Source organism: Podarcis vaucheri, assembly GCF_965113315.1.
Source record: "Podarcis vaucheri genome assembly, chromosome: 1".
Lineage (NCBI taxonomy): Eukaryota > Metazoa > Chordata > Lepidosauria > Squamata > Lacertidae > Podarcis > Podarcis vaucheri.
The window spans coordinates 41,657,757-41,729,845 of record NC_138759.1 but is presented as its reverse complement, the minus strand read 5'-3'; the positions used below and the strand labels follow the sequence as shown (position 1 = coordinate 41,729,845).

The 72,089-nt window shown below is 41.5% G+C and overlaps 1 long non-coding RNA gene across 1 annotated transcript; it reads right to left on the bottom strand.

Moving 5' to 3' along the window:
• Nucleotides 1-35,964: 35,964 nt before the first annotated feature.
• On the bottom strand, nucleotides 35,965-44,369 carry LOC309520064. The gene is made up of 3 exons (XR_014214140.1): nucleotides 44,203-44,369; nucleotides 42,226-42,398; nucleotides 35,965-36,320 (listed from the first exon to the last, which is right to left on the bottom strand). It is a non-coding gene; the product is annotated as an uncharacterized lncRNA (long non-coding RNA).
• Between the last annotated feature and the right edge of the window lie 27,720 nt (nucleotides 44,370-72,089).

Here is a 72,089-nt window from a genome sequence, read left to right as displayed (position 1 = left end):
ACTTTCATGAGTGCAAATTTTAACTTGAAAGAGGACTTTTGAACTTTCATTGCTCTGCTGCCAGGCAGGGATTTCCCCCCACTCTGCAGCGAGCAAGCTGTAAAAAAAGGCCTTGGGCTACTGTCATCTGAAAATCATGGTTCCTGAGATTTGAGGTGGGCTTCCCTAAAGGGGCATTGGTCGGAGGCAAGCAGTGACCAAGAATTAAGGCATCAAAGGGGAGAGATACAAGAAGCAGAAATACAGAGAGAGAATGAAAAGAATTTCTTAAAAAGTGGGTGTCAGGATGGAGTGGAGAAGGGCAAAAGAGCTTTTTTTTTCTCTGCAAGTACGCCAAGCAATGCTGAGTTCCAAAATCATTTCACCTTCCTGGTAGATCATTCCTGTAACTGGAGGCTGTTCTCCCTGAATTCCTCCTGGGTCAGAAGTCTGTTCATTAGCAGAAAGAACAATAATGTTTCTGTTTTCTTTCTTTAAAAGGTACATGTGCTGCTTTAGCATGGTTTGTGTCCTCTGCCTCTTTCTCTCTCGCTCCAAGCAGCATGTTTTCCTATTCACACATGCAGGCCTTGCAGGTCTACAGGTCACAACGTTAAACTGTTGTGTGGAATGCTTAATCATTGGGCTTTTACTCTTAGCCTCAGGGACTAGTTTTTTTCTAGACCTAATGGATTCAGGGAGATTTGAGCTAAGGAATTAGTCTCTGCACTCCATGGGCCTGGTCCTCCCAAAAACATGCACAAGCCAGACGTCACTTGCACACCAAGTATGTGGAGGAGGAGCTAGAGACAGCAGCCTTTAGAAAACCTCCAGAGCCCCAAGACTACCTCCAGTATTTATGGGGAGAACTGGTGAGCAGGGGAGTCTTTAGCATATGTGCCGCTGGGGTGCAAAGATCTGCCTAGTGCCCCCAAGTCTGACAAGCGCCGCTGCTGGCGCGGCGCATTTTTGGTAAATGAGCGCACAAAGTCAAAAGTCCTTTAGTGAAACAGTAGGTAATACCTAGGTATTACCTAGATATTAATTTCGGTAATACCTAGGTATATATGTATTTTGTTTTTCTAGCTTGATCAAAATTATTTATTATTTCATAACAGGTAGATAGTTAAGGGCTTAGGCAGGCGCCCCCCAGAAATTGACACCCGGGTGCCCCACACCCCTTGCACCCCCAGGTAAAGACAGCCCTGCTGGTGAGTCCTTAGCCCTTGAATGAGGGATTCTAAAACACCCCTCTCCTTTGCTTCCATATCCTACCCAATGCAATGGGATCAAGCCTTAACAGTGTAGTTCCCATGGGGGGAAAGGTCCACAGGAAGGGGGAGGAACCATACTTGCCACTGTCTTGCCCCCATCATACCGAAACAATGTCCCTTGCATAGCACTTCCTACTGTATTAAGATGACTCTAACAGCACTGAAAGCAGATATTACACCATGGCTGTGGATGATTTCATAGAATCATAGTACTGTAGAGTTGGAAGAGACCCACAAAGCCATCTAGTCCAACTCTCTGAAATGCAGGAATCACAGCTAAAGAATTCCTGAGAGATGGCTATCCAACCTGAATTTAAAAACCTCCAATGAAGGAGAGTCCACCACGTTCAAGGTTTGCACAGTCTTTTTTTGATAGGTAATGCACCAAATGATAAGATCCTTTTGCTATTAATCCATGTTTTGCTCTGTGCTTTTTTTTAATAAAGAAAAGTGAAATTGCCCTTACACGGCCAGGTTTATTTGTTTTTGAAAAAGTTGCTCATTACAAGATGTATTCTAAATCTGACCATGTCTGGATGCTGGCACAAACTGCCTACCGGCCTTTACATTTCCCAGATTTATGGTTCTCCCTCCTACTTTTTCATCACCTATTCCATGTGTATTATCTACAGATTGAACTGATCACTGCACATTAAGGACAGTCGGTAAGACTGAACTTCCTGGTGATTCCCAGGGAGTCCCCATTGATAATTTCTTCATGATATGTGATATGCTCATTTACTTCTGCTTCTCTGACCTTAATCCCGCCGCTTTCCAAGTAGTTTAGAACTTCCCCTTTGGTTACTTACTAACCCTGTGTCCAGTCTTCAGTGTACAAGCATAAAAAGCTATCCTGATGTCCAAGTAGATTATGTTTGTTTCTTCACCCCTGTCAGATTTCATTGTCACCTCCTCAAACAAGTTAATAACATTTGTCAAGCATGGCCTCCCCTTTATACATGTCATGGTTGTCTTTGACAAGCTGCACCTGTCCAAGTATTTGTCTGTTTTGTCCCTAAGCAATGACCCCAAATCCTACCCAGCCCCCCCCCCAGCCCCGCAATATATTTAGTGCTTATGCAGGGTGGTTTATTTTATTTATTTTTAAAAAGAACTTCCATACAATTCAGTAGAATCACACTGCTACTTCAAAATTATGGAATAGGTGCTCCTCTGTACAGTTTGCACAAATAAGTCACTATATAGACTCATTGCACAAGCTACTTATATAAGGCACTCCAGTTTCTCAAGATACTTGCAATTAATTAGACTTTTAAAAATACATATATCAAAGATTGCTACATCCCACCACATTCATACTAGGGATAGGCATGGACCCCCTGATCCAATTTGTGGATTGATCTGTAAATTTGGATCAGACCCGATCTGGTGTGATCTGAACCCATTTTGACCTACCCCAGATCTGAATCCAGAATGTGATCTGGAAATTACAAATCTCTGGAAATCCCAGTGACTTGCATTTGAAGCCAAAATGGTTATAACAGACTTGTTTTTTCGCAGTGGGGCACAAGATTTGGAGACAATGTAACTGCTATAGAGGGAATTAATCCTGCCAAATTTCAGGTGAGCATCTCTAGGACGTTACGTGCTAGCCACCTTTAAATTTTGAAATGTTTTGTAATCTGAGTAAACATTACTTTTTTATTTTTTCACATAAGAACATGAAGTTTGGAGGAACTGAAGCTGCTGTATTGCTTTATTTTGGCCGCCCATTAAAACAATTATCTAGACTGGTTACAAAATGCAATAATTAAAATCAATAAAAATTAATACTTTGGTAAGCAGATGTGAACAATCACTGGAATATTGAAGAGGAATATTGAAGGACCACAGAATATTTGTTCTTTCTTTGCATTTGTATTCTCCTGCTACACCTTAAGACAAGAGAAAATAACATTAAAAGGTTTAATGTAATTTGGCCCATTAAGATACATGTCAAGACACAATAAATAATAACACCAACAAGCTTAACCCTGCCCCAAGCAACCCTGATATCAAGGCCCTATACTAGCTCCCAAAGATGCTCAGGTTTAGATGCTCAGCCTGTTAAATTCCTAGGCAGTGGAGTTCCTACAGGCCACTGAAAAGGCATTTTTGTGGATAGCCAGTATAGAGATGGCAACATCAAGGCTAAACCAACAGTGCAAATCTATGCATGCTTACTCAGAAGTGTGTCCCACTATGCTTGATGGGGCTTACTCCCCTGTATAGGATACCTGCCAAAATGAACCACTGATCTGATCCAAGGATGCAAGTCTTATGCTATTCAGAAGAGCAGAGAAAGATTGCAATGCTATATATGCAAGAAAAGAAATCTGGGGCTTAATAGTTAAGAATCAGAATGCATATGGTGCTTGCACTGAGAAATAATAACTCATTTTAACAACTTCAACAGCATCTTTAATAATATAGGCATGAAAAGTTTGAAATGTGTTTCCTTTTATGTTAGAATCAGGATAGCTGGAAAGTTTAGCCAATGACTGGGAAACACTCCAACGACAGATCAGCAAATCACAACATTCAGCTCATCCAGAATCACATAAATTGTTTTTCCTTCCTGCCTTTTCTAACATAAATGTGTGATCTGAATTTGGACAACCTATGTTTGATGCACTTTTGTACTCCCTTTGGGACAAATGTTTTGAGGGCTGCCTCTAGCTGTGGCTTCTTTTGAGAGGAAATCAGATCACATAGGAAGCCCGTACAGTTAGGGAGGAAAAGACTGCTAAAGGAAGTGTTCAACATATGCTGCCTGCAATAGGCCAGTTCCTTCTGCGTGGCATTCAGTTTCGTGTACAGGAGCAAATTGAGGTCTCTGCAGCTTAGGAAGCACAGAAATGAAAGCAATGATCACAGTACTGGCATGATTATAGTACAGTTCACCATAAACCTACAGGTTAACTGGCTAAGTCCATATGTGCATGCTAAGAGACAGATGGATTTTCACAATGTATACACAATACATTTGGGAAATTAACAAGTTAAAGAACTTCAACACTTCTCTGCCTGTTTTGTTGCGTATTATAACTAACAACCGAGAAGAGAACCTGACAGCATGAAGAAGAAGAAAGCTGGATTCAAATGTGTCATCTAACCCCAGAGCAAACAGAAAGCACAGAGCATTCTCCCCAGAGGATTTAACACTGAAGGTGCCTAACAGCTAGGCACTTCAGCTGAAATTATACTGACTCCCAACCTAGTGTGTTTTAAATAAATCACTTGCCTGGTTGTACAAAATGAAAGTTTACCCTTGTCTTTTCTGAAGAATCCGAAACAAAATTCTGAAATGTTCAAATGCCTAACTTATTGGTTAGGATTCCTAGTGTGAGCAGACAGTTGATGTAAATATTAGAATTCTGTTTCTGAAAAGTCTTGCATTCAAATCTCATGTTGTCACTCCGTCTGATCTGCAGCAGAATGGTTGTTTTCCAATTTGCCCATCACCATCATAAATTTTTTTTAAGAAAACAGGGGAAACGCCCCAAACAAGACTGTGCACACTCAGTGGGCATGGAATGAAATGGAAGATATTGGAGAAGGCATGGAACCATGGGCAGCCATGCTCCATTCCTTGTTGCTGCTGTTGTAACCTGTAATAGTCATGTAGCCAAAACAACACAGGTCAGTGCCCAAGAGTGAATTGTCAGCATACCAAAGATTTTCAAAAATACGAAGAAAAATCATTAGAACATAATCCAAGACAGCCAGATGAGGACTTAGCACGCTCAGTGGCCACTTACATACTGTCATTATTTTCAACGTTATCTATGTTGCTCCTTAACTTCTTAGCTTGAAGAAGAGCTCTCTGATTGTGGGAATTTAATCTCAGACCTGGTTCAGATGTTTATCAGAGGGCAATATGCCTATACAGGGACAGAGGAAGATGTTGTGACGCCCGGGGCGGGCGTCACGACATAGGCCGCATGTGCAGCGGCGCTACGTACAACACATGTAGCGACCGCCACACATGCGCTGCATAGCGCTTTGCCACCGGTGCCAGCAGAGGATCCTGGCACTGTCTGTTCGGCGCTGGAGCGACGTCACACATGCGCTGTACTTAGCGGTTTGCTGTCGGTGCTGGGATCCTCTGCTCACGGCTGCAGGCGCAAACGGAGGATCCTCCAAAGGCGGCTGCGCGATGGCTGCTCGCGCCCCCAAGAGCCCCCATGGGGTGACTTCTTGTCACCCCGGCAGGCATGGAACCTGGGGCATACCGCCCCACCGCCCCCGTTGTGACGCCACTGTGCCTATACAGTACACATCTTAGGTTACTTAAATAATATGAATATTATAAGATCTCAATGAAAGGGTTTATTTAAATGCTCTTTGGGTAACTATGTATGCGGAGCAACGGAAGTGGCTTCCCACTTACAGCTTTGGGAGATGGAGCCCTGCATTAGTAATGTGAAATGTAAGTGTTTCTTTGTGTGTGTGTTTGTGTGCATGTTCACTTGTGTCCGTTTGTATATCCTGCTTTGGGAAGCGGCAGCCTTGCTGCTGGGCATGGGAAGGAATCTGCTCTAGGGCCGCATGCTACTACTAGATTTTTAAAAATCTCTTTTTTTAAATAGAAAATGTTGTTGGATTGGTGGGCATTGATATAAGGGAGTGAGAATAAAATAAGAAAATAAGAAGAATGTGCTGGATCAGGCCAATGGCCCATGTAATCCAGCATCTTGTTCTCACAGTGGCCAACCGGATGCACAACTATTTAAAGAGGCGCATTTTTAAAACAAACACCTTAACAGAAGTCCCAAACATCCTCTAGGCTTGAGGGCAGAAGAGTATGGCATTTGCAACAGGCAAAGTGCAGTGACACTGGCTGGGCTTCAGGTGGTTACTTTCAGCTTTTTCTGGGTACATTTCGGAAACTTGCCATATCAAAGACCAGGGGGTGGAGAGAAAGGCTCTACAGCAGCACCTCCAAACCTCTGAAAAGCTATTTGGCCACAATCTAACCCAGTCAGGCAAGCATTAATCTCTTGAAATCAATGGGCTTAAGTGCACCTTTTTTCCTGTGTTGGGTCGTGGCCATTTTGTGTGCACAGCCAAAATCCTGAGGCTGAAATATTGCCCAACTGCTGCCCCCAAACAAATGAATAAAGAATTTATAATCTGTTACATCCTGATAATTATATTTCCCCCCATTTTTTCTTTTAAAAAAAAACAACAACCTTCCAAGGCATTGTAATGCTGTGCAACATGTTCCGAAATACTATTACATGCAGCTTACTCAGTTTTCCTTTTTGCCAGAATGGCACTCATAGCAGTGAAATATGTTTTTCAGAAAGCTATTTTGGCTAGCAAAATCCTCTGTTTGCTTGTTATTTCCAGAACAGGAACAATGGTCTGGGAGTTGTTGTTGCTGGGGGTTTTTTATGCCATATTCCCATCTCTTCCAATTCCTTGTAATAACAACCATGACAGAAATATAAAGGAGAATTTAAAAGATAATACTCAGTAAGAATGACTGAAGTGGCATGCTTCATTGAAAATAACAACCCTACATTTGTATTCTGGAACATCCCTGCAGAAGGCTAGATAAATTAGCTGAACAGGATGTAATGTAAACAAACCTTTACAGCTAAGCTGCAACAACGGTCTTCTATTAACAGAGCGACAGATAGCAAGTACTTTCTAGTTAAACCATAGTGTTTAATGCAACATAGCAGTGAGAAAACCTAATTAGAAATGAATTGCTATGAAAATACACCTTCAGAAATCCAAGTAGACTCGATACAATTTGGATATAAGAGCTGGAACATAGAATATAGGCACTAGGCTTGCCTAGTCTAAAAACCAATGGTTAAAAATGGTACCCCCAAGATGAAGGAATTGCTAGGAAATAAATTAAATTTGAAATGACTGTTGGAACATATGCATTATACAAAAGATCATGAAATTCATTTCATCTGACATATTGTACAATGAGCTACAAGAACATTTGCAACTGATAAGAAGTATGCAAGATCTCATTTATTATTCTAACAATAAAGATTACACCATGAAACTAAGGTGTAATACTTCACGCTGTGTTCTAGCAACCTGAAGGTCAGGAACAAAAGACATGTCTTGAAACTCCTAGTTTTCCAAGTATCAAGGGATGCAGTTGTATGCTAGGAGTTGAAAACCAAACGAATGTTCTGTGCTACATGTACAGAATGAATGAAGCACAAAGGCCCCATTGAAAAGAAAAATAGACACTGGAATCATCTGAATTTTAGATGTTGTCTCCTTAGGTTCACCAAATAGGCAGCACATGGCAGGTATATTTTGAGAAATTACAAAAAAAGTCATAAAAGTCTCTGAAAAACTGACAAAAGTTTAATTGTAGGAGTGCGGAGGAATCTGAAATAAAAGCATTTTGCTACCCTACCAAACGTCTAAGCTGAAATCAGGTATAGACTTTATATTTAAATACGCAGTCTATTTTTCTGGAAGAAAGTGCATTTAGAATCAATAATTTAATTTCTGAAGCGTAGGCATATATTTTTAAAAGCTACACAGAAAAGACCTTCCTTGAATATTTCATTCTAATTGGAATCATGATATCTGTAATAATTGCTGTTTGGTTTTCGTATTTCAAAAACCAATTGCTTTTTGCTCTGCATATTCAGTGACTGTTATCTTCTAGGAAAATATATTCTGGGATGTTTTTTCTTCTAGGAAGGGCTGTGTGCATGTCAAAGGTCCCAGGTTCAGTCCCCAGCATCTTCAGGGAGGACTGGAAATGCTGCTTCTCTGAACCCCTGGAGAGCTGGTGGCAGTCAGTGTAAACAATACTGAGTTGGATGGACCAATGGCCTGAACTGATAGGAGGAGGCTTCCTATGTTCCTAATGCAAATGAAGATCCCTTAGCTGCAGCTGACCAGGAGTGGGGTGTGTGGTGGGTGTGAACAAGGTGGCAGAGAAGTCAACATGGATCAAATACACCAATGAAGCCAATCAAACACTGCCAAAGTCTTCCAATCTATTTCATTCTATTAAAGAGAGTGGGTAAGAGCCGTAGACTCGTAATCTGGTGAACCAGGTTCGTGTTCCTGCTCCTCCACATGCAGCTGCTGGGTGACCTTGGGCTAGTCACACTTTTTTGAAATCTCTCAGCCCCACTCACCTCACAGAGTGATTGTTGTGGGGGAGGAAGGGAAAGGAGAATGTTAGCCGCTTTAAGGCTCCTTCGGGTAGTGATAAAGCCGGATTTCAAATCCAAACGCTTCTTTTCTTCTTCTTCTTCTTCTTCTTCTTCTTCTTCGAAAGAACGGTTGTCACATAGCTCAGTTGGTAGAGCATGAGACTCTCAGTCTCACAGTTGTGGGTTCGAGCCCCACATTGGACAACAGATTCCTGCATAACCATAAACTTTGCCTTAGAGCAGAGCTTTCCAAACGATGTATTGTGACACGTTAGTGTGTCAACTGCAGTGTGTAGGTGTGTCATGTGGACACACCTGGTGCTCCTCCCGGGGTTGGAAAGGGGTTTGTTTAACCTCCAGTTTGCTAATAAAGCTGAATGACTATGTTGCAAAATGATACAGGTAAAAAAGTGTGTCACCAACGTTAAAAGTTTGGAAAGCTCTGCCTCAGAGTAATTTATAGATAAGCCTTTACTGTTTATAGTATGTAGCGAACACCTCCACTACATACTTGTAGATTTGCAAGTGTAAAATCTTTTTTTGCACGTGACTATACGTAGTTACCAGTATTCTATCATATACCATGGTGCGCTAGATTGAGCCTGGAAACAAGATGTTTCAGAGTGGCTTGAATGATGTTGTTGTTTAGTTGTTTAGTCGTGTCCAGCTCTTCGTGACCCCATGGACCAGAGCACACCAGGCACTCCTGTCTTCCACTGCCTCCCGCAGTTTGGTCAAACTCATGCTGGTAGCCTTGAGAACACTATCCAACCATCTCGTCCTCTGTCATCCCTTTCTCCTTGTGCTCTCAATCTTTCCCAGCCTCAGGGTCTTTTCCAGGGAGTCTTCTCTTCTCATGAGGTGGCCAAAGTATTGGAGCCTCAGCTTCAGGATCTGTCCTTCCAGTGAGCACTCAGGGCTGATTTCAGGCTTGAATGATACATTGATTTAAAATCATTTATAAATCACTAAAGATTTGTAAAAGGATGACTACATAAAGATCCACACTAATCGCTTGCCTTCAGACCAGAGGGAAATGATTCAGGCAGATTATATAGTATTTTAATAGGTAAACACCTAACCTCAAAGTGGAAATAAAAAGAGCGAAACAAACTGAAGCATGGAAGGTAGGGGGTGGGGGACAGCTTTTGCTTTTGCGCCATTCTACCACAGCAAATCTGCATTCGTAATTTTTGTCTTCCTGGTGAGGTGTTTTATAATACAGCGAAGTGACCAGATGACAGCTTCAGTGCAAATCTAATTCTCCCAACCAACCCATTGTAGAATACTGAACAGGTTGCACAAATGTGTCCCAAACTGCAATTAATCACACACATTTGTTTTCTGTTTCTACCTTCCATATGATTGTAAGGGCTAGATTTTGGGATAATGGGTTAGATGTTAGATGGCTGCCATCTTCACTTTGTGTTCTTTGTTGTTATATTATATTTGTTTTTTATTAAATGTTCTATCAGTTTTAATTTGTAAACTGCTTTTGAGTTGAGGAAAAGCAGCAAAACATCTTTTGAATGGATGAATGAATAAATGAATGAATGAAGAAGCTCTCATGGTTGCTGTCAGGCACTTTCATGGCTGTAGCAGGTGGGACGATCTTGGAGGAGAATAATAGAATCATAGAAGTCTAGAATTGGAAGGATCATCTAGTTCCTCTAGGAATCTCAGCTAAAGCATCCATGACAGATGGCCATCCAACCTCTGCTTTAAAACAGTAGGTGGACCTGGAGGGATGGTGTGATAGGACTGGCTTGATAGGAAGGTTGTTTCTTGTACCTAACCCAAATTTTAGGGGGCCAAGCCACTAATGGAACTGGAAGCAGGTAATATATAACATAACAATGTTGGTGTACCTTCACTAACTTCAGGTTAGCTCCCAGGAATGATTGTGGTTTTCTCATAACCAAACTACCTCAGCTTAAACATTTTTCTGTGTTTTTGGTATTCAGATATCCGTGCATTTTGTCTTCTTTAGCATTAATGTGGCCAGGAAAGATCTTTTTCACAAACTATTTGCTTTCCTGTTGCTAGTGTGTTTTTAAATTCCTGGGGTTAGAAGAAAATGATCCCCCCCCCTTGACATTGTTTGACAGCTGAAACTAAACAAATCCTATTGAAGTACAAAGCTAATAGAAGGTTTACTATGTGTGTCATTAGCACCCTCCATACAAGGAAGCAGAAGATATGAGGTGTGGATTTTTAAAATATGATAAAATGAGAACACTGTTAGAAGCGCAAGAAGGTGCGACATCAGTCCAGGCATTTTCTTCTTACACAATCAGATTGCCTCCACCTTACTCTAGTAAATAATCACCATTATATGATTCAAGTTGACGCCTTTCAAATTATTTTTATCAGCTCAAAAATATAGACCACAGCTGAAATATGCTTTAAATATTGTGTCATTTAAGACCCAAAACGATTCACAGTGTACTGCTAAACTTTTTTTTTTATGCTCATCTTAACAAAATAATAAAAAAGAAAGAAACCTAATTTATATGCCAGAATGTGTGGCTTTTTAAAAAGCTCTCGCTTTCTTATGGAGTTCCATGCAATGATTGGATAATGGACTGTCACCTGTGTTCTTTAAAAGAGTCAAATATAATCCAGGGGTTAAGGAAAGGACAGGGTTGTGAGTGCATTCACTTCTATAACAAATGAAAAATGAAATGAATGAGGCTTGTTTGAATTATAAAAACAGGTTGGAATTTTAAAAAATGAATGGATTCCAAATGAATAATCCATTTTTTAAAATCCATTTAATTCTTATTCTTATTCTTCCTTTCTTTTTTCTTTTTTCTTTTTCTTTTCTTTTCTTCTTTTTTGGAATAAAGATGGAAATAGGCTACAACAGCCCATACAAACCATAGAATTTTACAATTCTAATTTAGGTGGCAATTATGCTGTGTGCTTGTGGCTGTTTTAACTGCCCTTTTTCCATTCTGAAATTTGTCAGACCTGATGCCTTGAAGGAGAAAGAGACGGTCTGTAAAAGACATGCTGGTTAGCTAGGAAACACAGAAGTTACAGGCAGCAGAAGACTGCCTTGGCGTCCTATTGAGCAAAATGGAAAACAGAAAGAAATTGGAAAAAGAAAGTTATATATTTATTTGCTAAAATCTGTACACTGCTTGATTGCAAAAAAGAAAAAAAACCTCAAAGTCATTTACAAATAAAACACACACAGTAAAATCAAGAAAAATTCACAACCATCAATACTTTAAAACATACAAAAGTTAAAATACTAAAACATATTAGGTAAAGGTACCCCTGCCCGTACGGGCCAGTCTTGCCAGACTCTAGGGTTGTGCGCTCATCTCACTCTATAGGCTGGGAGCCAGCGCTGTCCGCAGACACTTCCGGGTCACGTGGCCAGCGTGACAAGCTGCATCTGGCGAGCCAGCGCAGCACACGGAACACCGTTTATTTTCCCGCTGGTAAGCGGTCCCTATTTATCTACTTGCACCCGAGGGTGCTTTCGAACTGCTAGGTTGGCAGGCGCTGGGACCGAACGACGGGAGCGCACCCCGCCGCAGGGATTCGAACCGCCGACCATGCGATCGGTAAGTCCTAGGCGCTGAGGTTTTACCCACAGCACCCCCCACGTCCCTTAGGTATATTAAAAATACCTAATTTATTTTTTGAGGGTGTTTTCTCCTGACCAAGCATATGGGACCTATACACTCTCCCTCCAGCACTGCATTTCCCATCCTCCCTCAGTGGAATGGTACAGACCCCAACCCCAAGCTCCCTCCTTGTGCTCAAGGCCACTGGATGAAGCTCCAGTCCTTCTCCCTTTCTCTCTTTCTCACCAAGAGAGGTGTCGCGGCTGAGATTCTCTGTGCCAGTAGCAGCCCTGACCCCAGATGCACGACTTGCTAATTATGGTTCAGAAAGCATAATGGCAGCAGCCATGGAACCAATCCAAGGGGGCCAGTTGTGGCGATGCAGGTGACTCTCCACTGACTTGGAAAGATTTGTCCATCATTGTTGTTTTTTCCATAATATTCTTTATTGGTTTTCATTTGCACACTCCACATACACTTATTGTATTACATTTCACATTTACACCTGCTCCCCAGAGCTGACTTCCCTCCTTCCCTCTTCTGGCCTTTTATATCACATATAACTTTTTTGCATTGTCTTCATCTCTTTTGTATATTATTGCTCTTCTTTCCTATTTGTCCATAGAGTGTCTATAGTCAAATAAATCCTCCTGTATATACAATTCTTATTGTCTGTCCATATTCATTTACAACTACCATTGGTTACATAAATCACATTGTACATTTTACTTTTTGTTATTTTCTATATTCTTTGTATTTCACATTATGAGGTTTATTTCAGTTCTGCTATTTCACCTTATCCTTCAAAGATTTGTCCATCGTTAGTAGGAGAAGGTATTTACCTCATCATCATCATCTAGTCACTTTTTCCAGAAAAGAATAACTAAAAGCAACTTACTAAAGCATTTTTAAAGGGTAAAAATAAAAAGAAAGCAAACCAAATTACACCTTGTGACATTACAGAGAAGGCCTGTTTTCAGGATGTCATCCTCACCTCTTGGGTGGGGGTAGGGGTGGGGCGAACACAGAGTTTTTGTCTCTTCCAGATAATAGCAACAGGGCACTGTCTTGTTAATACAGTGAAGAGTCTAGTGGTACAAGCCACAAGCTTTCATGGACTAGAATTCATTTCAATAGATGTAACACTCCATCAAGAGAAGTTGACTCTAGGCCACAATAATAAATTTGTTAAGAGCTGTAACCAGTTGTGGTTTGGCAATTTGCATCTTGGTTTCTTTTAGTCTTCTTTTACACTTAAAAAAATGCTTTTGTAAGTTGCTTTGAGTGGCTAAATAATAATGATGAAGATGAAGTAAAGGAATTCCTCTGCTAGGGATGGACAGATCTGCCCAAGTCTATTCCACTCTGTTTCCATATGCAGCCATCTTAAAGTAAGTCGTGTCCTATTTCTGTGTGAACTTTTGGATAGTTCTGAGGAAATCTTTAAAAATCCCCACAGAGAAATTGCACCCAAAAATGGAGGCGTTCATAAGAGGTGTACTGAGAGCTGTTTGCCTTTTCCCCTGCTTTAAAGCTCAGCATCTCCACCGCTCCACCGCTTTAAATGCTTTTTAAAATGATACCGAAACTCACTTCTCTGTAATTCTATGCTGAAATGACCACTGTTGGCACACACAAAAATGGCTGTTAGTACAATATTGAGGCAGCCATATTTTTGTACATACAATTACCCTTTGCATATAGAATTACACAGGAAGTAACACACAGTCACTTATCTGAAGAAGTGTGCATGCACACGAAAGCTCATACCAAGAACTAACTTAGTTGGTCTTTAAGGTGCTACTGGAAGGAATTTTTTTATTTTGACTATGGCAGACCAACACAGCTACCTATCTGTAACAGTCACTTCCTGTAATGTTTTTGCCTGGTGCATTAGAGGTAAAACTTCAAGCAGATTTACGCATTGAAAAGTGTGGGGGGGGGGAGAGAACATCCCTCAGCACCTTGCAAGTGCAGTGGCCAAACTAGCCCTCATAAAGGTCTGTACATCTCTGAAGTAAATGGTAGGATTCCATTCCATTCCAAGAAGTGGTTCAACAGGACTGGTGAGGGGCAGGAATTCATGGAACAGACAGAAATCCTCTGCAATCCCAAGTCCTTATCATTTATTATTATTTAGGTTAAGGTTTAATGAAGTATCATGAGACCAAATTTCTTCATCTGATGAAAATAATAAAACTGAATTTTCAACCACAATGGCAAAACATGTGCAAGAGGAATTATCCATTGCAGAAAACATTAAATCCTAATTGATACTGATTTCATTTTCTTCTCTGACTTGAATGAGGTTTCTCTTTGTAAAAGCTAAGAAATATAAGGCCCATTCCAAATCGAAAAGGCGGGCGTTCACCCATCTCTTACGATGTTAGAATGAAATATAAACCTGACAGGCAGGATTGATTCAAAGTGTAATGCAGACTTTCCGAATAAAACCATTGGAAACAACTGGTTACAGCATCTCTACTAATCAGTGTCATTCATGCATGTTCAAGTTATTGAACATTACACCATCTTTCAGTCGTAATGTCACTTGACACCTGACAAAAAATCCTGCTGCTGTTATTGATAGAGATAAGCCTAATGTACTGCTGTGGGTACGTAGTTTAATGTGGGAATGGCTGAAAACAGCCAGATTACTTACACATAACAGCAAAACTATTAAAATTAAACTTTGTCCATGCCCATAGGAGCAAATTACAATGATATGACCTTGGATCTTCTCTCTGTGTCTCCCTTGTATTCGAGCATGTTTGTGTGTTTATTACAATTTAATAATTATGGGGTTTTTTGCTTTGTTTTACACTGTTTGGAAGAAACAAATAATTTTGTACAAGTAATATGATGGGGCTTCCTAACTCAACAGAACATATTTTCAGGGCACATGGGAGCGCCGCTGGTGGTAGGAGAGGAAGTTCTGTTGCATGAGTGGAATTCTGTTCTGCTCATGAGCTGGATACATCCCACTGTGATTCCCCCCCCAATTTTATACATAATTGAAATTGCTAGGAGTTTGCACTAACCACAATATTTGGTTCAGACCTTGTTTTTAAAAAAGCTAACCTCAGTCCAAAGCACTTTTCAGACTGCCTGATTTGGCCCCGGGGTCAAGGCCAAGGGTGCATCAGGAAAAATAAGAACCACCCAATTCACTACTCAGAAATAAAAAGGGGGGGGGTTCTCTTTTGACAAAAATAGTTAAATCTGCACGTAGAGTACTCTCTCCAAAGTGGATTAATCTGCCAAATTACAGGAAATTAACTCCTGAGCTGTGTGTGCTGTGTACCTTTAAAGTTTGTTTTTTTAAAAAAATAATGAAACTGTAACTTTTGTATTTTCTGGCAGGACTGGATGAAGTTTGCTGGTGTGTTGGACTCTTCTGAGGAGATGAATCCAGGCAAATTTCAGAAAGATAGTTGTAGTGGTTTTCACACAGAGGCAGCCTATGCAGTTTTGGAGTGGATAAAAAGGCAATCACTCCCCTAGTGTGGGCAATTAGTTTGAAAACAGCAGACATGAGAGAGTTGTCCCTAAGTGAGAAACATGCCAAACTTCAGACAAAATAGATGAGTGGTTTTCATGTATTTAAAGTTTTTCTGGTCGGAGAACTAAAAGGATTTACTTTCCTCCCCCAAAGCACTTGCATTAGAGCATCTAGGTAACATAATTCTCTCTAATTACAAGCTTGCTAGGTGCGTCAGTTTACTTTTAGCAGGCACTTGTCTGTAGATATTTTTGGTGTTTGACTTGATGAGGCTCCTTGAGGCATTTTGTGGAGTCCCTGTACAAACCCTGGACAAACCCTGCTTCATCTTAGTCATACTCAGAATTCTTCCAACACACTCCACTCTGGCTTGAGATTTGTGATTTGGCACACTCCTAATTAGGGGACGCGGGTGGCACTGTGGGTTAAACCACAGAGCCTAGGACTTGCTGATCAGAAGGTCGGCAGTTCAAATCCCCGTGACGGGGTGAGCTCCCGTTGCTCGGTCCCTGCTCCTGCCAACCTAGCAGTTCGAAAGCACCTCAAAGTGCAAGTAGATAAATAGGTACCGCTCCAGTGGGAAGGTAAACGGTGTTTCCGTGTGCTGCTCTGGTTCGCCAGAAGCGGCTTAGTCATGCTGGCCACATGACCCAGAAGCTGTACGCTCCCTCGGCCAATAAAGCGAGATGAGCGCCGCAACCCCAGAGTCGGTCATGACTGGACCTAATGGTCAGGGGTCCTTTTACCTTTACTAATTCTTGTTATTTGCTTTTTTAAAGACCTGTGGCAAAAGTGTGTCTTACTGGAGCGGACTGGTAAAAAATATTCTTATCTTTTCTAGCCCTGTGATGTTGTTGTTTAGTCGTTTAGTCATGTCCGACTCTTCGTGACCCCATGGACCAGAGCACTCCAGGCACTCCTGTCTTCCACTACCTCCCGCAATTTTGGTCAAACTCATGTTAGTAGCTTCGAGAACACTGTCTAACCATCTCATCCTCTGTCATCCCCTTCTCCTTGTGCCCTCAATCTTTCCCAACAGCAGGGTCTTTTCCAGGGAGTCTTCTCTTCTCATGAGGTGGCCAAAGTATTGGAGCCTCAGCTTCAGGATCTGTCCTTCCAGTGAACACTCAGGGGTTATTTCCTTAAGAATGCATAAGTTTGATCTTCTTGCAGTCCATGGGACTCTCAAGAGTCTCCTCCAGCACCATAATTCAAAGGCATCAATTCTTCGGCGATCAGCCTTCTTGATGGTCCAGCTCTCACTTCCATACATCACTATTGGGAAAACCATAGCTTTAACTATACAGACCTTTGTTGGCAAGGTGATGTCTCTGCTTTTTAAGACACTGTCCAGGTTTGCCATTGCCTTTCTCCCAAGGAGCAGGCGTCTTTTAATTTTGTGGCTGCTGTCACCATCTGCAGTAATCATGGAGCCCAAGAAAGTAAAATCTCTCACTGCCTCCATTTCTTCCCCTTCTATTTGCCAGGAGGTGATGGGCCCAGTGGCCATGATCTTAGTTTAGCTCTGTGATACCAAGGTTGTAATACCTCAACATAACATATTTTAACTAGCAGACATTTGGTCTTTATGAATGAACTGATTTATTGGGACTTACGTCTATATTATTGCACTTTATGTGTTGTTTATGTGCAAGATAAACATTTGATATTGTGATAAGAATACATAGAAGAGTATTGTTTATGTGAATGCCCAGCCGGTTACGTCTTGTGTGTTTCCTGAAAGCATGGCATGACTGGCCAACATTGCATAAACCAGTAACTGAATTACACCAAACAAATTACCACAAAGAAGGATACCTATCAGGGACTGGGCAGAGGAGGAATGGTGGAGATCATCTCCCCAGCCTGAACCTTCCAGAGAAGAAAGAGACAGTTCAGAATTACAACATTGGTTTGAGGGAGGTCACAGCTCAGAGGAAGATGAGGGGGAAAGCTGGGAAATAATGGGAGAGGAGGAGGAAGACGCATCACCAGGGAAGGACAGCTGACAAACTCAGTGTCTTTAGAAAGCATTCCAGACTCCCCTCTTCCAGAACACAGCATGCCTTGAAAGTAGGAGAGCAGAGAGCTCAAAGGCAGAAGGCACTTTTCAACACCCGTAGCAATGATTCATGAGAAGTGGGAGAGACGGAGGGAATGGGGTTTCACTTGGAGCAACACCATTACTCCCAGAGGCTGCATTTATGTGTGAATATTGAATAAATAACATTGGTAAGAACTTTCCTTGTCTTATCTGTTCCTGGCAACCTACCGTGGAGGGTTGTATCTTCTTGACGCCTGACAATGCCACAAAGAAGGGGCGGGGGAATCATTTCCAACTAGCTTCCATCATGAATAATTGCTTCCCAACCCAAATAATGACTGACCAAAAGAGATTGTGATGTCTAGTCAGCACAACATAAGTGGGTTCCTCAGTTTTGCTCATTGCCTGCCCCACTTTTTCCTTCTTCTGGCTTTATATAGACCCAGTGCTTGCTTCTTGTCAGAGTTCAAATGAGATATTGGGGGCTGCAGCTCGGAGGCTCTGCATAGCACATACAATGTTCGGAGATCCCAGCAACTGCCATAGGAACATAAGAAGAGCCTTCTGAAGCAGGCCAGGGCCGCTGCTAGTCTAACATCCTGTTTCCACGGCAGCCAAGTAGATACCTATGTGAAGCCCACAAGCTTCCCTTAGCCACACTTTCCCCATTCTACCAGTGATTGCCATGTGGGGTAAGAGGACCGAGGGGTCCTTCTAGCTGTTAGGATGGATATTTTGTAATTACACAGCACATTTCTTTCACTTTGTGCAACTTGCTCAGCTGAATCTGTAATCTGACCAAAGAGGGCATTAGCTTCTTCTATTTCAGTAATGTGGCAAATGATTAAATTTTACCCTAAGGCTGACTTTCTAGAGAAAACAATTTTGAACATTTGAATTAGTGCAACTGATGTTTGTGAAAAAAACTAATATTGTTCCATTCATTTTAAAATGTTAAACATAACCTCCAAGCCTGAAACAGGAGGGAAGAAAATATTTTTCATGAAAGAACTTGATATGGCCCAAGAAGAACATTTAATTACATCTAAGTATATTTGCCATGATTCATGATGGCTATTTGCATCAAATGATTTTTAAATATTAAATATTAAATCCATTTAAATGTAATAACTTTTAGGAGGAATTTTCATCTTTATTTCAGAGTCATGCTATTTTAAAATTCGTCATTAGAGCTAATAAGGAATGATGTTGGAACTACTCTGTACATTTAAATGAAGCATAAATCAATTATTGAAGCAGAGGAATTTTTTTCATCATTGTAATGATTATTGGAATAAATTTAGTCCTTAGATGTTCCTTAATGATATCCTCAGTAGTGAAAGTAGGAAATTACACGGACTTAATTTTTACTACATACTGTTTAAATGCGCTTGTAATGTTTTCCTCTGGCAAAACCATGTAGATCAGAGGCTCTCAAATCACTGGTTCATTCAGCATTCTTATACAGCTAAGCTTTGGCCAGGTGGATCCTTTCAATAATAAACCCAAGTGTGTTGTTCCCTGTGCGTGTTTATATTGCCTGGCACACACTCAAATAGAAGATGAACTGCAAACATTATAAATTTGCTCCATTATCTCACAGCTTAGAGATGTTGGGGGATATATCCTGCTTCAGTCCTGCTGGAGTCTTTATCTTTGCACTAAAAAGAATAATTTCTTTGCAATTTCAGAACGTTGTCCTTCTGTTCACTGTCTGCCATTTTGTTGTAGCTTAGAATCATCATCATTATCATTGCTGCGTTTGTTTGTAAGCCATCTTTATTAGCTGCCCTATCAAAGAGTATTCACAAGTAATAAAAGAACACACATTTCAATAACAATAAAACAAATCGCAATAAAAGTCCAATGCAGCATAAGAGCACTAGTTGCAGAGGATTAAAAAAAAAACTTTCTAAACCTAAGATATATTAAAATGTCTGGGGAAATAGATAAATGTGAATTCCTAAACCCTAAGTGGGTGTGCGTGTTAAGACCCAGCAGGCATTCCCACCCATTGGCCTTTGTCAATGTGGGGCCAGAGCAGCAAGACTTTGCCATCATGGAGGTCTCTACTGCAGCTGCAAAAACCGGGCAGAGGCACTCCTAATCCCCAGTGGTGTTTAATACTGACAGTAGCTGGTGAGGGTCCTGAAATGGGGAAGGCCTTAGGTATGGGCTGATTATAAATACAAGTGTGTATTTTCCTGCTTGGCAGGGGGTTGGACTCGATGGCCCTTGTGGTCTCTTCCAACTCTATGATTCTATGATTCTAAGTTCATATGTTAATGGTGGCAGACAAATTATCATCTGGCCTTGTATATTCAGAACATTGTTAAATAAATATATGTCAGGGACTGGACTGAGGAGGAATGGTGGAAACTGCCCCCCGCCCACTCCTGAACCGTCTCAAGAAAAGGAGGACAGTGGTTTGCAGAAGGTCATAGTTCAGATGCTGCAGAGGGTAGAAGCTGGGAAATATTGGGAGAGAGGCAGCAGGAAGAAGAGGCACCAGGGGAGAGACAGCTGACAGACGCAATGTCTTTAGAAAGCATTCCTGACACACACACTTCCAGGACCTGGTGAGAATTGAGAGTAGGAGAACAGAAAGCTCAGAGGCAGAAAGCACAGATCAGCCGGTGAAGGGATGATGTGTAGAATAGGAGAGATGGGGGGGGGGACTTTATTTGGAGCAGCACCATTATCCGAGAGAGACTTCATTTCTCTCCTCTCTCTCTCTCTCTCTCTCTCTCTCTCTCTCTGTGAATATTGAATAAAAAACTTGGTAAGAATTCTTCTTGTTCATCTAGTCCTCGGCTGCCCACCATGGGAGGAATCAGATTCCCTGAAACCTGACAATATACCCTAAACCCTTCACGACATATAGTAAGCAAGAGCTTTTATACACACATAAGAGAAAATTATTTATTTGACATTTAGAGAAAAATCCTAGATACAATAAATTTAAACCCCACTTGCCCAATGAAGCCCATATATTAAGAGCACCCCCTGCCTGTATTTTCAGCTCTCTTGCTTTAAGGCATCCTATTTGCCTCTCTCCAATAGGTTGTGTTCGAGAATGCAACACAAAATACCTCCCCCAACCTTAGGCTGCTAAATACATGTCAGATATTATTAATACTCTAGAGTTGTCTCCAACTCAATTTTACTCAGGTGAGACCTATTAATTTCAATGGGTACAAAACGTACAACTAACATTGATAGCCAGTGTAAGTCAGGGGCGCGGACTTATAAAAAATATTGGAGGGGGGCGGGAAAGCTCATGAATAATAAATAAGCTCATGAATATGCAGATAAAGTGGCGCCGCCTCCTCGTGAGCGAATAGGGGAGAGCGTGCTGCGCCTATTAATCAGCTCCGAAGGAAATTGGGTGGAGCTTTTGCTCGGGAGGGAGGGCAGGAGGCATGCAGCCCGACCCTGTGCATTTTGGGCTGGGGGAGGGGCGGCGGTGGTGCTCTGCTGGAGGGGTGCCCGAGATTATTGGGGGGGCGGAGCCCCCCAAACGAATTTTTGAGGGGGCTCGGGCCCCCTCAGGCCCCATGGAGTCGGCGCCTATGGTGTAAGTTAATGCATAGAGTACTATACTTGGACCTGGAGGGGGCAGAGTTTGAATCCCCACTCCGTCATGAAGCGCACTGTGTGACCTTGGCCCAGTCACTGCCTCACAGGCTAACCAACCTCCTTCACAGGGTTGTTGTGGGGATTAAATGAGGAGGGGAAGAACCATGTACATCTCAAGCTCCTTGGGAGGAAAGCTGAGCTATAAAGTCCATAAAGAAAGAAAGGAATAACTTCTACAGAAACATTTGCTCATTTGATACAAGAAGACAAGAAGAGGAGAGGGAGCCCGTAGGTTTGGGAGGGGGGGAATCTCACAAAAACAAAATTAGTCATATCAAAGGAATATGATTCGTAGTGGCCATTTCATCCGTCTTTCTGAATGCATATTGTGGTGATAGTCAAGCAACCCATAGAGGCTACATTTCATTCTTTGTCTACAGTGGGGAGGGAAAGGTTTCAAGGGTTTCATTATCAATTACAGTCACTTCAGGAGATAGGAATGAAAGGTCTTTCAACTTTATCTGGTTTTTGAAAATATTTCCTCCTGAGTGAACTGCTTGTGGATATGATGAGAACTTTAAAACTGAATAGCTCTCAGATCTCAACGATGCCTTTCCAGGATTTAAGAAGCTCCCCAAGTCAGAGTCAGACTGAGTTTTATGGCATGACCATCCAGGAACCATTTATGCCACGTACCTCTCAGAAAACACTTTGGTCTCACTGTAATTAATACTTAAACTTTCCTCATTATAACAAGTTCTGCATTTAAAGATGAATCATCTCATATCTACTTGGTGTAATGAAATATGAGCAAAAAAGCCGGAGAGCTTATGGATTGCCAACTGAAAGAAGGAGAAGATCCTGAGCTACATCTCTCTCTCTCTCTCTCTCTCTCTCTCTCTTTCTTTCTTTCTTTCTTTCTTTCATATAACACTTTCTATTTCAGTAGAAATCTCTAAACATTTTATGTATCCCAACAAAAATCTTTAAGAAAAACACGAATCAATACAGAGTGGAAGTGACAGATTGGCAGTGATGACAATTCCAGATTGGATACTTAACAATAATAATAAATCCCATGTTTTAAGTACCATAATTTGGCAACAATTGATCTCAAACCAATATACATAAGTAAAATAAAATTGACTAAAGCAAAATTATATTCAAAACACATCAAGATGCAACATCAAGATGCAAAATAGTTACAGTATATATCTAGATAATCTCAAAAATATTTCCCAAAAAGTGATCACATGTAATAGCACAATTTCTAAAATCATTTGCCTACACACTCATACTACACAAAATTAATCTGAACGCACAACTGCCACATACACAACCATTCAATAACGGCACTATCTCCTTGCACCCAGCATATCTAACTATCCACTCAATTCTCACTTCAACAAACTATGATGAACACTCAAACATTTATCAGCCAATAATCAGGTACAGAAAAAATAGGTCTACCAAATAGGAATAATTCAATGGCAGCAATAAAGCCCAGCCCCCCACCTTTCATTTTTGGTGGGCTGCTAATGTGCTGCTGAATAAGATAATTAAAAACCAAACCCAGCTGGATTGTGCTATGTCCCTTGTGAAAACTAGCCTGCACTGGGGACATGGCCTGGTCCTTTTCAACCCAGTGGAAGCCAGACCAGTGTAAACACAATTCAAAATAGGAGCAGCTATCCATCATCTCAGGCCAAGAGACTTGCGCTGTCAATGATTGAATCAGAGGACTCTATCAGACTTCGGTCCCTCATATTAATTCATTCATCTGAAATAAAAGCTGAATTTCCCATTGAGTAAAATAAAGAATAATAGACAGGCATTTGCAACTGAAAATTTAAATACAGTCAGCTCTCAGGACTGTATGGGCTCAGCTTCATGGGGACAATCAGTGTTTTGTAGAATGCTTTTTGCAGACTATTTAGCAGACAGGAAGCAGGAAGATCAGGTGTGCTGACATTTGATTGAAACTGAGCAGGTTGGCCATTTCTCCTTGTCTCTCAACTCTGCCTCCTCTTCATTCACCATGGATCCCCTGCTGAACAGAGGCTTTGGAGTTCTTCTGTCACACTTCTTTCATAGCAGTAAGAACTGGAGTCCCACTGTGCTGTGAGCACTCCTGCTGTCTCCTGCCCTTGATTTTGCCTTACTAAATACAAATCTTGATGAATCACAAAAGTACAGGACTAGAAAGACCAAAGGGTCATGTACTCCAATCCATCTACTTCATGTAGTCAAAGGGCTGGAAACGATGCCTTATGGTCAAAGGCCTGGAATGGTCAAAGGCCTGGAAACGATGCCTTATGAGGAACAGCTAAGGGAGCTGGGCATGTTTAGCCTGGAGAAGAGGAGGTTAAGGGGTGATATGATAGCCATGTTCAAATATATAAAAGGATGTCATATAGAGGAGGGAGAAAGGTTGTTTTCTGCTGCTCCAGAGAAGCGGACACAGAGCAATGGATCCAAACTACAAGAAAGAAGATTCCACCTAAAGATTAGGAAGAACTTCCTGACAGTAAGAGCTGTTCGACAGTGGAATTTGCTGCCAAGGAGTGTGGTGGAGTCTCCTACTTTGGAGGTCTTTAAGCAGAGGCTTGACAACCATATGTCAGGAGTGCTCTGATGGTGTTTCCTGCTTGGCAGGGGGTTGGACTCGATGGCCCTTGTGGTCTCTTCCAACTCTATGATTCTATGATTCTATGTTCCAAGGTGACTAGCAAAAGCCAAATTCATGGCTCAGCATTGCGTTTCTGGAATAATGCAAGCGGACCTATTACAAATTGTTGGTTTACGATGCTTTTTATTTTGTTGTTTTGAGACCTGATAAACCCTTGAGGATGAGCCCTTGACATATACTGAATTCCTTATCTATTTGCCTCAAACTCAATGAAACAGCATTCCTTTACAGTCGTACCTTGGAAGTCGAACGGAATCCATTCCGGAAGTCTGTTTGACTTCCAAAATGTTCAGAAACCAAAGCGCTGCTTCCGATTTGCTGCAGGAAGCTCTTGCAGCCAATCAGAAGCCATGGAAGCCCCGTTGGACGTTTGGCTTCCAAAAATAGTGCGCAAACCAGAACAGTCACTTCTGGGTTTGCAGCATTCGGGAGCCAAAAAGTTCGAGAACTAAGCTGTTCAAAAGCCAAGGTATGACTGCACAAGCATTTTTCCAGTTATGGCCCCATTTACTCAATATATTTACTCAATAAATAAGAAGTAGCTGACTGGTGTGTATTTTTGCTTCTATGTTTAAAAAATGTTGCAATAGGCCTTTACAGTTTCTGATAGAGCTTATAGTGTGAGGCTGTCAAGAATGTTCCTCGCAGAGTTCTGAAGAGCTCTGGGTTGTTAAAGCAGAGCAGCAATGGTTTTTTTAAAAAATATGAATGAATGTTTTAACATTTTTTCAAAAAAATATCCTTTGCTGCTGTGCTTTAGCAAAAAGCAAGAGAGAGTGCTTCAGTGTTTCACTGGCAACATTTTGGACAGCCTCGCTTATTGTAAAGCTCATGCACTAAGAGATATTTTGTAAATACAGTACAGAATAGCAACTCAGCGGCTTCAACTCAAGGTGAGGAAGATCCCAGAATCACCCCAGCTCTCCTCTTTGTTTCACCTCTACCCAGAGGCAGTGCACACCTCTAAGAAACACTGACATTATAAAAGGGGAGAACATAAAAACTGCAACAAAAGCAGCCCTCCCAAAATTTCGAAATGCGCCTCCTCACACAAAATGCTTCTGAAAATTTAAAATCTCTTTAGCCATGAAAAACAGTGGGGGGAAGTAATGCCAGCTTCCACCTATCATTCTAAAACACTTAATTTTTCCATGTAAAACTGAGATTTCTGTTTTATGATATATTGGCCCAGAGGGATCAGAAGGTGGTACTAAGTGTGAAACATTTACGATATCAGTACTGTATATTTTATTGATTTATTTGATGGGTGAAAATAGATCTCTGTTCCATGGCTAAGGTAAAGGTAAAGTTACCCCTGCCCGAACGGGCCAGTCTTGACAGACTCTGGGGTTTGTGCGCCCATCTCACATCTATTGGCCGGGGGCCAGCGCTGTCCGAAGACACTTCCGGGTCACGTGGCCAGCGTGACAATGCTGCTCTGGCGAGCCAGAGCCGCACACGGAACGCCGTTTACCTTCCCGCTGGTAAGCGGTACCTATTTATCTACTTGCCCCCGGGGGTGCTTTCGAACTGCTAGGTGGGCAGGCGCTGGGACCGAGCAGCGGGAGCGCACCCCGCCGCGGGGATTCGAACCGCCGACCTTTCGATCGGCAAGCCCTAGGCGCTGAGGCTTTAGCCCACAGCGCCACCCGCGTCCCGTGTTCCATGGCTATTCTTGGCCAAAAAAGTGTAGGATTTTCCACCTTCATTTCAGTTTAATCTAAGGCTGTGGTCCTAAAACACTTAAAGCCCTAGATCCCAATCCCTACTGTGAGCCTCCTTTGACATTACCTGTTTCAACAATGACAAAACTATTTTCATGAACAGTAATGATGTGGCAGATGTGCTTTGACACTGGGCATGTGTTCTTCTCCCAGGGTGCAGGGAAGGGAGAGAGATATATTTGTGGCCTCATCTGAAATGAATCTGTATTTTGTCTTAATCTCAAAAGCAGTGTTCTTATGAGGCCTCCTGCCCACCCCACCCCCTCTACTTTGTGCAACTTAATGGGACAAGGGGGAGGCAGGGAGAAACATTGGTACTTCTAAATTATAAGTTGGAAACATTAACAGACAGTTTTCCTATAAGCCACACATTTTCAGAAACTTGTGTAATCAGCGCTGGTGTAATTCATAGAGAGTTGAGCTAGGCAATTTTAGTGCTTCTTCCTGATGAATTAATTTTGTTTGTCTTAATAACAGTAGTTCCAGATAAGAGGAAGTCCATAGCCAACCTGAGTGAATGGAGTCACTCGAGAGCAGCCTTTCTCAACCTTGGATCCCCAGATGTTGGATTACAATTCCCATCATTCCCAACCTGGCAGGATCCAGTTATCAGGGATGATGGGGACCCAAGGTTGGGAAAAACTGCTCTAGAATTTACGAATACTTTACTGCCCAGGTCAGTCACCAAACAATACACAGTAATACACACACCTGCCCTAGCAGTTATTAACATCACTTTCTTTAGTGATATATTATCTGATATATTATCTTCTGCCTAGTTGTCCTTTAAGGCATGACTGTGAATGAGCTGCTCTAGATTGATCAAGTATATAGTAGAAGCTGCCCATGCAACACTTGGCTTGGTCTAAATATAATGCTGAATAATTGCTTAGTACCACATGCCCAGTTCTGCTCTCACTACCATCTCCTCTTCTGGCACAACTGTGAGGAACAGATCAGAATCAGAAACTAACCACAGTTTCTCATCTCACCTGAACAGGGAGCTTCAGTTAGTTTTAACTGTGGCTTTTCTGAACATCCCAGGATCATAAGTCATGGTTTGGGTTGTTTGGACAAACCATAGTTCAATCTAACCATAGTTTGTCCTTGTTTGGATGAAATGACCAACCGTGATTCATTGCAAATGGAAGTGAATCTTTCCGTCTCCTCACAGCCGTGCAAGAGGAGAGGAGAAGGGAGAGTGCATGAGTCCGAGGCTCATTCACACAGCACTAAACTATGGTTTAGTGTTATATCTGAATACAGCTATTGAGCTTTGTGGTGGAACAGGAACTGTACCTGGTCCTTCCACATTAATAATGTGGGGAAAGATGAAATACATAAAAATTGAATTCACAAAATGCTTATCTGAAATACAGAAACCACCTAACCATTCCCTCCCAAAAATATTAGGAACTGATATGAAACTAGAAAGAAAAGGCATCATTTATCAACATTAAAGCATTTACTGCAAATAGTTTCTGTAGCTAAATGAAAAAATCTTTAAGAGGAAATCCATTAAATGCTTCAAATGTATATTTTTCCTCTGGGCTCACTAAGTCTTATTTTGCTGTGCTTCCACACTGGCCTTCCTCAGATAAAATAAGCAAATGTAGAAATATTGGCAGCTTTCATACTTCTCTCCCCCCCCCCCCAAGACTCAGTGAATAAGGAAGGTCCCTTGTTTCCTAGCTTTTTCACAGAAGTATACAGTGAAATATCTGGCAAGCAGGAACAGCCAAGATGAGATTATGGTTTGCTACTGCATTGGGAGCATCTATGCATCTATCTGTGAATATTTTAAAGTTTGAATTTTAAAACTCCTATAGCATAGAGCAATGTTTTCCTACAGTAATAATTATAAGAAGTTGTGGGCTGAAATGGGGAACTTTCAACTGCTTAAAGGGTAATTAAAAAACAGTGCCTATCACTGACAGATAAATTTGGTGCTAGGATATAAAGCGTGTTTCATCTCAATGTATTTCTGGATTTTAAATTAAGACGGGAATGGGAATGAATATCTCTCAGAAAGCCTAGGTGAAGGAAATAAACAGAAGGCCTGTCCACAGAAGAAAATCTGGTAATTCCATGTAAATGGAGGAGAAATTTTGGGCTATGCAGCCACCAGAAGGATGGGGGAGAAATGTGATTCCATTCAGATTTATAAGTCAACCTCCCTAATATGCTGTTTCTAAAACAATATGCAAAACAAAGCACAATAACCTCGTACAATTTTTGCAATGTGGTTCAATGGCAAGTTGAACAGTATGTATCCTAAATAAATAAATATGCATACATTAATGAAACTAGCATACCAGAATGCATTCATTATATATGGGGAAATTGCCTTGAACAAAAAATGTACATATTAGGCAATGTGGCATAAAAATATGTGTATATTAAAAGAAATACACACTAAAATGTCGCTGAATTTTCATCTGGATAAAATGTGGAGTACTGAATTTAAGAGCAGAAAAATGACCAACTGAGAGAAAGTGAAATGAACAGATTCGTTCATCTTGTGTGGGACTTTGCTGTAAAAAAGAAAGCTGGTTATGATTCTAAAAGAGTGGATGTACTCCAGAGCAAGTTAGGCATTGCCATCTCAAACAGAAACACTAAGAGACAGCCATCTTGATTCATGTTAGACATTTTGTTTCCTTTCTGGTTAATGATTTATGGAAACAAGAGATGAAAAAGAATAAATCTACAAAGCTAAGCACTCCAGCATGGAAAAATGTTTTCAAACAAAGAGGAAATGCTTCTTTTGCAGAAGCCAATTTCCTCAGGATAGAAAAGAGAAATTAACATTTGGGAAGCTTCTACGCTTAACTCCCCTATTTGTCTCATAATCCTTCATGAAGCATTAGATAACATGCAGCTTTTTTCAGTATTCCCTCTTAAACAAATTTAGGGGTTTGTATGCATTTTCTAGTCACTTGTTAGGATTCATCTCAGGCCAGTGACAAAGACTTGGAGTTGATAACAATTGAATTGAAGGTGATGTAGAAAATAAATATCTAAAACATTAGAATAACCACAGACTTCCTCCCCGAAGTTTAATTCTAATCACAACCCCCCCAAAAAATTATTAGACTGAGTTTTAAGGCTTGCAAAGTTACAGAATTGTGGAACAGGCATCACTAAACCAATGTTCAATTAACTTCATGCAACAGGATAACCAGTGGAGAGGGTTCTTGTGTGGTGATTGTAGAAATTATGACAGAATAAAAAAAGAGAAATATGTGAAAACAGGACTCATATGTCATCAGAGCCATCAGATATGTATGATGAATCTGAAGAAAACTAATTCCCCAAGATGACCACCTTATCTTGTGACAATGACAGTGTAATCTTATACATGTCTATTGAGAAGTAAGCACCGCTGAGTTCAATGTATATCTTCTTCCGAGAGAAGATGCTTAGAAAAGTCAAGGTGAACTCTGGAGCACTGGCTTCATACAGTCTCAGCAGCTTATTGTTATCAAGAACTGAGGAACTGCTCATGAACCAGCTTCAGTCTTGGAGACATCATCCAAGTTACCACCACAAATAATGCATTAAATTTTGCTCTCTGGCATGCATGATGGTTGCCAGATCCAAATCATAGCGGGCTGATTTATTATATTTTGGTTATTTACAGCTCAACCACTAGCAGTTCTAAGCAGTGTGCATAACAATAAACGGTAGACGGAATAAAACATTCCGGAGTCTGCCTGCCTCTTCCCACTCAGCTGCCCTACAGCTGGGGGGGCAGTGGCGTAGCGTGGGGGTGCAGGGGGGGCCGGCCACACCGGGCACAACATCTGGGGGTTAGGGGGTGCAAATCCACGGGTTAGGGAGCGCAAATTACTTGCCTTGCCCCGGGTGCTGACAACCCACGCTACGCCACTGGGGGGGGGCAGTGGGCGGACCGTTTTTGTAGTCCCAGGAGAGAGGTGTGGCTTGGGTGCACTGTAGGCCCCGCGGTTAGTGCCGCCTGGCATTTTGTCACCCCTCTCAGTGGTGACACCAGGGGCGGCCCGCACCCGCCGCACCCACCACACACCTCTTCCTCCGCCCCTGCATAAAGTAGAACACTACCTTAACACATTACACCTTACTCCCCAGACTGAATTTGTAAAAAGTTTCTAATCCATGGGTACAACCAGATACACTACAAAGCTGCCTTAATCAAGGGAGGTTGAATTTGCTCAGTGTCATCAGTCCTGGCGAACAGTTTTATTTTAGTCCCTCAACCGTACCCAGACTGCTCAGGGTACAAGACATTGACATAACTCATTTCTTAATTATAGTGAAGTGATGTGCTTCTATGCAGCCCATGCATGGATGTTATATGTACCCTCCCTCCCACCTCACCACAATCCCTTCCTTTTCCTTCCTTTGTCTACACCTGAAACTCTGTGGAACTTGAAATTGCAAAACTGCATTGAAAGGCTTCAGTTGTAAAGGGGTGGGGGGAGCTGGATACATTTTCTATCTGCATTTAAAACATTATCCCTAAAATATTTATTACAAATTTAAAGTTTTAATAAGTGATTAAATTTTACTGATCTTGAGTTATTTCGTCTTACAGTATATGCTTTATTAGGGTTTTTTAAAAAAAGTTTAAATATGAACAAACATTCAGGCTACCAGCTTGACTTTAAACCAAGTCTCCTTCCTGTACTAAAATGGTTTAATGTATGAACCTATAATTTTCTAAGTACCCAGAATGTACAGTGGTCATTTTGAAACTGATACATGAACTGAATATGTGCATAATTAAACATCTCAAACAGTTTATTCAGCACTTATAATACCCTATGACTTTTACAATAATTTCAACAACCTGGGGAGGCTGTTAGTGCATAGTCTAATAAGACTTCTTTATGGTGCCACAGAAAATGGAATGAGGCTACTTTCAAAAGTTTCATATTTCTCATGGTATGCCACTTTGAACTTTGTGTAGAAAGATACTGTAAAATTGTTTTATGATATTTGATATCATACACTGCAATTATTTTGATGATTGTGGAGCATGGCAGTATGATATGAAGCATAGTCTAAGATATGCAATATGAACAGATTGTGATAGGAGACCAATTTAGTGTGTTCCAAAGAGTAAGTAATAGACATAGTGAATATTCACAACCTTCCTTTTTCTGTTGGTCTCATCTAAGTAAACACTGTCTCTTTTGAATGGCAAGTTCCTTGAGGGTAATCTGTACAAGAGTCAGCTGGAGACATTTTTCACAGCTATTGCCACATGCCATCTTCTGATCATGCTGCTACAGAGCAGGGCCAGGTAAAAAAGGAATTTGGAATTCTACAAATGGCATTGCACTTATACACGCCTACTTGGATTAAGTCCCGGTGGGTCTTTTCTCTTAAATAGACAAGGATAGAAAATAACACTCTAGTTCGGTTAAAGTCAATGTAACACAGTAGCTTGAAGGTCACATTCCAGGCAGTGGCAGAGCTTCATGCTCCGGCACCAGGGGGCAGAGAGTAGGCGGGGGGGGCTGGCATGCATCCTGGGGGCGTAGCGCCCAGCGCGGGCGAGGGGCAGCCATGATGGCACCCCACCGGGATTGCGCTGCCCACCCCACCCCTCTTCCTCTGCCAGTGATTCCAGGCAAGGTACAGTAGATCCATCTATTGTGCACATACATCTTCAGAACCGGGACGCGGGTGGCGCTGTGGGTTAAACCACAGAGCCTAGGACTTGCCGATCAGAACGTCAGCAGTTCGAATCCCCGCAACGGAGTGAGCTCCCATTGCTTGGTCCCTGCTCCTGCCAACCTAGCAGTTCGAAAGCACGTCAAAGTGCAAGTAGATAAATAGGTACCACTCTGGTGGGAAGGTAAACGGCGTTTCTGTGCGCTGCTCTGGTTCGCCAGAAGTGGCTTAGCCATGCTGGCCACATGACCCGGAAGCTGTATGCCGGCTCCCTCGGCAATAAAGCGAGATGAGCACCGCAACCCCAGAGTCAGTCACGACTGAACCTAATGGTCAGGGGTCCCTTTACCTTTACTATCTTCAGAACCATGTACAAAATCTCTTACAGATGCGATAGTGAATGTTGAACAAAAGGATTGGACCTTCCTGTTGCAGGTGCAACATTTTTGTACTGCAACATTTCTGTTACCGGTTGGGTGCTGCTCATCTTCCCTTCTAATAAAAGTTTCCAATCCAATGGGTGGAATTTTGAAAGTATTCCTTTCATTAGTGTACAAGTGGATAATTGTGGGGTGCTTGTACTTCAACACTGTTGTCAAATTGAATGCTGGGCAAAATATCCATACAGCATCATCTAATTTGCAGGGAGTGATGCCTTCTGAATAAGCATGATAAGGTGCCTGTCAATCAGGAGCATAGCATTAAACTGAAACTCAGGTATTGCTGTGGACCTCAGGTGAAAATACTAACAGTGCAACCCTAATCATGTCTACTTAGATAGAAGTCCTACTAAATTTAGTGGGGCTTACTCCCAAGTAAGGGAGTTTTGTGATTTCAGAAGCTGAAATAATTAATTGCAGTTCAAGTATGTCAGCCTAACTCTGCATACTTTCTTATTGAGTCATTTTTATTAAGAGATTTCTATACATCGTTTCACCAAAAATGGTCATAATGCAGTTTACACACATACACGCAAAAACACAAATTAATATAAAGCACAATAAGCAAGTATTTTTTTAAAAAAATAATAAATAACATAATGAACAGCACCATAAAAACGACTTCACCCATCAGCCCCCAAAAGCTGATGTAGTGTTTTTAAAAAATAAAAAGTTGAGGTGAGACACACTCCTGTGGGGAGGCCATTTCACAGATGTGTTCCCCAATGAAGTGTATCATAAAACTACCATTAAGGTTCTTGATCTCCACACAACATTTCTTATTTACCAGAAGAGCCTCTTTCACTGATTTAATGCATGGGAAGGCTGATGTGGAAAATAGGGCATTCCCTCATATATTTGGGCCTAGGCCCTTCAGGGCCATATTTACTAGGGAGTAAACTGCTTTGGAATGCTTACCTCTGAGTAATAAGTTCAGGCTACGTATTTGAGACCTGACAAGAAACCAGCCTAAATAATAGTAGAGCGTAATCAAAATCCCACATGTGATAATGGTTTGTTTTCATAGTAGTGTTATCACAGGTGGCTATTAAAAGCTTGCAGAAGGTGTAAGGGTTGTGTGATCAGTACTACAGAGCTTCACAGAAGAATACATAAAGCTTCATCTTACATGAGTTGATGATTGGACCTTATTTGTTCTGTTGCCATTTCTGGGTGCCTTGCCATTATCTAGAAGCCAGAACCAGATATCAACGATGTGACAAGGTTTTGGCATCATAATTTAACTTTGCAAGGTATTCTCAATCATTTCCTATAACATTGTTTTTCCACTTCCTCGACATAGAAAGTGGTCTCTATAGGCTTACATTGGCATAATTTTGCCATCGTCTTGACATAGTAATATGGTCTCTACAGACTTGAAAAGAAAATTTTGTCACTGCCTTAATATCATAATGTCCTTCACAGATGGATCTTCAGATGCATCACAATCACCACATACATACACCGTGGCATCATCAAGAAACAGTAGGAAACTTTATCTTCCTATGTGAGAGAAAGCAGTAAATTTTTGCTTGGGGGATGGAGGACAATTATGTGTTGAGCATGATCAGCAGAGATATTCTGTGTTATATTTCCAGCTTCAAAACATTTTGAGCATATATTTTAAACGAACACTGAAAACACATGCAGAAGTCTAACCCGTGTTCCTACTTTTTACAGCATTTGAAATGTATTCAGCTCTCCAGAGAGTATGCTAATATTTTTCCCTGATGTTGCGGAATAGCTCAAAAGGCTTGGTAAGATGGCAAATAATACTATTAAGGTTGCAGTCCTGTACACACTTACCTGGCAGTTATCTATTGAACTTGGTGGGCCTTATTTATGAGTAGAGGTAACTAGGGTTGCACTGTAAATAAATATATATGAGACATTTACAGTCCAATCCCAGATATGTCTACTCACAGAGACAAGAAATTCAGCAAGCATGCTTGTTTAGATAAGTTTGCCAAAGCTGCGATTCGGTGAAACATTACTAGTTATTTTAGATTAAGGTTTTAGATTAAGTCAGTTATTTCAGATTTAACTGAAAATTGAGACCACCTTTGCCATTTGGTGGTCTGAACATAATATGGCCTGGAATTAATTTTCTACATTCCAGTACAGTATAAGAGTCTAAATGGCAGGCCTTCTTCATGTCAAAATTAATGCTCAAATCAATTCACAAGCTGATTGAATTATCTTATTCCAATTAAATCATAAACCATAATGCTAATAACAGAAGCAGTATATCACAGTGAGTGTGATGCATCACTGGTTCTGATCCACTGACATTTTTAAACATTTAAATCTCATTTGAACTGGTGCAGTTGTCACTAGATCTCAGCTATCCTTTGAAATAAGTGGCCAGGAAGGGTCTACCTGCACAGCTCACACAAAATGTTGGAGGTGCTGTATCATTCTAATCACAGAGGATTCACAAATCCCCTTTCCTGACATAATGAACTCAGCTAAAAAGTAAAGGTAAAGGGACCCCTGACCATTAGGTCCAGTCGTGGCCGATTCTGGGGTTGCAGCACTCATCTCGCTTTATTGGCCGAGGGAGCCGGCGTACAGCTTCCAGGTCATGTAGCCAGCATGACTAAGCCGCTTCTGGCAAACCAGAACAGCGCACGGAAACGCCGTTTACCTTCCCGCCACTTGCTACTTGCACTTTGACATGCTTTCGAACTGCTAGGTTGGCAGGAGCTGGGACCGAGCAACAGGAGCTCACCCCATCGCGGGGATTCGAACCACTGACATTCTGATCAGCAAGTCCTGGGCTCTGTGGTTTAACCCACAGCGCCACCCGCGTCCCTAATGGACTCAGCTACACAGCTGCAAATAAAATGTTTTAAATGTGTTGTGCAGTGCTATATACAAATGTGACACTAGATGGTGACAGTGAGCTATGCAAAATTTGATGTATTTTTCAAAACTTTTTATAAATGCATTTTCACAGTGTTTTTCATATGTGTGTAGATTCCACCGATGTTGAACATGGGAGTCACACCACACCTACTGGTGTGAATGAAACTTGGTGGTCCTGTATATCAATCTAAATGCCACAGTTCCACAATGCAACTGGTGTTGCAGTGCAAAAGGGACAGCAGAAACCAGGACAGGTGTGCTAGCATTATAACCAGGAAAATGCAATAATCCTCACATCTGAATGCACTCTAACTTTGCATAAGATTGTACAATGTGATTGCTAAAAACAGAATAACTACCCTATTAATTATATAACTCTATAAGCTAACCAAATATGTTATTCTTCCATTGAGCAGTAGCTGTTGTTATTATTCATTCATTGCATAAGGACAACAGAGGCGGATTTAGGAGAGCATGACTGGTTTAGTTGCACTGGAGGCGGAGCCTTGGGGACACTGCAACTATGATGTAGAATGGAAGGTGAGAGAGGTGAGGAGGGGCAATGAATTTTGCCATTGCGCAGAGCTCCACTGAAATTTGAAACTCCAAGGTCTGCCTTTGAGGACAATCAAGATGAAATTATTTTCTTCTATTGTTACCTCACAAATAACACCGTTTCTTTGTAAAAAGCATGCTGGGGCTGCCTTATGTATGCATAATAGGTGTGTATAATAGTCTCCTGTTCCTCAGCTTTTTGTGCAGCTATATATTCTACAGACATGAAGGTTGCCAGTTCCTTCCATGCAGTCTCATCCAGAACCCAGCTAAACTGCAGTGTTAAGACTGGGCTGATTTAGCACCATTGATATCAATACAACTTTAAAATAAAATAAAAATTCAAATAGTGTTATATAAGTGGGTTCTGGACTGTATGGTAAGGCTGCAAGATTCTCAGCTCACTAATTGTGTGGTGTTTTCTTGAAATCAATGGAACTTACTTCTGGATAAGTGTGTTTTAGATAGGCTCTTGACATCTCACGTTCTGCGTTTTTACCATTCGGTCTGGGAGATTTCTATGACTCAATTTATTTAGTTAGGATGTGGATTTCTTATGGAAATCTGTTTGGCATTTTATGGCGTCCTAACAAACCATTCCTCAAGCTTTGTGCGGAAGGGATATACAGATCTCTTAAGTCTACAACTTAAGATGTGTGACCCTAATTAAATGAGAACAGAGATTTGATTCTTTGCTTCACGGTTTTGCTGAAAGATTGCATAACCAAAACATGATGGATCTTCAATCCGTTTCACAGCAGCAAGACAGGAAAACACATTGCAATGTATAATCATACTGTGGTTTAACAATGTACTATTTAAACAACATTACAGAATCTGCAATAACATATGAAATAACAGCCAAAGTGATGATGTTAAAAACAGCAATTCATTTATTTTATTTCTGCTACCAACATTTCCAGGATGTTGTTTTTTATATATGTAAATTTGCAGATTTAGAGTTATTTGGGTATGTTTGCTTTTTGTTTTTGCAAAATGTTGTTTTGGTTCTTTTTAACAGATACTGTCAGAAAAGCTGATGGTGAGCATTAGTGCAAATATTGCCAAAAGAAATATTCAAACGGCTGAAGACGGATGCTCCCAAACAGCAAACATGAAAAGCTAGATTCTTCTTTAAAGTCTCTCCATGTCTTCCTCTCTGCCTGGGTTCTTTCCTCTTTTTCTTCTTAATGCCATGTTGGAGTAGATCCTGCTTAGCCTCCAATCAACATTTCAAGCACTGGGATCATGTTTGATATTGTCAGATGGCCTGGAAAATTAAAAACCCAATTAAAGGCTCAGCACGAGGGTCAGCTCTTCTGCATATCAAAAGGCCTCCTCTGGCTATTCTGCTCAAATTGTATCTGTTAACAGCTCACTTTGCAGAAAGTGAAATAGCACAGCATTTATGAGTAATAAGTACCTTCCAGCTGATACATTTCAAACATAAACCACTTTCATGGCCCCGGCAAAAAGTACAAGTCATAATCAAATTGTCAATTTTTTCCTGTGAGATGCATAGATCTATTGTAACTGTGATTGTTAAAGAAGGAAATGCATTTTATTCACATGTTGGAAAAAAAGATGCACAATTTCCCTACAATTAAAGATTTTTTGTCACATTTTTACTGCCTTTCCTTTACATTTCTAAATAGTTACTATAATTGATTTTCGGGTTGCATTCATTTTTTTTTCTTTTTGTAGAAGAATCATTTATAGTTTTTATGTAGTGGAAGAAATGGTTGAAGTGAATAGCATTTTTGTTTAGCTGGGGTATTAATGTTCACCCAAATGTTTATAATGTGAATGTGCAAAGCACTAAAAGCTTTCGAGCGAAATGCAAATTAGTAGAGCACTCAAATGACATTTTTAGAAGGAGTTTTCATCTGTCAATGTGGCATAATATTAAGTCAAACTAAAGTCACTACTTCAGCTACTGGCCATTTGAAAAAATTTCATAAGATACTAGGCTTGACAGAAAAGAAAACAAACTACATAAATATTTTTCATCATATTATATTAACCAAGCAGCTGCTTTAAGATTCCACAAGTTAGCATATAATGTCTCCCTTTAGAATATATTTTGAGTATATGCAGTGTCAAAAATCTAAATCCCTGGGTTTTGCATAATGCATTAAGGTCCACATCTGAGACAGGAAAGATTTTTCAAAGCAATGTCATGTGATGTAGTAGCACGAGCCCTGCTAAGGGGGGAAAATTCCAGGGAATTTTAGAAGTGGGAGGGAAGAAAATAATGCATTTTGTTACTTGGATTTGTACTGCAGGGTATTACGAGAAGCAATTTTTAAAAAATCTTTCTGTTTTAGTGTAATGTAAGTAGCTTAGATTCTCCTATTACATCGTGTGTGTGTGTGTGTGTGTGTGTTTATATATAAAAAAGAAATAGACACCTAAGACTGAAGGGACATCGAGGACTTAAGGGGCATTGTGCTTTAGACAATGCAACGTGCTCTGAAAATAGGTAGTCCCTTACATTCCGTGGACCTGTGATATTCTCTGAGAAACCTTCACATTCCAATTAGTAACCTCTTCTTGTTTGGGCTGGCTTGCTGGAATGAAGCAGGTAACTGATACTTTTAATGCAACGAAGTATTTTAGTAATTTATATTTAAATTGTCCTTTTATTCATGGGTGGTAATTTTCACACTTTTAAACACCTCTAGGCTCCTGGGTTAGGGCGCATACCTGCATGCATGTTTACCTGGAAGGAAACTGCACTCAATTCAATGGGATTTAGGCTCAATTAAGTGTGCCTAGGCTTGCAGCTTGGCAGCCCAACCCGATAGTGTTTACTCAGCAGCAAGTCCCAGTGAGACATAGCTAGTAACTTTCTCAGTGATCCAAAGCTCCATGGCCATGTATACACGGAATATCCCCTGATGCCAAACCGAATAGTCCAGCCCCTGAATTCGCACAGACATTCGTGTTTTTATTAGAGCTCAGAGCGCTCGTGAAAGCTGCTGGATTCCTTCTGATCAGTTCATGTGATGCATTGATATTTTTTGATCAATAGGACAGGAGGCCACACGCCCTTTTCAAAACCGTTTGTCACAGTTACAAAAATGAAGAGAGGCCTGTTCTGCCACGCTGAATATATTTTTAAAAGATTAATTAATTAATAACATGATCTTTCCAATGAAGTGTAGCGTAAACAGGCTTCTTAATTTGGGACAGGATTTGGAGGTAAAAAGACAATAGATTTGTGGGGTTTTTAATATTAAAAAAAGGAAAGATAAACATTTCTAAATAAACTCTCCTCTGACGGCTTGATATAGTGCTTCTGAAAGTTTTTTTTTTTAAAAAAAATTGCCATAATGGTACAGCAGAGATTTAGCTGTGTTTTATTCCTTTAAAAATAAAAAGTCTCCTGCAGTGCACCCCATCATGGCCACTTGGGAAATAATGGAATTGCTGATAGACCCCCTTAGCCAACATGACACTAGTGGGCGCCATCATAATAACTTCAGATAGGCTGCAACTTATTCCTATTAAAGGGCAGCATATTGCATATTAATAGACAATTTAAAATAATTACAGGCTTTAATATTTTTCGGGGAATGGTTGCTTGTCTCCTGAAAGTTTCACACTTCTTATAGAAAAGAAAGCAAATGCTTCTTCTTTTTTCCCCCCTCCCAGAGAAACAATGTATAATAATATGTCAGTAAAGATTGAGCAATTTTGAGTAGTGATGGGTGAAAAGGACATTATGTTCTTTTTTTCTTGTCATGGTCTGTATTTTTCTGTCAGTTGGCAAAGGCTGCACTCAGCAAGAAGAAGCTAAAGACCTGCACTGAGAGACGTGAGGGTGACAGCTAACCTGACAGGTCAGAAGATGACTGCAGAATTAGCCTTACTTTAATTCTCACTAAAATTCACAGCTTCTGACGAGGAAATGGGAAAAAGAAATTTCCTTACACATTTTCTTTTCATTTCGTGTGCAGATTATACATATTCTGCTTCCATTAACAAGATGGAGATTGTGCTTTATGCAGCTCTATATTTAAGGGCAAAAGACCAAGAAGATGACAAGAATGACCCCTCTCTTGTCTTATGATCACTGCCAGTTTGACATGACACTAATTAGACTCCCTTAATCTAAACCCAGTTAGTTCTGCATGCTTGCAGCAAAACCACTGCAAAACCCGAACATAAATTGCCTTGGGCCTTTGTCTTCACACACATGCACTTACACACACACACACACACACACACACACACACACACACACACACAACTTACCTTATCATTCATAATCCAATCACAATATTCCTAATGTACAAGCGTTCAAAGAATTGCAATTCTCTTATTCCTAAAATCTCAATTGCCTCTGATTGTATAATAAAAGAAAGAATAGGCACTTGCATGTGTGTGTTTGGTCTAAACTGTCTCCCCGATCCATTGTTTTTGAAAATGCTGTGGATGAATTGAATATCTTGTGGGTGAACATATGTAGCATTTTCATGCAATGTCACTGTGCCAATTGATTAGATATTGTGTTTATGCAATGAACACAAAACCTGTTTTAAATGACCAGTCATTAAAAATAATTGCTATAGGCCAATGTTAATGTAGAATGATCTGCACTGCCATAGCGTGAGACTATCATGAGCAAAGAAAACACAAGAATATTCAATATTGAAACAGAGGGGCCATGATCCAACATAGAGCAGTCATGTTTGTCCATTGATGTAAATAAGCTGAAGCATCCCCAACTCGTGGCTTGTTGTTAAGCAAGAAAAAGGATCACTGGATGTTGAGGGGAGACCTGGTGATAGCACACGCCTGCAGTCTTTGCGATCTGATTTATTGATTTTAATATTAGACGTTCATTGGTCATTCACACAGATTTCTGAGCCACAGTTTTATTTTATCACCCCAGGGAAACTGTTTTGGGATTGTAATGCAGTCTGAAGCTGCTGCTGCTGCTGCATATGCTGAAGTCATCCCAAAATAGCTATTTGTACCCAAGTGCAAATGCAGTTTTTAGTAATGCAATCAAGTGTTAAGGAAAAGTGTGATTTACCAGTTCGGACTGACCTCAGCCCAGAAATGAGCAGTCCGGTGGACCAAGTTGCTATGGTCTCATGCTCACTTTCTAGAGCATGAATGGGAAAGCTGTGCACTCCGTCAGACCCAGCTAGCATGGACACTGGTCAGGGATGATGGGAGTTGTAATCCAATAACATTTAGAGGGCCATAGGTTTTCTCTCCCTGCTCTAAGGGGTCTCCTACATTGCTTTGTCTGACTGCTAGGTGCAGCTTTTAAAATAAATAGATAAAATCAATTAACAGTTTTGCAAAACTTTGGATTCCCACTCCCACTGCTTTCCATGATTATGGGAAAGGCTTGGATTGACTTATGAGGATGGTCCTGTAGAAGCAGTGGTGCTTGCTGGATTGTCCTTTGTAGCCGCTCATTGCTGTGGCATACAAAGCTGCATGCATAACTCAAACCCATTGCTCACTGCTGCAAAGAACAGGGTGATCAAACCATCCCAAAGCCATCAAGAGGAAAGCCTGGGTTGTACTAATCCTGCACGCTATATTTACTATGTGCCGCTATTAACACATTTAGAAAGAGACTTTAATAGCTGCAGTCAGTCATCTGCCCTCATTTTTTCCCTAAGTCTTCTTTAATATCAGTTCACTTTCGTTGGCTAGGGACCGGGTGGTAATATGGTTAGGAAACAAACAAATAAATAGGAAGAACTTTCTGACAGTGAGAGCTGTTCGACCAGGGAATGGGCTCCCTTGGGAAGTTCTGAACCGGAGGTTTTTAAGCAGTGTTTGGATGGTTACCTGTGATGGATGTTTTAGTTGAGATCCCTGCATTGCAGAAGGTTGGACCAGATCATCCTTGAGGGTCTACAGTTTTGTGATTCTATGTCTTTGGATAAAGGGGGGGAGAGTCAGAAATATTAGTCAATGTCTTCAGCCTAGGGATGGGTGAGCAGAAGACCATTCATGCAGTCCAACATTCAAAGAAAGAAACATCTCAAGGATGGATTCCAAGATTTAACAGAATGCTCAAAGGAGCCTAATTTTCCTGGAAGTTGTTGGACTACAACCCATCGTCCTTGACCATTGGCCATACAACATGAGGAGGCACCACATCTTAAATTTTTCAAGTTAATATTTAGTCCTTTCCGAGTTTTGATGCTGCTAATCAGGTAAGAGGAAACATTTATGGGGGGGGGGAATGTTTTTGCTTATTATGTTTTTCATTGCCCTTTTCTGATGTAAACTGACCTCAACACTGGCCAACACAACATGAGCGCAGTAGTGGTTTGGCATCATGACTTTGTTGTGATGCATTGCTACAAGTCTAGGGACACATACACAAAAATAAGTGTACTAGTTACCATGCTCCCATCTCTGCTATATATTTAAAGCAGTATTATGCCACTTTAAACAGTCATGACTTTCCCTCAAAGAATCCTGGGGATTGTAGTTTGTTAAGAGACTGCTAAAGGTAAAAGGTAAAGGTCCAGTCGTGACCGACTCTGGGGTTGCGGCGCTCATCTCGCTTTACTGGCTGAGGGAGCCGGCGTACAGCTTCTGGGTTATGTGGCCAACATGACTAAGCTGCTTCTGGCGAACCAGAGCAGTGCACAGAAACGCCGTTTACCTTCCCGCCAGAGTGGTACCTATTTATCTACTTGCACTTCGTGCTTTCGAACTGCTAGGTTGGCAGGAGCTGGGACCGAGCAACAGGAGCTCACCCCGTCTCAGGATTCGAACCGCCAAGCTTCTGATCAACAAGTCCTAGGCTCTGTGGTTTAACCCACAGTGCCACCTGGAGACCCCTATTTACCTCACAGAGCTACAGATCTTGAAAGTGCCTTCACTTTTGTGCCTTCACAAAAGTCAATCCCTTTTCCCAGGAAACTCTGAGAGCTGTAGTTCTGTGTGGGACAGGAGTCTCCTAACAACTCCCAGCGCCCTTAACAAATCGTTCCCAAGATTTGGTGGGAGGGAGCCATGATTGTTGAAAGTGACATGATGCTTCTTTAAATGTACAGTGCAGATAGGGCCTCAATTGTAACCCTCCTTTGTACTCTGTTTACTTCTCTTACCACACTGGCTGATCTTGGAGTCTTAAGTTTCAGCAGCGTCCTGAGGGATACCAAAATTCAGCACTCTCTGCCTCTCACCTTCCATTCTCTATTATAGCTGTGCTGCCCCTTGTGGCGTCTCTGAGGCTCTGCACCTGGTACGACTGAACAGGTCGCGTGACCCTAAAACGTCCTCTGCTCACCATCACTTCCCAAACCCATGAGTGGAAAATGTCTGGACAGTATCTGTTGGGCTCTGTCTTTTTTAAATACTGGGGAGGAAAATTAAGAAATCATAAGAATGTAGAACAGATGAAAAAGAATAGACATCAGCTGCCACAGGCATATATTTTAAATAAATGTTTGAATTAAAACTGTACAAATGGAGAACAAAGAGACAAAATGCATTTTGCAAACTAAACAGGCTCTGTATAAATTGAGACAAACCAAACCATGCTTCGGAAGTTATTGAAGAGTCCTAAATTCTTCATTACGCCACTGACTGTTAGCTTGTAGAATTCTAGAAATGCACCCTGCAGTTTGCACTAATTGGTGGGAAAAGGACGTTCTGTGTCAAAGGCAACTAATTGTTTGATGGGAATAGCAAGCTTTCACATTCATATATACCACACCACTATATCACATCATTTTTTTTTGCATTCAGGGATTTATAAGGAGGTGTTATATTGTGCCACAGTTAATTGTAATGAGTTTATGGGCTCTGGTGCCCATATACATCTTGTTTACACATGGGCAAGGTGATGTTACCAGTGAAAGGGCCTCTAAATGAGACTGTTGGGCATTTAACTAAAGACTTGCATTCTGCATAAGCAGCATACATAAAAGTGTATATTATGCAGATTTTTGAAACCTGTGTCTTCAGGAAGACACTGTTTTGACCATAATGCATTCTGTCATGTGAGATAAAATGCAGGGAGCATTTACATTTCTCCCACTCAGTAAGCTTCTACCACACGGCTTGCATTTTTCTCACATCAATAGACATCTTTTTAAACATTATATTTGTGTCTGTCTCTCTTGATGGCAAATAAAATTCAATAAATAAAATTCCTTATGATAAATAATGCTAGATTTACAAAGTGGCTTTGATAAAGTGTGCTTGGTTTCAGGAGCGATTTGTTAAAAACAAATAAATTTAACAAGACATGCACACAAGCTCAAAATGTATTAATAGGTTGTAGATGATGCACAATAACATAATGACCCAAAAGACCATTTGCACAGTTGTTCACTCTGCTTAACTTACTGCCAAATCAGACAATTATTCAACAGAACCTGGGCCTGTTAGCTATGCAGAGCAGATCTTCGTCTGGCTGCTGGGTTATCAAACCAGTAGCTTTTGTGGATCTTCAATATGACAATGGGGCACGCTAGCATCAAAAAACATCAAATATAATGTGGCATGCAGAACAGACATTACAGGACATTAAACATTGGTACCAATTATAAACCGCACTGTGTACTGTGGTAAAAATGCATAGTAATTCACAAGTGGTCCCAATCCTTCTACCTTTTAGAAAACAAAAAAACAAAAGAAATAATTTCTGGCATCATGTAAATGCACATAGTTTTATTTGATATTCTCATGTTATATGCAACATACTGCACATATATATTAAGCACTTGGGGCCAGTTCACACTGTCAAACTGAAAAGGCTAATAGTTATTAAGTCAAAATTAGGAAGCCATACTAAAAATCTAATAGATGAAATCACCTAAAGATTGAGGATTAATTTGCCAACTCTTTCCTTAAAATCCAATACAGCTTTTTGCCTTCTTTGTGCCAAGTCCTGCTTAGACTAGCCTGATTATTTTACTAGACTTTTAATAGAATCTTTTTCCTAGCCTATTAACAGACTTCTATTATCTTAGTGGGTTATATTAATGGACTGTGGGTTGGTTGGTTTTTTAAAAGACATCTACTGAATGTACCAGTAGAGGGACTGGTCTCTCTTCCTCTTACCTATCAACTGTGTTTTCCTGGTGGCCATGGAGAAAAGGACTTGCCTTCCTCCATGGCAAGCATGAAAGTCAAGTGATACGTCCCTCCCTTACCATCTTCCTCGCTCACCTGGTTGGGATTCCATGCCCTTGCCTGGTGACCAGGTGAGTAGTTAAATACAAGGCAAGTGTTCATTAACCCTCGATCTCCAGATGCTGGTGGACTACAATTTCTACCATCTTCAGCCAGCTCAGCCAAGGGACATGGATGATGGGAGCTATAGACCTATATCAGGGATCCAAAGGAAACAAAATATGGGAATAACTTGTTCCAAATAAGAAAGTGTCAGATTTGAGTTTCTACTGAAATGAGGCTGCATTTTAATGTTGTATTTTAATCCTGTTTTGAAGTTGTATTTTAATCAATTGTTTTTATACCTGGTGTTAGCCGCCCTGAGCCCAGCCTTGGCTGGGAAGGGAAGGGGCCTAAATAAAATTTATCATCATCATCATCATCATCATCATCAAAGCACAAGTACTTGGGTGAAGGTTGGTGTGGGGACTGTAATTCAGCCCATTTCCATTATAAACAAAAACAAATGCAAATGCTAGGTTCAAATTCCCTTTGGTTTAAGAAGGAGCAATGTCTTCTGCTCATTCCCTCATGCTCCAAAACCAAGGAAACAGGAAGTTGTGTTTCCAGCCTCAACTTGTGCCCCACAAGAGAGCAAAGACTCTGGCCAGGAACCTGAGGCCCTTGGGACCATCTCAGGCCACAGCCTCACAGCCTTGCTCCACACTCTCCTGAAGTGCTTTTGCCTGGATGCAATGTGCTATTTATGGAATGGTGACCATGCCCCCTGCTTACCTGGGCAAAGGAAAGAGAGGTAGTGATGCATGTGTGGTCTCAATAGGCAGGGATTTCCATAGTGTAGGCACTGCCTCACTAAACGAGTTCTTAGAAATGCAGAATGGGCATTATGTGTGGTGTAGTGGTTAAGAGCGGTAGTCTCCTAATCTGGGGAACCGGGTTCGCTTCCCCGCTCCTCCACATGCAGCTGCTGGGTGACCTTGGGCCAGTCACACTTCTGTGAAGTCTCTCAGCCCCACTCACCTCACAGAGTGTTTGTTGTGGGGGAGGAAGGGAAAGGAGAATGTTAGCCGCTTTGAGACTCCTGAAGGGGAGTGAAAGGCGGGATATCAAATCCAAACTCTTCTTCTTCTTCTTCTATGTGGTACCTGTAGCGGTGCCAATTCCGCCAATTGAAGCAGTCGAGTGGGCACACGTGGAGTCAAGCAATCTCATAGTTAAGCTGGTCCCAAGTTGTTAAGGGCTTTGTATGCTAATAGTAACACCTTAATGTTGCTAACAAAATGGGTACAATTAGCGCTGTCCCGATTAGTTAAGGCATGCCCAAGCATTCGGGTGAAATTTTTGCATATCCTTTTAGAGTAACCAAAGACCGAGAGTTGTTTATAAGCTTCTCCTTTCAAATTGGGGGAGGAAACGTCCTCCAAATGGTTAAGGTTTTTAAAGGCCACTCAAGAAGAAGAAAGTTGGTACACTCATGGCACACTTGCACTAATTACTAAAGAAGAAGTCAGAATATTTCTGCACCAGTCACAACCTGATATTTGCCTCATAGGGCAGGCCTGCATTCCAACACAGAACATCACAAAACCCATATGTGATGGAATGTTGGTCTCTGTGAGTGTTGTTGGATTTGAGGGAGAGAGACTTCTAGCTGCAGCACGGAAGTCATAGCTGGGCTTTCAAACTCTTGCTTTGCGGATGAACCAATGCCCTCCTTGCCAACATAAGCACTGAAAGATGGATTACTGAAAGCTGGGGCTCAGGATCAGGCCAGGGCATAAATGATTTAAATTGATACTTACACTTAAATAAAAGCAGTTCAAAATATAATTACTTTTTGAAATCTGCAAAAATTTCTGCAGGTATCCAAACTTGCTAGAAAACCAGCAGCTTCTTTGTCATGTAATCTATTTCAAACTCTCCCCCCAACCTGGTGGATTCCAGATGTTTTGCAGTACAACAGAGCCAGGCCGGCTGGTGCTGATGCAAGCTGTGGTCTAAAACATCTGGAGGGCACCAGCTTGGGGAAGATTGGTTTAGAAGATTTGTTAATACTACTTAAAGTGCTCTGCCTCCCACCCTTCTGCTGACATCTTTGCAAAAACAGTGTACTACTTGCTGTTGCCATATAAATGGTTAAAACATTGAAATGCATTGAAGAACTTATATGCTAACACATCAGCCCAGTTATAATTTGGAGACAATGAATAATATATTTCAGACAAAGTGAAGGCAGCTATAGAATTAAACTAAAATAGAAAAATTACGCCCACAAGGCATTTAAATTTAGGAGCTGAATAAGTTATTCACACATTAAAAGGTTCATATATTTCAAAGAAAGCATTAAAAAGTTTCTTTCTAAGGAAAAGAAAACTGAGAAACTAACAAAAACTAGGATAATTCTAAACAAGGCCAAAGCTCGGATGGAAACTTAATTAACAGAGCAAACTTATGTGTGCTTCCTTAGAAACAAGTATTCAGTGAAAGTTACTCCCAGGTAAGCATTCATAAAGTCTGATAAAAACTGCAATCATATATCCCTTTATTCACTTGATGAAATGCTTTTTAATTGTTGTGACTGCAAGACCAGCTGTTTTGTACCTATAAGTGCAGCAGTTCTTTCACGTGAACTCCTTACTATCAATAAAGCTGTGCTGTGAAATATTTGCTGCCATTGGTGGGAACATCCACTTGATGAGTCGTTCTTCCTATACTTTGTGCCCAACAAAATCTGCTCTGGAGGACTGGAGCACCATGAGATTCTCTGCTGAATCTCAGTTCTGTCTGTGAAAAAGAAGGAGCCCTTCCATTTGTAGAAGCCTAGTCAGGATCAAAAGCAATGTGACGCAACTAGCTATCCTTTTGTTTAGTATCTTCTGCACCTTCCTTTGCTTCATAATGTAAATGTTGTATGTGGCAACAATAGCATAGGGGGGAAACACATTTGGGCCCCTGTGGAGGCTCACACCTGAGCAAGAGGCCTACTCTCAATAGGATATCCTACTTTAGAGGACCATCCTCAGGTAGAAGGATTGCCTAGTCCAAGGGTGGATCTAAACCTGGGGGCGGGGGGGGGGAGAATGACGCTATAAATATGCCAGAAACTAAATCATTATAACAAACAAACAAAAAACGCTATGGAAAATTGCATAGAATTTTGTTTTGCTCTCTAGCGCCATCTGGTGTTGCATGCTTATAACACATTCAAAACACCGTTTTTTGACTAACATACCTGAGTCCAAGGGACGCGGGTGGTGCTGTGGGTAAAACCTCAGCGCCTAGGACTTGCCGATCGCATGGTCGGCGGTTCGAATCCCCGCGGCGGGGTGCGCTCCCGTCGTTCGGTCCCAGCGCCTGCCAACCTAGCAGTTCGAAAGCACCCCCGGGTGCAAGTAGATAAATAGGGACCGCTTACCAGCGGGAAGGTAAACGGCGTTCCGTGTGCTGCGCTGGCTCGCCAGATGCAGCTTGTCACGCTGGCCACGTGACCCGGAAGTTTCTGCGGACAGCGCTGGCTCCCGGCCTATAGAGTGAGATGAGCGCACACCCCTAGAGTCTGGCAAGACTGGCCCGTACGGGCAGGGGTACCTTTACCTTTAGCTGAGTCCAAAGTCTAGTCTAAAATAAAGGACCATATCAAGAGAGAGTAGCTGGGGCTTTGGAGTCGCCCATCAACAGTTAGCAGAGACTTCCCTCCCATGAGGCATGTTGAGGCAGCCCCCTTGGGGCAGGGCAGGGCACCTTCCCCTTTCTCCTCAGGTGGCAAAATGGGCTAGGCTGTCCCTGACAGCATCTGGAACAGACTGAGCAGACACACAAGAGTTGTATTGTATTCTATTTGCATCTGTACCTAAACAATAGCACGTGCATATTTTATGCAAATCTCTGACTTCATTTGTCCTCTTTTTTGATGATGCATTTCCACTCTTTAAGTGCCATGTAAGTGGTCACCCTTAAAAGCAGGGGCTGTTGGCCTTTTTCCGCCCAGCAGCTGCATCAACAGTTGACGCTGCCCATTCCCCTGGAAATCATGCAAAATTGGCAGTGGCCAAATTACACTTGTGCACACACATGCCGCCACCGTGCATATAGGACATACACGTGCGCTCAGCAAGAGGGACATACAGGCATGCATACATTCATAGGTATATGCAGGCAGCTGTACACACACATTCAAGGAACTTGCATGAGGGCAGGAACAATAAATGCTGCTAAAACAACAGCCAAAGTACCAAGAATGGGAGCCCTTTTCACATTCTCCTAAAGCCTTACCTTCGAAGGGGCAGAGAGGGAGAGAGAGAGTAATCTCTGTGTACATAAGCAGACAGAGACGTGTCAGGCGACCAGTGTAGATACAGTGGTGCCCCGCAAGACGAATGCCTCGCAAGACGGAAAACTCGCTAGACGAAAGGGTTTTCCGTTTTTGAGCTGCTTCGCAAGACGAATTTCCCTATGGGCTTGCTTCGCAAGATGAAAACGTCTTGCAAGTTTGTTTCCTTTTTCTTAACACCGTTAATACAGTTGCGACTTGACTTCGAGGAGCAACTCATAGAACGCAGTGTACATAGTAGCCTTTTTTGAGGTTTTTAAAGACTTTGGTGATTTTTGAAGCTTTTCCAAAACTTCTTTTGCAGCCATTTGGTAAGTTAAGCTTTTAAAACTTTTTTGGGGGGTTTTGGATTTTGGGTTGGGGTGTTTGGAATTCAAGGACTTGATGTTGGGAATCTGGAAGCTTGTGGTTTTTTTCTGCATTTTTATGATTTTCTGTGACCATTGGGCCACTCTGCTGTTTTTTTAAAAAAAATCTGGGTTTGAATTTTGAAATGCTCTTTACAGTATGTGTGACTTTAAAGAGCACTTAATAAACTCTTGTTGTACCAAATTTGGCTTTGTTTGGACTTTTTTTGACCATAGGATTAATTGATTTTCAATGCATTCCTATGGGAAACCGTGCTTCGCAAGATGAAAAATTTGCTAGACGAAAAAATTTGCGGAACGAATTAATTTTGTCTTGCCAGGCACCACTGTACCTAAACTTTAATGTTGCCCCCTTCCTCTGCTCATCAGATCAGCCTGATGTACGGCTGGAGAGGCAGATCTCTATCATCATGCTGGGGCTTAGCATTGTGAGGATGGGGCTATACCTGGATATTTTATTTTATTTTTAAAAAGGAAGATGGCACAGAGGCCCAATTGTTGGGGAGCAGGTCTTGAAAGACCTACACTGGCTCCCAGTACGTTTCTGATCACAATTCAAAGTGTTGGTGTCGACCTTTAAAGCCTTACACAGCCTCAGTCCAGTATACCTGAAGGAGCGTCTCCACCCCCATCGTTCTACCCGGACACTGAGGTCCAGCACCGAGGGCCTTCTGGCGGTTCCCTCGCTGCGAGAAGCCAAGTTACAGGGAACCAGGCAGAGGACCTTCTCGGTAGTGGCACCCGACCTGTGGAACGCCCTCCCACCAGATGTCAAAGAGAAAAACAGCTACCAGACTTTTAGAAGACATCTGAAGGCAGCCCTGTTTAGGGAAGCTTTTAATGTTTAATAGATTATTGTATTTTAATATTCTGTTGGAAGCTGCCCAGAGTGGCTGGGGAAACCCAGCCAGATGGGCAGGGTATAAATAATAAATTATTATTATATTATTATAAAGAGTTTGACAGATTGGATAAGGCCCATTGGTCATGGGTTTACTAAATCCTCTCACCCCGCTGCTTCTTTTCATCACTGCCACTTCCTGTTCAATTGTCCCTTCTAGGCAACTAAGGGGGAAAGAAAAAGAGCCACCAGCCTCTGGGGAAGGTTACGCCCAAAGGAAAGGGGAAAGCAAATGGAGTAGCAAAAAGGAAGTCAGCCTAGGAAGGGTATTTTGTTCAGGACCTCCCAAACCATCTAGATTTTGTTAGCCACATTGGGAATGTGGCTTTTTCATTCTATTTTTTAATCTATTTCTTCTGTCTATTTCTTCCAAGGAGCTCAAGGGGTGTACACATATTTATTCCCCTCATTTTATCCTCACAACAAGCCTGTAAGGGAGGTTAGGCTGACAGGAAGGGACTGGCCCAAGGTCACCCTGTGAGCTTCATGGCTGACTGTGCATTTGAACCCTGGTCTCCCAGGTCGTAGCCCAACACTCTAACTACTATGCCACACTGACTCTCTAGATCTCACTTCTTCCCAGATGCCTTTGCTGAAATGTGCCCACACAGAAATCGGTGGGGCTTTAACAGCATAATCTAGTTCATGGCGAATCAGAAGTAATTTTGAATTCAATGGTTTTTACTTGCAGGTCAGTGTGTATAGGATTGTGGCATAAACTGGCTACTTGGGCTGGATAATGTCTCTTCTTTTCCTTTACATGCCCATAGCTTATTATATTTTGCTAGCTGTTTGCTTCCCCCACCCCCCAATAAGCATATCCCCATTATTTATTTCATTCCTGGATTTAATATTTCCCCGATTTCCTTCTGTGGAAATTCCTCCCCACTCGGAGGATGACAATGAAGATTAAACTCTCAGCGTGGGTCTCCTTCAAAAGCCCTGCTGAGCATAAGGATGCCATTGTTTTTCCACAGCAGCCGTTTGTTATAATTCTCGCCTTCCAAAATCTGCACCACTGTAATTTGGTACTGCCTTATAATTAAATCCGTGATTTCACATTAACTGAAATCAGCCATTTGGAGAAAATATGCAAGACTCATTCACTGGCCTTTCTGAATCTCTTTTTCACAATTGCAAACTCCTGGTCAAACAAATTAAATTACCGCAGCAATATGTAACTCATTTTATGCAAATTAAGGTATTAATGTTCTGAATCATATCCATGAGAATCATCTGTGGGTATTTATTTTTTTTTACCCTTGTAGCTTTCTGCCTTCAGTGCTTCTACGAAACAGCAAAACTGATGCTTATTTTTTGAAAAACTAATTTGACTAGTGTTAACTTTTGGTGTATAAAAGAATAGCTACATAAATATTTTTTGACATTCTATACTTTTCAGAAGCTTCTGTCTGCATACCATAATAGACAACATCAGTTGCTTGTATTCTGCAGCACACTTTTCATCTTTTCTCATCAGTGATGGGTACATGATTATAAATAATTAATTTGATTGTTTGTTTATTTTCAAGTATTTTTATCTTGCATAGATATAGATATAGATATAGATATAGATATAGATATAGATATAGATGATATAGATATAGATATAGATATAGATATGAATGATACTATGATAACCAATACTGCTAGCAAAATCAAAACCAATCAAAATCACAATTTGTCCTAGAATTACACTAATACTTTTAAAATAATTAAAAGCACTATGGTGGGTACATAATAATTTAAAACAACAATTAAGCAGCAGCAATGAAATAAATATCAATAAGAATGGCAGACCATTAGGGGAGCAATCCTACAGCCAGGGTTTGGATGGCTGAAGGGCATCTGGAAGCTGGCAGGGAGGGAGGCCCCTGGTTGGGGGGCACTCCATGTACACCTGCTGAAAGGACATGGGCATACTGCCACCAGTGTCCCGCCACCAGGAGAAACTGGGCAGTCTGGCGGGGGTGGGGGTGGGACGCTTCATTGCCCCAACATGCCCCAAAACAGGCCCTGGAGCTTGCATTAATTTCTTCTCAGGGGCCACATACATGGAGAAAGGGGACAAAAACAGAGAGAAGCTTTGGCAGAGTTTAGCAAGCTGGCAAAGTTCAGGAAGTAGTGTAGACCCACTATGGAGTCCCACCCACCATTGCTACCATAGGATGGATGTACACATTTTCATAACATCCCCAAGTCCTCTTAAATAAAGGGTCTTTGTCTTTCTTCAGAAGGCCAAAAGCATGGAAAAGGAGGACAGATGGACCTTCCAGAGAAGAGAGTTCAGGAGCCTGTGGGCAACCACTGAAAATACCCTTTCTTGTCTAACCATCTGCCCCAAATCAGATGCAGAAGAAACTCTGATTTCTAAGTCCTCAGGCATGTGCCTATTGGAACAGGCAGGCCTTCAAGTATACCAGGCTATTTACAGTTCTGGGGGGGAACTGAAGATAGTACCACTACTGGTCACAGTAGATAATATTGGGCTATATGGACCAGTATAAGGCAGTTACAGGTGGACTAGATCAGAGATGGGTAACCTGTGGTCCTCCAGGTGTTGTTGGATTCCAGCTCCCATCCTCCTTGACCACTGACCATGCTGACTATAGAATTTTAAAAAATGAAAATAAGAAAACCAACAAAACCAGCCCAAACAGCAGCAGATGCTGGCAGAGATTCCTGTAGGCAGATTGTACTTATTGCTACAGGGTTTTTTTAAGTTTATGATTGCTTAAGCTATTTTGTTGGTGCTTTTAGCAGCCTTTAATTGGTTTGATGGTGTGCTTTATTGTTTTATAACTAGTGATTTCAAGGCTGTTTATTTAATATATGGAACCCCACCCTGTATTTTACCTGGTTTTTAATACAATGCTAGTTGCTTCATAGATCCAGGTGTGATCTGGTGGGGGAGCTCTGTGTATACTAGTGGATTTCCCTCTTGCCTTAAACTACATGAACAGAGGTGGGAAAATCACTACCCAATTTCTCAGTACCAATAAACTGATTCATATTCTCTGTATGAATAGGGTAATGAGCTGCAAAATCCCCATTTTCTGTGGCATCACATATCCACCTTGGTCTTATGAATCTCCACCAAAAAAGCAGGCAGCTGTGGATGAAAGAAAGAAATGGTAAAATGGCACTTTTAAGCAATCAAAATGATCTTCAAAAGAGGACTACAAAATAGTCTGTGGAAGTCGCACTCTTGCTAAGAGATGTGAACCACATCATTTGTGTGAAAGCGGTGTCAAATTAGGGGATTCCCAAAGTATTTCTCCAGCCATGATAAATATCCCATCACAGGAGGAAGGCCCAAAGATAGTTCTCTGGTTATTGTTCCCCTTTGTCCTGTCCAAGCCAAGACATTTGGCCTCTTCAGGCAAAACAGAAAATGGCGTGCGTCCCCCATCACCATCTCCTGCACCACCACCTGAGGCAACAGGAGGCGACCCAGAGAAGTCCCAGCATGCTGAAGACTGCAGAGGATAAAGAAAGTAGGTTGGAGAGCAGTAGGCAGCGACAGCCCTGCTCTTCCCAAGCATCAGCCGTGGGTGATAAGTGCTGGAGGCGGTGAGCAGTGTGCTCCTTTGGGGGCCTGGATCTGCTACCCCTCCCACCTGCCCCCAGCCTGCTGCCAGAGGTGACTGCCTCCCTGAGGCCAAGCGGTCCAGGCCCTACTCCAGGCTGACCAACCATTTTCAGCCTGAGGGTCATCTTCCAATCTAGGCGACTTTCTGGGAGCCACAGAAACGTGTTGGTGGTGGCCAGAGGCAAAAGTGGGTGGGGGAAGCAATGCAAATATTTCCTTTGCACCACGGGCTGGTTTCTACACATATCCATGCACCCTTCTCTATCCTCCATGCAAGTAAGAGGCAGAGTTTAAGGATACATTCTAGCCAGACAAAAACCCTGGAAAAGGGTGGGATGCAAGGTCAGAGAGGGTTGACCTGGAGAGGGTTGTGGCTGGGGAAGGTCTGTGGTGTGGGCAGGCGCATGGAGAGTGCTTTTGGCCCCTGGACCTGAGGTTTCCTCTGCGATATTTGATAACACGAAGCTAACTTTTTCAGCACTAGGCACAACAATATGCTAGTCAAACAGCCCAAAGATTGATATGTTTATCCCTTGGAATTGTGAAATTTGCAAACATAAAGAATTCGAAACAAATTATTAGAATGTGATCCTGCCCCCCTCCGGGCGCCTTGAAATCAACAATTCATTCGTAACCTTCACTGTTCATGGCAGTAATCATGCATTCCTAGCATTATTATATTTTTATGGAACTCCTAATTGTCATTAGTATCACTGCGAAGTTAAACCAACTTTTACAGATGAGACCTGCCTTTCCGATAGCAGCTGTGACATATATCTCACCAAAGGAACTTTTTGTGAAATCATTGCAGAATGAACCTCTTTGGCTGTATTTTTTAAAAAAAAAACAGACAAAGGGAGAGAACAGTCAGCCTGAGATTTACACCTGATTTGTGTTATAGTAATCTTTGAAATTAAGAAGTGTATCCTTGCATTTCATTAAATTCCAGCTAATGAGATAACTGTCTTTTCCAAGGAGGGAGTGATGAAGTACTCATGCCATAAAGCATAAATTAATGCTGCAAGGTTAAACACTGGAACTAACTCATGTTTCAACAAAGGCCCCTACCAGCAGTTAAATTAACTGACATAAATACCATAAAATCTGTCTTTATTTTAGTCTCAGATGATGCTTCTTTTTACACCCCTGCTTTCAGTTTGTATAACTCATTTTTGCACATTACTGCATGCACCATTTGCCATTTAAAGAATCAGCTACAACTGGGGGGAAATTGAGGAATCAAGTGTTCAGGGAGGGGGAACCAACGGGTATAAGGGATACCTTTTCCAATACTCGTAACAGCGCTGGCATTCTTCTTCTTCTTCTTTTAATGCAACAGTAGACAAGTGCAGTTCAAAGAAAAGGACAATTGTGAGAAAGCCAAATCCAAGAAGTCTACTTTTTCAGGGATTTTGATAGACATCTTGGAAAAAAAATGATAAAGAAAACCTGTGGTGATAATAGGTTTGATATATATATTCTAGCAAAAATTATATCACATTAATGAGGTGGCTTAAAGGGCTCATGCATTTTGTAGGAGGAATTTCAATGTATTAGTATAATTAGCAGTGATGAGAAAACTGTTTGGAACTGAATTACCTCTCATGAGTTCATTTGAGCTATATGAAATTACACCATGCAAGAAGGAAAATTATGGAGCCATCCAGAGAGAGTTCATGCCTGATTTGATCATAGCCACTAATTGGATGATCATTTTCCTAAAGCTTTTCAAATGGTTGACAGCTTTCTGCCTCTCGTTTTTTTTTAATGGACTGGGTCTTTATTTCTTGTTCTAAGCAACCAAACATACGCTTGTGTGCGATTTTGGTATTTCTACAGAGACCTACAGGTGTAATTGTCACAATCTGAGCAACCTTTGTCCCTTAATTAGCTGCTTTTGGGGAACCCCTAATGAGCGTTGCTGTTCTTGTTAACAATCTTAGAGAATACCTGATGGGTAAAACTCTCCAAAGTCTGAGGCATGTCAGCAGACACCATATGACAGCAATTTAATGAAGTTAAAAACTGCCCTGATTCAGATCGCTGGAGTAGCATCTGTGTTGTATAGCTTTTGATTCCTGTTAGTCTATTTAAATCACGCACACACACACACACACACATCCATGAACTGAGTGTTCCGGTGAAGGATAACAGAAAGGTGAAGGATACAGAAAGGAGAGCTTATTAATGGAAATATTTTATGAGCTCTATTTCTGCGCCTCCTAATATCCAATACCACAGAGGGAATTGAAACTGTGGTACCCTTCTTCAGATAATTTACTTTAAATGGAAAGCATTATCTATGTAAAATCTGGCAAACGGATGGCTAAATATTTGGTTCATTTCCCATTTTCGTATATGCATATACATATGAATCCTTTATAATATTTTGGGATTGGGATCTTTGGCGGCTTCTGATATATATATATAGATAGATAGAAAGATAGTCATTTTCTTTCTTTTATCGCAAGCATATTGCAACCAGATTCAGGGTTGGTGTCATCCTGAGTGGAAATCATTATTACCTAAAAATAGTACTTTCACAAAGAGAGGGTTTGACCCAGAAAGCCATGAAGGAAAATCACTTTAGAGAACGAAGTGCTATCTAGTTGTTGTGCCCCCCCCCCCGTCCCCCTGCCTTGTACCAAAAGATGCTGCATTTCTGCAAAAAGAAGGCTTCATGGTTGGAACATTCATCTCTGTTAAAGATACCATGTAGAAGCTGAAAAGATTTAGGGCAACACTCACGTGAACATTTAAAATTCGTTCATTCTTCTACACCTGTTACAATAGTGCTAGGCAACTAATTCAGATTGCTTGAATGTCCTCTACGTGAAGCTGCCCTTAAAGATAGTCTGAAGAGTGCAAAATGTAGAATGTAGCAGCTAGAATTTCACAATATGCCTGTTTCTCAACACTTACTTGGTTGCCTATTTGTTTTCCTTTTAAGGTGCTGGTATCAAGCTGTGATCGGGATGCAGGTGACACTATGGTCTAAACCACAGAGCCTTGGGCTTGCCGATCAGAAGGTCGGCAGTTCGAATCCCCACGACGGGGTGAGCTCCCGTTGTTTGGTCCCTGCTCCTGCCAACCTAGCAGTTTGAAAGCACATCAAAGTGCAAGTAGATAAATAGGTACTGCTCCGGTGGGAAGATAAACGGCATTTCTGTGTGCTGCTCTGGTTTCGCCAGAAGCAACTTAGTCATGCTGGCCACATGACCCGGAAAAACTGTCTGCGGACAAACATTGGTTCCCTCAGCCAGTAAAGTGAGATGAGCGCCACAACCCCAGAGTTGTTCGTGACTGGACTTAACTGTTAGGGGTCCTTTACTTTTTTTATCAAGCTTTGGAGTTTAGGAACGAGCTCCCTGAAGCACTGCCTACATTTATTGACATCCAAGCCCCTTCTCTCAGAATAGTAGAGTTGGAAGGGATCCTGAAGATCATCTAGTCCAAATCCCTGCAATACAGGAATCTGAACATGACAGATGGCCATACAAACTCCATTTAAAACCCTCTAAGGAAGGCGAGTCCACCCGCACCTCTCGTGGGAATCTGTTCCACTGTCGAAAACCGTTTACTGTCAGAAAGTTCCTCCAGAGTCGGAATCTCTGTTCTAGTTGAACCGTACACTCATATGTTATTCACAAGTAATGTCCAATGAGTGTACAGTTTGTTTAGCCGTGTATACAGTGCATACAGTAGTTGAGCTGTACAAATCAACAAGTGATTCACACAGACCCTCAGACATGTGTAGAGGCAGCTTGTACCCATCATTTTCTGCATAATGTTGCCAGCTCCCTTGGCCAATAAAGCGAGATGAGCGCCGCAACCCCAGAGTCGTCCGCAACTGGACCTAGTGGTCAGGGGTCCCTTTACCCTTTACCTTTACCTAGGGCATCCACAAAGACTTTTTAATTATTATTTTAAATGGTTTTCTTTTTCGGATCATTTAATGGCGCTATGATTTAACAAACATTTTCATCTGCTTCTGCTATATTTTAATGGTATGTATGCATGTTAATGTTAACATTGCTTATTTATTAATTTTTTAGATTGCCTTTCTGCAAAGACATCTAAGGCGATTTGCACCTTAAAATATTAACACATACGAACAGTACAAAATAGTCTCAGACCCACTTTAGGAGCATGATGGAACGTTGGCTCCTTGGCCTGAGTGTCTCTACTTCAACTTCAAAGGATACATGGAATTATAGAATGCAGAAGAATTAAGTTACAGTGTGGATTGGTTTTGTTTTCTTGCATACATACATAGTGTTTACATCATACTTTGAATTAAAATACACTATTCCGAGCTTTTCTAGAGTTAATTGTCACCCTTAATAACGTATGCATGCCACACTCAATAGAGTTGCGAGCAGATCTGAGAACAAAGGATGCAATGCAGTTACCCAAAGGGGCGACAGATGTAAAAAGAACTGCTGGATTCTTTTGGTTATCTGCTTAAAACACAAGATAGAAGGCTGCCAACTGGGAACATAACATACCTTGTGACAGGACAGCCTGTCACTGGCTATAAGATATCAATAACACTCATCCAAGTAACTTCCAAGTGTATTTCATCAGTATAATGTGATATCATTGCCCGTGATAAAAATTATGGTCTTCTTAAACCATGACCTCATACTAGAGGTAGCAATCTGAAACTTCCTCTAGTAATTAATCAGGTTCATAGTAATATGGCAGAAACCTGGCAACAAACTGCACTGGGTCTGAAAACCTTGCCACTGCATTATATACATTCATACGACAACTTCACACCAGCTAGGTTAAAAAAATAAAATAAATGAACTGGCTTTCTCTAAATACAAACAAAGCCTGCTGTGTTTGCTGTGCAATATTTCAGCTAAATGAACAGCAAGGAAAGGTGTCATCCCATCACACTTTCAATACCTGGCTGTTTGTAGGGTTGACAGGTTGGAGAGCAGGTGTTGGGAACCACTAGCCCTCCAGACGTTTGTTAACTATGACTCCCCTCAGCCCCAGCTCATATGGCCAATGGCTGAGGATGATGGGAAGCCAGAACTGACACCTGTATGTTTTGGGCCCTCCAAATGTTGTTGGACTCCACATCCCATCAGTCTCATCAGTCCTAGCCGGTGTTGTCAAAAGTTAGGAATGATGGGAATTGCGGCCCAGCAACATACGGAGGGATGTAGGTTCCCCAGCCCTGGTTAAAACTAAGGCACAAGCAGGATAGAGCATGACGGGGTGAACTAGGAAGTACAGTCATACCTCGGGATAAATGTGCTTCAAGTTAAGTATTTTTGGGTTGTGCTCTGCGGCAACGGAGCGCGTTACTTCTGGGTTTTGCCACACGCGCATGCGCAGATGGTCAAAATGACGTCACGTGCATGCGCGGAAGCGGCAAAACACGACCCGCGCACACGGGTTGCGTTCGCTTCAGGATGTGAACGGGGCTCCGGAACGGATCCCATTCGCAACCCAAGGTACCACTGTACCAGAAAGCAAGTACAAGGGAATAGTCTGGAATCACAAAGGGCCTTCCAATAGCAACACAGTGGTCAAGCTAAAGAACTGTGGCAAGTTTTGGCCAGAGGCGGAGCTAGCTGCTCTGGCACCCAGAGCGGCGCACATGCTGTGCACCTGGGGGACGACAAGTGTCCCATGGGGGGGGCGCTGCCCACTGCAAGCATCCTAGGGAGGTGGGGCAGCGATGGCACCTCCCCTCAGGGATGACACACGGGGCGGACCGCACCCCCTGCACCCCCTTCCTCCGCCAATGGTTTTGGCACTATTTAGCAGGCAATGGCACAGGATCGCTGAATCTAAACATAAAGAGGATTCTGCTCTGTAGAATCTGTATCCTGACTCAAATTGTCTGCAGATAAAAGAGGCCTACTTGCAGAATTATTAGGGAACCTGAATATTATTTCTGTTCATATATTATATTAAAAACAACTCCACCAGTACCTTTGAACTGCATTCTGGGTTACACCATTTACTCATTTTTTCCCCAGGCTGCTGAATGTGAACGGTCATGGATGCAGCATGAAATAGCTCTGCTGGGTTTTAAAAACAAAAGCAGATTCCCTAGCTTCCAAAGCCAGGTGTGTACAATTTTGTAATCCACCAAGCCTTGGCAGAAAGCTGGTATGTAAATGAAATTAATAACAGTGGAAAGAATTCAACATTGTAGTACAGCGTTCCATCAGCACAAAAACTTCTGCTTGCCCGACATAAATACCTTCCCTCTTCACCTCATTTTCTGTCCTGGGGATTTTCCCAACCCCCCAAGAGCTGGTTTAGGAGGTGCAGGGGGTGGAGAGAAGGGGAAAGCCATGTTTACTAGCAAGAGCCCTTGCGCTGGCACCCACTCACAGAACAACTTAGTTGAATCTGGCCCAGTAATAATAACTCAGCCATATATGGGCTGGATCTACACACATCAAAGCAGTGTTTCAGTTAAACGCATTGTGAACTTTGTATGAGAAATCGCGTTGGCAAAAACGTAACTCCACAGCGCTATCTGGTGTCACAGTGTTGTGATGCGTATACAACACATAAAAAACGCTTTAGCTACCAGCACAGGATTGCAAAAACCTGGACATTGTCAACTTAGTAGGCCGCAATGTTTGACTGATGGTTTGCATGCAGCTTGGTGGGCCACATTGTGCAAGTCTTGTTCTGTGGGATGCAACACATTTTATGCCACAGCCAGGCCACCCGATGGATGGCTTAATCAGCACCCTACAGATTTCCAGCTTCCCCTGCCCATAGCCATCCCTTTTATTTCAGAAGACACTGCTCTTATTTAGCAAATGCCAAAAGGCAAGATGTACTAACATTTTTGCAGACATTTCTTAGTTACACTAAAGGATCGACTCTTCTGTACTCCAGCGGAATATTAAAAGCCAGCACTGTTTAAAGCTGCAGGGGAAAGTAATTAGGTGCAACAGAAACTGTGGTTTTCCCGCAAAGACATAAAAATACACAGTGCAGATAAATGTATCTCCATCAATGAATAATGTTACTAGATGCTATCCACGTGGTTGCTGGTTTTATTTATTATTTATTTATTAACTGCATTTATATAGCTGCCCTAGAACAGAAGTTATTTGATGGCTTGCAAAACAAAAACAAAAAAGTACTGTATGAAACAATAGAAGATACAGCAAGTTAATTAAAAAGCTGAAATGTAATTAAAGCAAAATTTTAAACTGAAAGGCTCAAAATGATGCTTATGCCTGTCTCTCATTTTGTCATTTATTTACAAGATTTAAATAGATTTAACCCGTGAATGATTGTCAGTGCCTCTGGTTCTTTATCAGTTGCTAATCAATGTATAATTCTTAATCAGTTCTGGAGCAATGCTGTAATGCTGCTCATTGCTATTTTGTCTCTTCATTGATAGCTTAGTCACATGTGTTGCAAAGCAGGCGTACCACTCGTGTCACAGAAAATAAAATATATCACATTCGCAAAACTGATTCTAGATGCTTTCCTATGCATTTTGGTGGAAGGTTGTTGGGCACGATATCAACAAAGTGATCAGACTGAGCATGAAAATCAGGTTACATTTCATCCTTTGACGATGTTCTATTTGTAGCTCTGTCACACTCCTGGATCCTCAGTGTGGTATCACCAAAGTGAACACATCCTGGCAGGTCTAGTAATGATGATACATTCATAATTTTCATCTGACATTGCTGTGCATATTCTGTGTGCAGCTAGGTGATCTTGTTACTTCAGTGTTAAGATTAAATTATTCTGCACTCATCTGCTTTGAAGGTTGTAGAATGCTCATGTTTATATTATTTGTTATTAAGAGGACATTCAAGGATATTCTGCATCAAATTCTGTGCAAATCATTGTTGTATATAGGTTTCCACAGCTTTTCCTTAATCCATTTCAGGGATGATGCCAAGACAGAGCAACAAAACTATCAAACTGCTACATTCCAAAAGAGTTGTTGTTGTTTAGTCGTTTAGTCATGTCTGACTGTTCCTGACCCCATGGACCAGAGCACGCCAGGCACTCCTGTCTTCCACTGCCTCCCGCAGTTTTGTCAGACTCATGTTTGTAGCTTCGAGAACACTGTCCAACCATCTCGTCCTCTGTCACCCCCTTCTTGTGCCCTCCATCTTTCCCAACATCAGGGTCTTTTCCAGGGAGTCTTCTCTTCTCATGAAGTGGCCAAAGTATTGGAGCCTCAGCTTCACGATCTGTCCTTCCAGTGAGCACTCAGGGCTGATTTCCTTCAGAATGGATACGTTTGATCTTCTTGCAGTCCATGAGACTCTCAAGAGTTTCCTCCAGCACCATAATTCAAAAGCATCAATTCTTCAGCAATCAGCCTTCTTTATGGTCCAGCTCTCACTTCCATACGTCTCTACTGGGAAAACCATAGCTTTAACTATACGGACCTTTGTTGGCAAGGTGATGTCTCTGCTTTTTAAGATGCTGTCTAGGTTTGTCATCACTTTTCTCCCAAGAAGCAGGCGTCTTTTAATTTCATGACTGCTGTCACCATCTGCAGTGATCATGGAACCCAAGAAAGTAAAATCTCTCACTGCCTCCATTTCTTCCCCTTCTACTGTATTTGCCAGGAGGTGATGGGCCCAGTGGCCATGATCTTAGTCTTTTTGATGTTGAGCTTCAGACCATATTTTGCGCTCTCCTCTTTCAGCCTCATTAAAAGGTTCTTTAGTTCCTCCTCACTTTCTGCCATCAAGGTTGTGTCATCAGCATATCTGAGGTTGTTGATATTTCTTCCGGCAATCTTAATTCCACCTTGGGATTCATCCAGACCAGCCTTTTGCATGATGAATTCTGCATATAAGTTAAATAAGCAGGGTTCCTCTGCCTCTTCTAAATCCAGCTTGCACTTCTGGGAGTTCTTGGTCCACATACTGCTTAAGCCTGCCTTGTAGAATTTTAAGCATAACCTTGCTAGCGTGTGAAACTCCAAAAGCAGAAAAGGACACTACCAACTTTTCCCTTGCTGATGTCAGCTTCCTGGGTGCACTGTCTGAGAAAGTTTCAAAATTTGAAATAGCTTTGAAATTCTTTACACACCTGCACACACTTACTTCTGAGTATATAGGATTGCGCTTTAAGCATCCATAAACAAGAAGATAGATAAGGAGCCTATAGCAGGACTATGGGGATAGAGTCTAGTGTAAACTCAACCCTTTTGTTTCCCATCAATTCATTTATTTCTTTTAAAACAGTTATATGCCACCTTTTAGTCAGAGTATTTCAAGGCAGCTTACAGGAAGACTATAAAATAACTGGAAAAAACCAACACTGAAATGAATGTATTAACACAACAGTGTAGCAACATCTACAGCTGCCAGTGTTTATTAACAGCACAGATTTAGTGCCTAGAAAACACTTGGGCAAACCAGTTCTTCTCATCAGTTATGGAGGAAAGGCTGTAGCTCAGCAGTATAGAACACCTGCTTTGCACGCAGAAGGTTCCAGGTTCCTCATCTTCAAGTAGAGCTGGGAGTGTTTCCTGTCTGAGACTCTGGAGAGCTGCTGCCAGTCAGTGTGGACAATACTGAGTTACATGGACCAATCATCTGACTCAATAGGAGGCAGCTTCTTGTGTTCTGTAGACACCAGCCTGCACAAGGATGAGCACAGTCCCAAGGCGGATGTTAATAAAGTGGGATTGATATAGGTATGGATTTTGTATCCCATCTTTCCATCATAAAATTCAAGGTGATGTCCATGGAAGTTCCATTCTTTTTTCCATTTAAAGGACTGGGATGTGCTCACTGTGGGCTCCACAGGAATTTGCCAGAGCAAGGCAAAGAGTTTCCATGTGTATCCTTCAGTTTGCATTCTGCCATGGTGACCAAAGTTATGTTAGATACCACCCCAATGATAACAACTCAAACTCCAGTCCAAAGATCCCTACTGTACACTTGCAAGGCATCATAGCTACACAATAGGCTATTGCCTGGTCTTTCTGACTTTAACCAAAGCATTATTTACAGTCTGCACAGTGGTACCTCAGGTTAAGAACTTACTTCGTTCTGGAGGTCCGTTCTTAACCTGAAACTGTTCTTAACCTGAGGTACCACTTTAGCTAATGGGGCCTTCCGCTGCCGCTGTGCCACCGCCGAGCGATTTCTGTTCTCATCCTGAAGCAAAGTTCTGAACCCGAGGTACTATTTCTGGGTTAGCAGAGTCTGTGCCCTGAAGCATCTGTAACCTGAAGTGTCTGTAACCTGAGGTACCACTGTATCCCCCTTTAACTTGGCAGAGGATTCATAATCCTCTTGAATTCTACCCAGAAAGGACTATAGGCTGGAAAGTCAGTGGGGAACCCTGCTGGACTTTTCCCTTCTCCAGCGGGTTCCTTGAACCAATGCAGAAGTGGTTCAAGGGCAGGGCAGCACTGTTGACCAGGCATCTCAACAGCACAGATCAGTGCTGCTTACGGAGAGGGGAAGGAGCAAGACCGCAGGGAGCACAGGGCAGTGTGGGCATGACACCAGAGCAATCTATCATTTCTGCCACAGTGTGTGCACACTGCCTTGCCCTTCCCCTTTCAGTACCCAGCAGCGATACTGCCTGTGGTGCAGATGGAGAAGCTGCTCCATCTGCACCACAGGCTGCCACTGGACCCAAGAGTACTAAGTGGGCAGGAGTAACATATCCTTGACTATGTAGCTAAGCGCTGTTTGACAGAACCCCTTCTTTAAGTTATTAATATTTCTGATCCAGTTATTATTAGCCAACAACTGGTTTCATTGCAAGGAGATGAAATATGTGATATAAATATTGACAGCAATAAGTTAGAATATTTTGGGACTAATGTCCATCAGCATTTTTTGATCACTTCTCTTGCCTATAATTTGCCATCATTGTGCCTGCCAAATTGTGGATACTTTTAGGAAATGAATGCCCTCAAATAGATAATTCTTCACAATATAAATGCATCTATCATTTGAAACGTATTAATTATTTCCAGATGGGTGGAATATGTTTGGCATCGCATATTTCTCAAGCTAAAATGAAGCAAATATCAGCATTGTAGTTCTCTCAGACTGCTCACTTCCCAAAAGCACTTGTAATTGTTTTTCCCTCTGCGAACAGCCTATGAAGCCCTGCACCTTCTCTTTCCCTCAGAAACATTGGCTTAGTGAATGCTGGAGAAGCTTCCTTTTAGATTTTAAGGGAAATTCTAGAGGCACTGGTAGGAGTTTATGGTTATGAAAACAAAACATTTATTGTGTAGATAAGTAATAAAAAATAGTTATAAAGAACAATTCAAGAGCTTTGTAGGACTTCTCTGCTATGGAGGTGAAATCCTTTCAAGGAAATTGTATAGAATTTTATATTTAGGAGTAGCTATAGAATTACTGCGGAGGCAGGGTAATTACCTCAAGAGACTTGCTTCAGTGAACACATTTATGATGCTATTCCCTAAAATCTTGAAACATTCGATCAAGCAGAAACACCAGGATTTTGGTTATACTTCAGTCAAAATCAAACATTTTTAGGTCATGTTCATTTCAGTTGCAAAGTCTTAAGCACCAGACTCACCCACTGAAATTATTGGGACTTAAAATATTGTGAATTTGGGCTGGCATCTTTTAACCTCATCTTCTGAGTTCTGAGTTCCATGAATGTGTTGTGGACCCTGATGAGTAAGCAGACAAAGAGGAGTGCTCATTCCACTGAAGTGAATGGGACACTACACAAGTGCAGTAGCTCAATTGCAGTGTGGAAGCATAACTGAGTTACTGTACATATTTTTCTTTATACACAAAAGCTATTGGAAGGACGCAATGTAACTTCAAAGTTCTTGACCCATTTTTGGTCCCAGTACAGGTGGGAGATTCAAGACAGACAAAAAGAAATACTTCTTCACACAGTGTATGGTTAAACTGTGGAATAGTCTCCAGCAAGAGTTATTAGCAATAGTTGCTGACTTGGGTGGTTTTAAAATGGATTAGGAAATTCATGGCAGATAAGGGTGTCAATGACTCCTCGTGGCTATATGCTATGTCTAGTATCAAAGAACTTATGCCTCTGAATTCCAGTTGCTGGGGAATCACAAGAAGAGTGTTAGTGTACTCATGCACTGTTTGTGGGCTTAATTGAGGCACCAGGATAGGTTCTGTGGAAATAGAATGCTGCCCCAGAGAAGTCTTTTATCTGTTTTTGGAAGGGCTCTTTTGCAAATTACTTGGTTTTGCTTGTCAAGTAGGACAATGTGCAGTAAGTGTCTACTTTCTGCATATGATTTTGTTGGTTGTTTGGTTGTATTAATTGCTTACTGTCTGCTATAGTTTATTGTTCTCATCATGTTACACATATAACTTGCCCTGGAACCTTTGGTGAAGGGCAGGTAAATAAAGATGCAAAATAAATATATAAACTGTATAATAAGTTAGTTTTCACTCTGTAGCAGCAACTATCCATTATAATTGGCCTTTCTTTAAAAAAATAATAATCTAAAATTACTTTTAAGAACTTGGGTGAGGGTTCCCATTCATCCTATCCTATGCTAAATTAGTCATCATAGTCTATACGTACATTCTGGGAAATTGAAAACAGATATTTAGCTTTGTGTGAAGTACTTCACTAGCTGGAAAGTATGGTGAAAATTTGAGCATTAGCACAAACAACCCCCACCAAGAAATTCAAAAGGGAGAGTCTGAACTCTGTCTTGTCCGATCCTCACAAATCTTCACATTCCAATTAAGCACTAAAAATGTGAGAGAGCATTTCTTCCAAATGCATTTCACTTCTAATACCAGCAGAATCCAGTGCATTTTGCCTTCTTCCATTTCCTTTTCTTTAGAAGAAGAAGAAGAAAAATTGCCCACCAGACCAGATAATTCTCTATGAATGCTGATAAAACAATTCCGTGGCTAGGGACATCTAACCTGGCAAGTATAATGCATATGAAGCAGTAATAAAGAGATAATTAGCTGAAGGGTTACAATGCAGCGCACTTCATGCCTGGGAATGCCAGGGAATGGGGCGAAGGCATGCAACAATGCATTGGTTTGACAATACAAGAGTAGAGTAAATGTTCACAACATATTTGCATTTCCTCTGAAGAGCTCTTGACATGAAAGTGCCATGTTTCTAACCTTTTCAAAGATGATCTGCTGACAGAGGCTCTGCATTAGCCATACAGGGCTGATGTGTTGTCCTGAGTCATCCATCCACTTTGATTATTCTCAATTGACAGATAATTCTGCATTTTTCTGGGCCACATTAACAAGGCAGGACACAACTGGGCCAGCTGCTCAGTCGTTCTCATTTCAAGCAGTTCGACCGGATAAAGCCAAGTTACCCCAATTTACACCAGCTAAGCGCTTTACCCAACTTCATATACTCCTTGGCTGTTTTCTAGCTTTCCACGCTCTGACCTTCTCAGTGCAATGAGATTAATATCTTTCACCTCTCTTTTATAAACATTACGGAATATCCCCCCCCCCATGGCCACCATCATTTTCTCTGTTTGTAAAGTAAGTACTGTAAGATTACAGGAAGAGATAGCAAGCAGTAAATAAATATCGCCACATTTTATGAGGTAAGGCCTCATCCAAGGAATTTTGTGTGAGATTTGTCACTGGAGATGTAGCGAGAGGCATTTTCCCAGGAACTAGTAGTAAATGGTTCGATGAGTTATGCTCTCTGCTTAACTGGTTGTTGTTTTTACTCATGATGGGTCAGGTTTCCAGGGAGCTAGGCTCTCATTTCTCCATACACCAAGCCCTCCTGAAAAATCAGGGCTAAACACAGCTTCTCACAGGCATCAAACGCTCCTCAATATTTCCAGCATTAACCTTTCTGGCAATATATGTGAAGGGGATGACTACTGATTAGCTTGTTTGGAGCTAATCCCTGAGATTTTGATGCTTTTCTACTAAGCCTGCTTTTGTCATGGCCCAATTACATTTTTCCAGGCTCTGTGCCCAAAAGTCATTTTCATATGTATTGCAGCCCAGAGGGACACAACAGAAAGGACAGGGAGAGATGACTTTAAACTCTGCAGGGTACATTTAAGTTCCATGTTAAGGAAGTCAGAACTATAAGAACAATACAGCAGGTAAGAAATCACCTGCCTGAGAGGTGGTAAATTTCCTTTCTCACTGATTTTCACCAAAACACTGGAGATAAATCAGTTCTGGCCTTTCAGTCCATTTCTGGGCCCAGTTCAGAGTGCTGATTTTAACCATCGCAGCCTCAAATGGTTTGGGGGCATGCCATTTCTGCCTGGGCCTTAAGATCTTTGTAAGATGTCCTTCTCCATGAAGGTTCCTCCAACAAATGAGGTAAGATGGGTGGCTACTTGGGAGAGGGTCTTTTTCATGGTGGAATATGCTCCCCAGAGAAGTTTGTCTGGCACCTATGCTATGGCTTTTGAGAAACCAGACAAAGGTCGTCTTCTTCTTCTTCTTCTTCCTTCAACTGCAGTTGATAATTCCATATAAATTCTTGGAGTATAAGGCTATTCATGGCAACAATTAACAATGGTAGTACATTATATGTATTAAATGTATTAAATTTGTAAAATGCCCTCCATCCAAAAATCACAGGGTGACTCACAACATAAAAATACAAAATGAGAACACAAAGTGTGTGTGTGTGTGTGTGTGTGTGTGCGCGCGCGCACACACACACTGCCCCTCCCATAAATGCATTTAAAAGGCCCTAGATTGTTTAATCAGCCCAAGGCCTGGTAATAGAGAAATGTTTTTTGGCTGGAGCCATTAGGTCCACTGTTGCAGGCACTTTGGTGCTATGTGCCAGTTGCTGAGATCTGCAAATTGGGCAAATGCTGTTGTATTCATGGCTTGCTTATTGGCTTCTCACATAGGCAGCTGCTTGACCACTGTAGGATGCTGGACTAGATGAAACTGTGATATGATCTAGCAGGGCTCTTCTTAATCCATATCCAGGTAAATGCTGCCCCTGTAATTTCCTCACTGGTTGGAGAAGTGGGGAGCATGTGATGTAGTCATATATAGATGCTGCATGAAGTCTCGGTCAGTTCCCACAAGGCAAGACACAGTGATAACATGCAGAGCTGGACAACAGGGGCAAAGCAACTGCTTATATATATTTCTGAAGGCCTGGGCCACTCCCACTCCCAACATGATTGGCTGTCCAAACATCCAAGCTGCGAATCATAAGTCAGAGCTCAAGGGCAAATGGCAGAAGCCCAAATCCTGAAATGTTCTGTGATTGGATATCATGTATTGAATCAGAACACTGGGGCTCATAATCCTTAGTCCAGACTCAAGCTCAGGCAAACACAGACCACTGAACACATAACCCTGCAGCTCACTTTTTCTTATATTGGCTTAAGGCCATTAAGTAAGTGGGAGTCAGCCTCCTTAGGTATTGAGAGAAGCCCGAAGGCTTGTGTGCGCGCAGCAAAAATAAAAAATAAACTATGTTTTCCATTTCTAATTGCTTTTGAAATTCCTGTCAGACTCAAAATAAGTATTTTATGTCATATGTGGTAGGATTGTTGTTCAAGAAACATAAGCAACCAATTGCCCCTGGACAACAGAACTACTTGTGCAGATCTTTGGATCCAGAACCTAGTATTTACTGTAATGTTTGCCTCTGAACCACATAGCTTTAATGCTTTCACCAGAATGGAGGCTCTGAATTTGCAAATGCATGTGCAAGCTACTTCTTGGGGATGCTTTCCTAAGCAGGGTTGAAAAAACAACAGACACAGTGAAGGATATATATATATAATTGAGAAAAGTAGTTAATACACGAGAAAAGTTAAGGTAGCCATAAAAAGCTCTTTTGCTCCCCCCCCCCAACAGGTTTTCACTGGGGGAGAAAATGAAAAATGATTTGAATATGAGATATTTCAGGCACTACATCTATGTGCTACAATATATATCTTTTTCAGGTTTACTTTTCTTCCAGGGTGGCAATTACATCTACAATTGCATGTGCATGGAGAAGAAAATATACCCCAAATTGCACATGAACCCTTGAGATTAGCACTTCATTTCATGCACTGTTGGATTTGTCTCCTGTCTCTCGTATACACCTTCCCACAGCAAAAGCGCAGAACATCTCCCTGCTGCCTCTCAAACAGTTTGTGCGGCCGGCTTGCCACCCAACTTGCCATTAAAGAAAATGAGAGCAACAGCTAGAATAAAGAGCAAATCTTTCAAAACGTGAGAGGTCTGTTTCATTGTTTAGATGTGAATATTCAACCTTGTGTGCTAGTTAAAGAAAAGCTCTCCAACCTGCTCTGCCCTGGCTTTTCTGTGTAATTTACTGGATTTCAATATGTTTCGGACAAAAAACCTTTGAACCGTTCTGCAAGGATGACAGAAAACATTTGGAAAATTGGAGAAGAAAAATGGAATCTGAAGTAAGTAAGCAAATGAATATAACAGCTTGGCTCTTAGGACCCAAAGGTGGACTACCACTCTTTCCCCCCTTTGTACTACGATCCCTGGTACCTACCCACCAAGTGAAGTTAGAAAACCTTACAGAATGGGATTCACTGTGTCATAGGAAGTTACTACTTCAGAGGAACTTGGCAGAAACCAGGAACCCTCTTTGGTCAGGAAAAGCTAACACAGTTGGGGTTTTGCTGCAGAGGCACACACACACACACGCACCAGCACGGGCATCACTGCCATGTTTCCTGGATGCTGCAGAGGTTGGACTGTGTGGGTGTGCATTAGTGAAAGTGTCCCATCATACAAGCTGCTCCTATCTCTGGCACGATCAAAAGGATGTCACTGGATCCAACCCACTGATTAGAAATTATACCAGCTAGATTGGTAGGATATCAAACTAAAGCACGAAATGTTTATATGTACCGGTATGTTAAGGGGACTCTAAGTTGAGCTACTAATGTGCATAATAAGCAGCCATTGTGGACATTCCTTAGGCCTCATGGAGAATGTGCATACAATTTGTCCATGAAGAGGAAATTGTGCACATTCTCCGGTCAATATACATAATCTTCAATGGGTCTTGAAATTGTTTTTGTGTCAACTGAATTTAGACATTTTCCAGTCATTGTGCATAATCTCAAATAGGTTTTTGGGGGGAATGTTCATATCTTGGCTACAACCACATTAAATGCTCAGCTTTCATTTCCTTTAACATATACATTATATGATATCGGCATACTATTCAAAGGGTTGTATGCAACATAGAGCTATGTGATTGTTCCATAAGCAAGCTGATTTATCTGTGCACAATAGAATGTTCATTCTCTTCTCCCATGCACCCCTAGATGTGTTTGGGGGTTTCCCCAACCCTATGGAGCAGATTTGGGGAGGGCGCAGGACATGCAGAGATAGGAGAGGGGAAATTCCTATTGTGCAAATGGAATACTGCCCAGAGTTTCTCCTGGAACAATATAGACAAGGTATGTCCAAACACTTTTTTATAGTAATGTAGCACTGGATGGGAACATTGCACAAATTCTAGAAATAACATTGCATAGTGTGTACAATATATTGCAAACAATTTTGTAATGTTAACTGGGTTTAGTTTGAACACTTGTTGTTGAGCAAGCTAGGATCTGAAACTACAATTTGAGCATTCATATTGTTATTGTTTAGTCGTTTAGTTGTGGCCGACTCTTCGTGACCCCATGGACGAGAGCATGCCAGGCACTCCTGTCTTCCACTGCCTCCCACAGTTTGGTCAAACTCATGTTAGTAGCTTCAAGAACACTGTCCAACCATCTTGTCCTCTGTCATCCCCTCAATCTTCCCCAACATCAGGGTCTTTTCCAGGGAGTCTTCTCTTCTTATGAGGTGGCCAAAGTATTGGAGCCTCAGCTTCACGATCTGTCCTTCCAGTGAGCACTCAGGGCTGATTTCCTTCAGAATGGATACATTTGATCTTCTTGCACTTCATGGGACTCTCAAGAGTCTCCTCCAGCACCATAATTCAAAAGCATCAATTCTTCGGCGATCAGCCTTCCTTATGGTCCCACCATAACTGCTCTCACTTCCATACATCACTACTGGGAAAACCATAGCTTTAACTATACGGACCTTTGTTGGCAAGGTGATGTCTCTGCTTTTTAAGATGCTGTCTATTTTGCGCTCTCCTCTTTCACCCTCATTAAAACGTTCTTTAATTCCTCTTCACTTTCTGCCATCAAGGTTGTATCATCTGCATATCTGAGGTTGTTGATACAGTGGTGCCTCGCAAGACGAAATTAATTCGTTCCTCGAGCGAATTTTTCGTCTTGTGAAGCACGGTGTCGGGAAAGTTTTGGAAAAGCTTCAAAAATCACCAAAGTCTTCAAAATCCTCAAAAAAGGCTACCACACCGCATTCTATGAGTTGCTCCTCGAAGTCAAGTCGCAACTGTATTAACGGTGTTAAGAAAAAGGAAACAAACTTGCAAGACGTTTTCGTCTTGTGAAGCAAGCCCATAGGGAAATTCGTCTTGCGAAGCAGGTCAAAAAACGCAAAACCCTTTCGTCTAGCGAGTTTTTCATCTTGCGAGGCATTCGTCTTGCGGGGCACCACTGTATTTCTTACAGCAATCTTTATTCTGGCTTGGGATTCATCCAGTCCAGCCTTTCACATGATGAATTCTGCATATAAGTTAAATAAGCACGGAGACAATATACAACCTTGTCGTACTCCTTTTCCTATTTTGAACCAATCAGTTATTCCATATCTAGTTTTAACTGTAGCTTCTTGTCCCACAAAGAGATTTGTCAGGAGACAGATGAGGTA